The sequence below is a fragment of the Anguilla rostrata genome, chromosome 7 (genome assembly GCF_018555375.3).
Source record: "Anguilla rostrata isolate EN2019 chromosome 7, ASM1855537v3, whole genome shotgun sequence".
Taxonomy (NCBI): Eukaryota; Metazoa; Chordata; class Actinopteri; order Anguilliformes; family Anguillidae; genus Anguilla; species Anguilla rostrata.
The window spans coordinates 37913328-37985416 of NC_057939.1; the positions used below are offsets into that span (position 1 = coordinate 37913328).

The 72089-nt window shown below is 38.2% G+C and overlaps 1 protein-coding gene across 3 annotated transcripts; it reads right to left on the reverse strand.

Moving 5' to 3' along the window:
* Positions 1-8500: 8500 nt before the first annotated feature.
* tlx2 (T cell leukemia homeobox 2) lies at positions 8501-30928 on the reverse strand. 3 transcript variants are annotated; one of them, XM_064344214.1, is made up of 5 exons: positions 29841-30928; positions 18551-18766; positions 17319-17556; positions 10668-10848; positions 8501-10095 (listed from the first exon to the last, which is right to left on the reverse strand). In XM_064344214.1, the coding sequence occupies exons 1-5, from the start codon at positions 30322-30324 to the stop codon at positions 10084-10086; spliced, it is 1131 nt and encodes a 376-aa protein (XP_064200284.1). In that variant the 5' UTR covers positions 30325-30928; the 3' UTR covers positions 8501-10083. The 3 variants fall into 3 exon arrangements, with proteins under 3 accessions (XP_064200284.1, XP_064200283.1, XP_064200285.1); XM_064344213.1 differs by lacking the exon at positions 8501-10095 and having other exon boundaries at positions 10632-10848; XM_064344215.1 differs by lacking the exons at positions 8501-10095; positions 18551-18766 and having other exon boundaries at positions 10632-10848.
* Between the last annotated feature and the right edge of the window lie 41161 nt (positions 30929-72089).

A 72089-nucleotide genomic window follows, 5' to 3' on the forward strand; every position in this document is an offset into this window, starting at 1 on the left:
ATCGCGAATGCTTCTCAACAGAGCAGCCCTTATTGTTTATCACTTCCTACTCATGTTGACATTTTTTCTATCACTGCCAATCTCAACACTGTGTGGGTTGCTTCTTCTGAAGCTGCCTGCTGCCAAACAATGGCACAATCTTTCCATCAGACAAACTTATTTCACATTTTATTCATAGGTCTACACTTGCCCAAGGAGCTGTTTATCACGTACAGTACAAAACACCATTGGATATATATATACATATAGTATATTATATCAAGCCATTCTGTAAAGTTTCATTTGATCAAATGCAGCTGCTGAGAGCTTCACACAATAAAAGGAAAAGGGATTTCAAAAGGACAAAAGATTAAGAAGAGGTGTTGCCAAGATCAAAATTGAAATAATGGGATGGTACAAACTGGTTGGTAGAAAACAGCTAAATGGTAAAGGAATTCAACAGAAACCAAACTAATTTATCGTTCATAGTTATGGTTCATCAAAAAAAATTGTTATCTTTTTATAGGCCACTGAAATGTTTTGAAACAGACGTTATGCCAACGTGCGCACACACCCATTGCTGAAAAAAAAACAAACAAATTTTCAACTTCTTATTGCAACAACCACTAATTTGAGCACAGTAGCATTGCAGAAGGCCACATGACCTCAAGCATCAACGGTGAGCAGACAGCCAAACAGCCAAGATCTGATTGCACTTGGTTATTTTTAAGCAGTCTGTCAACAACAGTCTCTCAAGGATTGTTTCTTCGGTTATTTTTTACGTAACTGCCATCTCTAAAAGACAAGGAGAAAGCGGAACTGGCAACAAGTAATGGAGTTATCATTAGCAAATGAACAAACATTTATAATGCTGGATGGATCTAGTTAAGAAATCATAACATGTTCTTTGTGTGGCAGTCCAGAGAAATATCACAGGGCATATTTAGTGCAAGATGTTGGGGTTACATAGCCTGAACTTGTCTGACAGGTGGCTTACAGAGTCATACATTTGTTCCAAATCATGTAATTGTAATGTACGTGTAATACGATGTTATAAAAGGTGATCTTTACATATAATGATATATGGCTAGTGAGTCTGACCATGCTACTAGCCTATGTGTTGTATTTGTATTGTATATGACGTTATTTAATATAAACCTGCTATTCGTAAGTAGCCTAGTTGATTCTTTTGAACTGCACTAGGAACAGGAAGCTGGAAACCTTAGGTGGGTTGTACCATTGGAAATGACTAACAGGTAAAATCATAATCTTATTTTTCTCAGTTTCCCCTACAACTGTATCTAATCACATTCATATTCATTCCTTCACTGTCTTAATTTTAGTATTGTTTGAAATGTTTATGCTTGCTTTAATAAGCAAACCAGCAAAGCCAGGCAATCTGAAACCCCTCCCAGACCCCCGCCCCAAACAATTTATAAGTTAGCCCAGATTTTTAACTGAAATTAATTCCCTGAAATGAATTCCTCACTCTGTCCTGTAATTCCCTGGTAATGGAAAGTGCCTAACTTCCAAAGTAAAACAAGGGCAAAATTTTCATTTTGACATATTGTACAGTGCTGTTATCATGCTAAGTCTGTTATAAGCAGCACAAAGGAAGACTTGTCATGAGAATGGCTGTTGTACACAAAAAGGCTTGATCCAAAACAGTGTGATCGGAAGTCTGATATACCTTGAAGCTGTAGTTCTCCTTCTTCTTGGGTGGGTGACAATATGCTCGATAACGATGAGGCCCAAAACAACAACCCACAAAAATATTGCATGCCTAAAAAAGAAAAAAGTTTTTAAGCACCTGTAGCAAAACACAATGCACGGTCTCATAAACACAATTAAGCAGGAATGTCTAAGATAAGGGCCAAGTCACGTCTGCACAGAGGCTGAGATGGGTGGTTTGAGGGAGGGGGTGCGTGGGGGGGGGGGGGGATACCAGAGGTGTGCCAAAGGAAATAGGGGCCGAGAAGGCTGCCACGGAGGACTGCGTACCACTGACAGGATTCCAGTCATCCGTGATGCTCTCCCAAATGACAAAACACTGTAGTTGGATAGGGGCTGGGGGGCGTGGCCTGTGGAAGACCAGACATACATTCCTGACCAGATCTTCAGGTATCTGTAGATTGATGCCGCTGCTAACACAAACAAAGTTATCAAACCAGAACAGTGGCATGACAACTGTAATGTTTGCTCAGTGACAAAAAAGAAATCAGTTGTTAATGGGATGGGTGTCAAAGCAGGCTTTTCTTTTTCTTTCAGTTTTTCTTACATTTAATTGCATTGTGCATTAAAATTTATATGCCTCAACAAGACAGTGATTCATATTTATCTGCAATGAATATTATATATATTTAAAATGTTACATACTGGGGCAAGCACAGTATCATAGGAGAAGAATGCATGTCATTTACTTTCAACAATACTGTGAAGCCAATCTTCGGCCGTATAAAAAGATTAATGCTTGCAATCTCACTTTAATTAAAGAATCTGATAGGTGTACCTTCTTTTCTAAAAAAATAAATAAATAAATAAAAAAAAGCAGACAAAAGTCTTCCATTGGGAGTTTAAGTTATTAAACACGTCTTTCCTTGTCTGACCTGAGTCTGACCCTGAACAGCATATATAGATGAAAAGCCTTTTTTTCGTAGCATAGCACAGTATCAGTTCAATATAACCAGTAACAGAAAGAAGCTCAAGGCTTTGGGCTTTCTTTCCTTCCCATTTATTACCTGTGGTATATTGCCAATAACAAAGAATTTGCTATTAATTGTTTGCCCTTATTTTCAGATTTATTCCAACACTTAAATTGCTGTGAGACTTTAACAGAACTGAATGGGATCTTCCTTGCAGATACACAGCATTATAGCCTAACATTTATTTATTTGTTTATTTATTTATTTATTTATTGTTTTGTAGCACTCCTATCCAGGATGACTTGTATAGCTTGAGATAACATGTTATGTACTATTCATTTACACAGCTTGACATTTACAAAATCGTGTTGGGTGAGTGCCTTGCTTCACTCCTGCTGTGTTTGTTTTATTGAAATAGAATGAGCCATTTGAAATCAGTCCTGTCATGAGCTCACATATTGTTTTAACACCTCTAGCTGGAAAGCTAGAAACATTGACACTGGAATTCTATTTACAAGGTGCTCCATCTTTAATTTAAGATAACCAATGATAAAGCTTATAAAATGTGTTCCAGAGGCTGAAGAGTGCTGATGCAATGCATGATAGTCCCTGGCTTAAAACTCTGTTCTTGCATCACTTGCCCCTTCTAAGCATCTATATTAATTGTTATTATTTATGTACAGTATATTTCCTATATATTGTCAATTTTTCTTTATTCATACATTGGAAAATAAGGGTGAGCACTATAAACTGCAGACTGCCGGACTGTGGGAGTGATCCAAATTATAATTATATTTAGACCCATCGTTTTGGCTGCATTTATTTATTCATTGTGGTGTGAACATATGCATATGCATTTTGTTTATTGAGACAAATGTATTGCTTATATTATTAGTTATTGTTACAGTTATTATTCTAGTTGCAAGGGTGCCTTAACAAGAAAAGGATCTTGTTACAATGAGAAACAATTTTGGTATCTTTTGTGAAAATGTTTTATTATAGCATGAAAAGTTTCTCATTATACCTAAATACTGAGTGGAAAACGTTGCCAGCAATATGCTGTTGTATTCTGCTGGCAAAACTCAATTTCGGTTATCTTTTGTAGCTCACATTTTAAATCCCCTTTAAAAAAGTAAAAACATCAAAGTATTCCCTTGAGTCTCAGTTGGCTGAGCCTTTGAATGCCGAAAACAAACTTAGTTGTTCTTCTTTGGACATTTTCCTCAATAAAAGTGAATATGATCACTTTGGAACGGCTGTATCAGGAAAATGTTTTCAGTATTTGAGATGTTCTGTGTAACTGGCTTGTAAAACAATAAATTTGTTGTTGTGATTGGGCAGAGCACAAAATTGCCACCATGATAGACTTTATTGGTCCTTGAGTCAGAAGTGCTGTTAAGAGACTAATCTTTGCCGCAAATCTGAGATATAATGGTGATTTCTTAAAGACTCTTTGAACAACGAGATTTACACTCACTCTCATAATGCCATCAAGTGTTTTATCAGTGCTATGTGTCTGGGATGGTGAATGAGAATGGGAAAGTAGCAGTAGTACCTCTGTAGCAATTCAGGGACTTCCGCAATGCACCAGTCATTTTTATAGTTGCTGTAGCACCTCAAAGTGTCTGATCAGCAATGTCTAGCTAGGTTGGGGTATTGGGGCGGAGCAGTTTGATATATTTTGTTAATTAGACCATATTACCAACATACATCTAATGAAAAAATGCCATTAAGTTATGTTCAAGTGCTTTGGAAAATGTCATGTGCACCGGTGTCCCTGTTCATGAGGAGGTGTTTTTTTATTCTCTTTAGGATTTTCTTTAGCTTGTAGCATCTAGTGTAGCAGTATAGTCCACAGCATCTATACACCAAGATTGAGAACAACTGACCCAAAAAAATGATAATTTGAGCAAAACAACTGGCTCAAATTAAACTAGTAGTTCAATTACATTTTGCAGTAGCTTGCTGGTAGTTCAACTGCATTCATATTTGCATAGTGATTCAAGTAGTTAAATTACTTTTTTGCCATTTTTTGTGCAGTTAACTACTGAAACTACAAACAATTTTGGGCTATAAAAGGAAAGGAATGATTTTTTATTTTTTTTTATTTTACCATACCAAGCATTTACCATGATCAACTGCAATTGAACCCCCTTTGACCAGCCCCACCCCCTTTTCTCTCATCTTGACCACTGTGAAGGCATGCCCAGGCAATGCATTCCTCAGACAGCCACCACCACACACTTGACCTTTGTGTAGTGCATATGCAAAAGAGCGGGCGGTGCTCAGTGTTCACACAGTGACAGCGTCATCATGGATAAACCTCCCAAATCTCAGCCTGTGGAAGAATCACCATGGCCATACTTAAGCAAATACATGACACTGACTAGCTCCACCGACAAAATATACGTTTTTACTTGTGCGCTATGCAAGCCGAGAGTAAATACACTCTCTACTGCAAAGACGTCAAACACAAATCTAAGAACACATATGTGAGTGTATTAACATTGACTTTGCTAGCCAATTTAGCAAAGTTTATATAAATTAGCCACATTGTAATGTTACATACAGGCAAGTGATTTAATTCAGTGAACGTTAACGTTAGTCTAAGTCTGTAGCGTTAATCTGTCTGACAATAATCAAAAACGAACATGTCGCTAACCAGCTAATGTCAGGTTTGCTGACATAAAGCAAACATTAGCTAACGTTAGCTGACCTAGTTATACTATTCTCATAATGTATTTTTCCGGCCATACAATATGGCGCGATGCATGGGACCGGTCTTTCATGATAATCACCTACTATGTGATTACAATCACCTGTGTTTGCTGACCAAGGTGTCTGCAATCGATCCAATACTATGAATACCTTAGCCAGAATCATTCAAATGAAGGTCTGGCTAGGCTGAGGTTGGCTTGCTGTTCTTTTGACACCTAAGGTTAATATTGTAACAGCATACAATTTTATTTAAAGTTGATCTATTGATATAGAGGGTAATTCTATGGACCATTATAAATGTCATGCTATTCTATATTAGAAGTTACCTGGCTAACTGAGTAATCCTGCTTGGTGCAATACCCCCACCTGGACTCTAGTTTCTGGAAGGCAGGTGTCTGACTGATGGACATTCTATACAAAACCAAAGCTGACATTCCTTGCACTTTCCCATGAATAGTGGGGTATTTTATTTTTTTGGTCTATGTATGAACTGCAAACAAGTGGGCACTTTTTGCAATAAACTCAATTGAGTAGCATTTTTTGCTGGCATGTGACTTTTTTTGTATTGTATTTTGTTATAATTTCGTATCACATGTACATTGTCAATTTGATCATTTTTTTTACGAAGTAGTTTGAACTACTTTTTCTGAGTAGATTTAGTTAACCAAACTAGATTTCTCCCTAGGGTAGCTTTGCTGTAGTTCAACTTCTTCCAGTGTGAAGTAGCTGGTAGCTTGCAACGCTATGCTTTCAAAGTAGCTTCCCCAACACTGTTCATAAGACACAACTTGTTACATGGAAATGCTGAAAGCAGAATGTCGGATTTTATCAGATTTGGTGTTTACTAGTCCATACATGATGTGTACCAAATTTTGTGCTAATTGGATCAACACAATATGGTGTAATTTAAGCCATATGCATATTTTCAAAATGGCAGAAAATACAGTATCAGTTGAATGTAGGATACTTTAAAGAGAATACACACTATGTGTAAACTTAGGCTACTATGCTTAATAGCGAATTGTCATGTTTTTATTTTATTTTCATCTTATTTCATGTTTTTATAATAGTCTCAATTGACTGTCACTTCAATTTTGTGGTCCAAATGTTTGGCACAATGCCCCATATAACTTTGAGTTTTATAAGTTTTTGAAGGCTCAGAATTAAGTAGCCTTCCTGCCACAATATTCAATCACTTCATGTTTTACAGTAGTTGTGTCAAAGTGTCATACACTTTTTCCTTCTCCTTGTAATGACTGATAATCTAAGAAATTGATTGATTGTAAGAAACAGGAAAAGATGTAGCTTGATTATTATGATGCCTATACTGGAGGCAGGACCCAAGTGAGTGTGAAGAGTCTGCTCATGTGACGCCAACCTAACATCTCAAATGTTTTAATACAAATCAGGAAGTATATTCCAAGAATTATTATTATTTTTTAAATTAATTAAATTAGGAAGGCATGAATGTGTAACAATGAATAAGAGGGCTACAATTTTTGATAAGTCAATATCGAGCTTTCAGAGTAAAAGCTATTTCAATGGCTAAAAGCATAATTTATCATCAAAGAAAGTTATGAACTACAGTCATCCACACAATTAATATACAGTATTTCAGGTATTTTGGCAGCCCTCTGTATTCTGGTGAAGAATTGCAGATATTCCATGTACCTACTGAAAAAGACCACATTGCATAAGTGCATGATATACAGTACCACACTGAGTGCATGTAGCTTTACCCACTGAGTGTGCATTGGTCATATCCGTGGAACAGCATTTCCACATCCTGTCTAGCCCTTCCTGATAATACATTGATAACATCTTTCTTTTACCCAATATACATTGCTCATATCATTTTTGTAAGGCATTAAAGCAGGTAATACAACTTTTACGATGACCTTGGACTTCCAATCACTAGAATGATATATAATTGCATTATACCCCATAAAACAATGGGACACTGTCAAAACTAATCTACTGTGATCATGAACTTGATGCTGTAGAAACAAAGCTGAAACCTCTGCTCGCCAATTCATTTGCACAAAAGCTTAAAAAAATCACAGCAGTGACTGCTTCAAAAATATGCATATTAATTAACAATTTGGCTAGACACAGTTTTTGTATCTGTTCCCACCTGTTCCTATCAAAACTATTTTGTTCTTTCCCCGAATCAATGGCTGAAATAATGTTTGTGTTTCATACAATTATTGCCATTGCAGCTTCCAGACCTCATGTACTGTGAATATTTTTTTCAATATCTGCCACAAAGAATACACAGTTTGGGCAGCCAGCAAACCTGAATGCAAAGGGTATAAGTACACTGTAAATGCTGAAAAATCACAGATGCACTCTCATATGTACCATTATACGCCAAACACCGCGCAAACACTGCCTTTACTTTTTCCATGCTGCTGGTTGGTCTGTATTATGAATTATTATGAATTAGTCTGTATTATCCTGAAATATATGTTTATATTCATAACAGCAATGCAGTGTTTGGGGAACTGTGCCTGTAACCCAAAGGTTGCAGGTTTGATTCCCAGGTAGAACAATGCCGCTGTACTCTTCGACAGGTTACTTAATCTTGCCTCGGTATATATTTAAATGGATACTATGTAAACAATATAAATTGTGTATGTTGCTCTGCATAAGAGTGTCTGTTAAATGTAAATGTCATGCACATGATATGCATAATTTAACAAATATATAAAGGTGTCCCGTAACCAAGTAAAGAATTATGCCCCTGAAGACTCCAAACTGGAAGACACAGTGTAGAACACATTTTATGCAGTTATTTTATGGTGTTTGGTTTCTTCCTTTAGCAGATTTCGCATTAAGTTTAAGATTAAACCAACCTGATGTGCTCATTTGGTTTTGTGCCGTGAGGCACCATGGAGAACCTGAAGATAAATGTGGCATTTTAAAAAGAGAAAGCTAATGTGTGCCAATGTTTCAGAGCCAGGGATGTTAAGGTTCTGATGACATTTGAAACTGTGCAGTCGAACAACACAATTCTCAAACATCACAGTATTAAATGGTAACACATAAGTAAAAAAATAAGATAAATATTTCAAGAATTAAAAGGGGTTTTAAAAAAAAGAAAATCCAATCAATATATTATAATTAAACTATATTTGTTTAATTAATGGGCTTTAAAAAATAAAAAATAACAATGAGTAACTCATCAGATTATTAAGCAAACATGAAAACATACTAATACAAAATTAAAAGCTGCATACTCCCTTAATACAATGAGAAAATGCAAACCTTTCCATATATTAAGTTTTATTTGAAAGTGAATATGTTCCTTTTTACATATGAACAATTCAGAAAAACGAAAAAACGAAAACCAAAAGTGCAAAACATGGAAACATGACACATATCTCACTTGATGGCAGACAAAACTGTAAAACTTCCAGTACTTTGATGGATTGACATCGTCTTAACTGCTGGAAGTTCAAGACAATTGGCAGGGAGGGAAGTGGTAATATAAAAAAAGAAAAAAAAAAAAGCATTCATTTAAAAGACATGATTCAATGTCTTGCGCCATACAATTCTGTATTTCAAAAGCTGTCGTTGCTGATCTTTATCTTGTCACTTTTCAGATATGCCCTCATCTGCACCTTTACCGAACTCTCATTTGAAGCGTAATTGACGCGTTGCCCAGCCGAAAAGGGCATTGGCCATTGTTCCGCCCACACATCCGCCCACATTTTTCAGATCCAAGTCAATCCGCGCATACCTTCTCCACTGCCTTGATTAGAGTTTGATGCCTCATTTATGCATCCATGAACCACGGGGGGTGCAACTCTGTGACTCAACGCCTCCTCCCCTTCCCCGGGAGAGATTTAGCTGGACGTCACTGTTTTTGGGATGTCCCGAATGGAAAGTTTTGTTCTTTTCCCATGCTCACCTGGAAAGTGATAAGCTCTCGTGTCTCTCCACATTGCACCAGGGGCCCTGAGATCAGCGAAGGCCGTGTTTCCACAAATCTGACTTGGGCTTATGACCCACGACGTGGAGACATGTAAACGGTTCGACGGGTGGCTCTTATCCATCCAAGTTCCTGGGGCCTTTTTTTAACTAAACTCACCTGGTGCGGCTCTCTTACTTTCAGGCCAGCCCGTCTCAACATATTGATGCATAGCTGGCCTATCCCGTCAAGCCACCATTGCTCAATATCCTTTCAACTGTTGGCACATGTAAATACCAGAGTCTACAGTGAGACATGATGGGTATAAATGATAAATGCCAAAAAATCAAGGCTATTTGATAACACTTGAAGCAATGTCAAGTCAAAATGACATTTAATATAAAGCACATTAAATAGGAAGTTGTGGTCAGTCTGACATGACATGGTAGAAAAGGACACAGCTGCCTCTAGACCAAACTGACAACAAAAAAAAAATGAGGTTTAAAGTCTCTGCCTCAGAGGGAAATCCCAAAAGTGCACACACAGACACATTTGGAACATGCATTCAAGTGAAGTCATATGCATATGAAAACAAAAGAATATTTAGCCACATTGAAGCTGAAGTGTAGCCTGTGGGCTAACGATGACTGACAGTCAGGATCCATGACTGGTCCTGTCATATGCTCCACCCTCTGAAAGATCTTTGAAGATTAGCTCCACCCTCTGTTAGACAGACAGTTGAAGATTAGTTCCACCCTCTGTTAGACTGACATCTGATGATTAGCTCCGCCCTCTGTTAGACAGACATCTGCAGATTAGCTCCTCCTTCTGTTAGACAGACAGCTGAAGGGAAAGTGAAAATCTCATGTAAGGTAAGAAATACTAAACAGATTCATGTAGGACAGAGTTTGTCTGCCCTGTCCATTTTAATGGATCTCAAACTGTATTTTCAATACCCATGTTTGGGTGCACACACAAAAAAATGTATTACTTGGCATTGGAAGATATATACAAACATTAGCAGGTATATCAGGTTCTTTCTTTAAATTCCCTCATAGTCTTTCTATTATAAATGTCAACTCAATCCCTTACAAGTCATAAACAGCTGCAATATATAGGTAAAAACACGCCTACACACACTCTCTCTCACACAAACACCCACACACGTAAAATGCATGAGGACAGGTAAATATCCCTCCCTTATTTTGAGTTTTACACAAAAGTCACACATCTCACAATGCTAATTGAGGCACAAGGGGCAAAGTTATGGCAAACTGTCCACTACACAATAGCCCACCCATTTCCTCAAATGGACCCCCCACCCACCTTTAGGTCCCCCACCCAGAGAATGCCTTGCCCCTTCCCCACTGCTGCCTGGGTCAGACCACAGATGCCACAGAGGTGACAGAGGTCACCTTGTTGTCTTCTGCCCAGGGCTGCAGGTTCTGGAGGGCATATAGTGAGGAGTTGTGCAGACAGAGTGGATCCTGCTGCAGGGGCTGGTTCAGAGTTTTCTGGAAGGCCTCCTGCTGGAGCTGTAGCATCAGACGATTGGCCTGTTGTCTCTCTGCCTCCCGCTCCTCAGCCGTCTGCCTCCTGGTGGTGGGAGGGTAAAAACACAAGTGTTGATTTTTGTCTGCAAATCACATTCCCCTTAAGAGTATTTGGTTCTGTCTGTTCATCGGGCTGCCTTCTTCCAACTGTATATTTTCAGCCTGGTGCTGTTGTTGTAAGCTGACAGATGCATGGTGCATTTCCCAATCTCTGACATAACACAGAACCTCACTACCTCTGTTAAGTCACAACAGATGTGTTTATTGGAAATGACAGTAACTTGATTGAACCATGGATATAAATCTTTTCATGGTGGCAAGTGCTTCCACCAGAGCTGAACATAGCCCTTCACATTGACAGCATGTTGATCATGGCTAATCCATTTCGATTGTACAACCTGCCTTCCTCACAGCATTGATTTTCTAATTTGTCAGACACCTACAGTACCAGATAATGCAAAACCGGTTAACTAATTTGTTACTTCATTTGTTTGCTTTGTTTTTGGAAGAAATATTTAAATTTCTTAACCTATAGATGCTTTTGTATTAGAATCTCAAGTAGGTCTTTCTGTACATTGTACTTGAGTAATAAACGTAGTTAATAATTATTATATAATATAATCCAATATGTTTTTAAGACATTCAGTTCTTTACCAGGTTTTTGATACCCTAAAGTGTAAAAGCAAACATGTTATTTTGAAAAAGGTAAAGATCAAACTGAGAAGCAGTATTTATCTATTAAGAATGTATCTGTGCTGAATAGAAGCACTTAGAGTAAAGTACTTATTCTTGGTTTATTCAGTATACACGAATGACAGATTAGCATCCAGAAAGCTGTACAGCAGCCTGATTCTCTGAAATCTCTTTGCTCTTCTATTATAATTTCCCCCTATTTCATTTGACAAACTATATTAAGAACACACACTTAATCAGAGTTGTTTCATGATCCATTCCAACAGATAGCTGAAGAGACACCCAAATTGCATTAACTATACATAGTATAGTATAGTATAGTATACCATTCATAGTATAGTATACCACTTAATGTATGCTCTGCAGTACATTAAAAACCGTGGAAGACTTATACAGCTTGATTCCCTAGAGTTATGACTTGCTTATAGACAAGCATGGTGATTTGAACTCAAGTCCAAAGCTCCTGACACGACTTCTTCTTAATGATTGTTTGATAAAGCATGGTGATAAAGCAGTGAATATAGCTATTCAAGATGAGGATCCAGAGTTACATTTCCTGAAAAAAATCCACTTCAAGCCCAACCATGCAAATTGCTCTAGGCATATGCAAAAAAAAAACAAGTCAATAAATGATTTATAGTATTCATTTAAAAGTGGTGACCAGTAATAATAAGCAGGTAATATAAACAAACAAATCAATAATTTAATTTTATTTATTATTGTTTTATTAATGCATTCATTTGGTTGGTGGGGGGACATGTGGATGGACTGTAATATGCCTAACCTGGACAGTAGACGTGGATAAATCCTACAAAAAAACTCACTCATGCACGCCAAGCACCATCCATCAGCCACACGTTACCACTAAGCTCATTACACTAATCTGATTTCTCATCTGTTCATTTGATCATGTCCTTATTACACACACGGCAGACACATACATATCCGTCATGCAGAGCCTCTGTGCTACTGCTGGGGAGAGGTAATAAATCACTGGAAAAGCTACAAACCCGAACCACGTATGTCCAGCCTGCTCATATTTCACCTTGTTTTTCTGCCGACCTAGCCACAGTTGTGTGTGTGTGTGTGTGTGTGTGTGTGTGTGCGTTTAGCCATTGAGCAGTTTCGAAATGTTCTAGAGTGATAATTAAGGAATACTCAAGTAAAATTCTAGGGGAATGGAATTATAGCCGTATGCATGTGCAGTGTCCAAAATGCATGATAGTAGTATTTCATAGATAGTCTTATACATGACAGTCAGCTCTACACTCAATTACTCACTGTTCTCTTGTGGGAACCGTTCTTTAGCCCTGTGTCAGGTGTGTCCAATCTTATCCGAAAAGTGCCAGTGTGAGTGGAGGATTTTGTGTTTACCCACAGTAAGGCACTTGATTTTACTTAACGTTACCTTGGTTGAAGACCATAATCGGTTAATTAAATCAGGTGTCATAGTACTGGGCTAAAACAAAAATCTGCACCCACACCGGCCCTTTCTGGATAAGATTGGACACCCCTGTCCTATGTAATTTGGGTCCTAATAACACGCCCCATCATATAGTCAATGCAAATCAATGCTAACAACCACCCACTTTCCCTCCTGAAACTTGTTTATAAAACCAGAGGTACAAAAGCATTATAATTCAAATTAGTACTCCTTTTAAAAGGACCACATAAATTTGAGTAAATTGGGGTAGTGTTTCTTTAGGGAACACTGTTTTCCATTATACAGACCGGTCAATATTCCTTTGGACAGCAGCACACAGGCTGCCTTTTAAAAGGAGGAGTGTTTTTGCTTTGTCAAGTGAATTTGTTTCTTAAAAAGGTAGATAAAACAAGGAGCTGAGCTAAGCAAAAACTGTGTATTTTTGTCATCGTCAGAGAGACTATGGGACAATTTCAGTGGAATAATCTAATCTGACTTTTCTGTTTTTGTTAGCAGTGGTTCGTGAGTAGTTGGTGCATCCGCAGTCTGCTGAGCCACCCCTTATTCTCCAAAGATGACAAATGTACACGAAAGATAGTCTTTGCACTTTTTCAGATAAGGCAAGATTGGTCCCAGCGATCAATTGGAAGGGGTCAGAGCAGGGTGGGGGTGTGGTGAGTGGTGGTTGGTGGGGTGAGGTGCTGCCTAGGTTTTCAAGCTCTTTTTGAAATCTCCTAGTGTGAGGGAAGCTTTGGGAAAATTATGTGAAATGATTTGTTCAGTATAATTAAACAAATTTGAGTGGCAGGTATTCAATCCGCCATGTTATGCCTTGGAGAGCCATACCCCATACTTATACAGCACTGACAGTTTCATACTTTTCAGGGGTTCAAAAAGACATTGGTGTATCCAGAAGGAAACCCAAATCTGAGCTGGCTAGTTACCTATATACATAACATTTCATCAAAACATTTTGTCTAGTAGGCTAGATAGCTTACTAAAACTTAAGAATATTCTATGATATCATTCCCCGGCGGCATGGTTAGTACTTGTTATTTCCTACGCCTGGTATTTCATTAACAGTAGCTAGTTAGTTACAGTAGCTTTCTCGTGACATAAATGTAGAGTTACAGTTTGCAAGTTAACTATCTACTGGTATCTGCTTCCTCTACCTACCAATAAATGATAGCCAGAAAGTGATATTGTTGTGTTTAGATTTTGAAATCTGTTAGTGGATTTACAATAGGAAGGATAGCTTCTTATTCCTACTAATAATAAATAAAGTAGCAGCGTCTTAAAAAGTTGCATGTTAATTTGAATTACCATTACATGGAATACAGTTCAAACCATGTCTGCCCTGTTTTATGCACACAGCTGACTCGCTCAGACATTTTCCATGACTCACACGTTGAATGGCAATCTCACATTCACACATTTAGGTCCAACAATCTCATGCATTTCCATGAAAACTACAGTGCTGAGTTTTCTGCATTTCATGTGACAAATTTATCATTATCATAATTTTAAAGAATGCCTCAGTGTAAACCACCAATAGATATTAGCACTGTTAGCTGTGTGTAGATTTACCACAAGAATGGTGGCTTACTGTTCAACTAAAACCCACTTGAAAATAGCTGCCTTTACATATTATACAAATGCAAACATATGATAAAGCTGAATTGGCAATTGTAATCTCCATGTACAAACATCACCCTCTGTAACATTACCACAATCAGTACATTTAAAGTTTGATGATTTGGGCCACTGCACCATGTGACTGAACCAGCTATGCCAGCTGTTTTTAGACAGTAGGGGAAGACCTACAGTGGTCCAAAAATGAGCTGTGTTATCATTACAGCACATATTCCATATAAGCCACACTACCACTAGCAACTACTTGCCAGTTAAGAAGATGGTTCACAAATTAATTCACTTTATCAATTGGTTAAGCTATGGCTTAGATTATTTTAAAGTTATAAATAATTCCTGGATACAATCGCCTTTGGATTTCTGACATTCATATTCATTATGCATTCATATACAGTAAATTCAAATGCATTGTGCATGTTTTCAGCATTTAAAAAAGTCAAGAGCAATCACATGCTGTAATACATATTACAACATTAACATATTTCACATTACTTTACAGATATGAAACCAACTAAGAATAAAAGAACTGTGGTTTCCTGCATTTATTTTTCAAAATGTGTTTGTATGTTGGCCCTAACACTAGGACTAGTATTTAATCATATTGGCATTTCATCTCTCATTTGGTATCTTAAAATGTTTTGTCACCTCAACAGTCTATAATAAAATCATAAATTACTGATGCCATGATTCAGTTGCTGCCAGCCCATATGAGTAAGAGTTCTGCAGAGCACAGACCTCTTTCTCTGGTGAATTTACACACTGACTTCGGTTTTATGGTTGAAGCAGTAGGCACCATGACAACACGTGTCCTATCTGGATTGAAAGAAGAGCTTAATTTCATATGACAGCAATCTGACAAGTTTCAGTTATCATCTAGCAATTGCAAGCAAATTGATTGAAAAGAACAACTTATTTTGTCAGTTTCAAATATCAAGAAAAGCATACTGTGTTCTAAGCAACAAGACCTTTGTCATTCTCATTAAATACTACTGTGTTGGGCAACAGAGCCCAGACAAATAATGTTGATAAAATGATAGCATCCAATTAGTATTCAAGTAATTCAAAGAATGAATCAATTATATATATATATATATTTTTTTTTTTTTTTAATTTTATTTTATTTTATTGATTAACAGCTTTAATACACTGCCCGTAAAAATTATTCATAGCCTTGATACAAATTTAACAAAAAAGGGAGGGTACAATAAATAATACAAGTACAGGGCTATGTTTCATTTTCAAATGTGGAATATATTCTACTTTCATGATTCAATTGAATTAAACAAAATACAGTTATTTATTTATTATAAGTAAAATAGGACCAATAATATTTTTTTTTTCTTTTTCAAAAAAGTCTGGAAACTGAGATATCTATGGCAAAACAATATTTTTGTGGTCAGTTAGCCATTTCATTGTTGATTTTGAGGTATGACTGACATAATTGTCTTGCAGAAAGTCAGTTTGAACTTCCTGGCAGAGAGCATCAGGATTGTCTTGGTGCTTGCTGAAGTTCATTATTCCATTGACTTCAACAAGACCTCCAAGCTCAGGTGATGCATAAAGCCCATAACTTAAAAGATCCACTTCCATATTTTGCCATAGGCATGATATCCTTTTCAACAGAATTTCAATATCTTACACCACCAATCCAACTGCTGTTGAGCATGGCCAAATTTGGTCTCATTAGGCAATAAAACCCCAAAAGTTTTTTTTTTTTTTTCTGGCAACCCTTCTAAAAAGCCTACTGGCATGGAGGTGGTATCAGATTGTAGATTTGCAGAATTTGTGGGGGCCCCCTTTCTTTTCCTCGCAAACGATTTGCCTCACTCTGTGTGGGAACTTGTTGCATGTGGGTCCTCTAACATGCATTAAGGTTCCATTGATTTTAAACTTCTAATTATTGACATAATAGCAGAAAGTGTCATTGTTAATTTATTTTATTTTATTTTTTATTTTATTTTTTATTTGTAACTATCTCCTGACTTGTGAGGGTCAACAACCCATTGTTGTTTTTTCAAGTAGTTGCCTTTCCCTATGAGGATAGAAGACATATGTTTCTACCTTATTTTCATACCACAGTGAAACAGAAACTCATGGGAGGCCATAGTTCCTAAAATAGAGATTAACATAACATGCATGTTAATACAGAGCAGTTTTGTTGGATTTTATTTAAAATAATTAATATGCGTGTGAAAAAAGTATTACACACATCTTTTTTGAAAATTACTTCAATGGAATATTTTTCTTGGAGCAACTGTATTGTATAAAAGAATAAGATTGTTTCCAGTTTTTGAGCACACAATCTAATTCATTGCTGTTGTGTTTATTTTATTGCATCTTGAAGGGTGTGAATAATTTTGGAGAGCACTGTACTGACAGTATACAAAGACATGATATATTATATAGGTCAATTTAGGTTAAGTTAAGTTCAGTTTTTTTTTTAAATTATGATTTTTTTCTGTTAAATCATCCACCACATGAAGGTGTATGTACCGTTAATTTGAAACAGGGCTGAAATTTTACTTAAACATGATCAGTTTTTGAGGTATAACTGTACTATAACTGAGAGACAATAAACCCATTGGGTGACTGTGCATATCCCTGCCAAAACCAGTTAATAACCTATGTCCTGTAAATACAAAAAAAAAAAAAAAAACACTTACTTAAATTATAGTATAGATTATTACTTGCATTTATGCCTAAATAAATTCCAGGAATAAATGCAAATGACAAATGGGAAAACCTACCTCCATTTTGTTCTCCTGTTCTGGAACCAGGTTTTGACCTGGGCATCGGTCATCTTCAGTGTCTTGGCCAGGGTGGCACGTTCGGCCGACGCCAGGTACTTTTGCCGATGGAAGCGCTTTTCCAGCTCGCAGATCTGCACTCGACTGAAGGAGGTGCGGGGCTTTTTCCTCTTTGGGGGCGTACGGTTCTGATAAGGGTGTCCGATCCGCCGGGTCACAGAGAATGGAGACAAGGCCGCTGCCGAGGGAAGAGGGCAAACGTGTCTGTCAGGGTGTCAGGTGACCAATCCTGACTCTCTGTCGGTCTGACGCGACTAGAACAGATGCTTTGTGTATCACGTGGATAAGTCAGATGTTCTGTCAACATGTTGCAGCATGACAGAGACAGATGTTTTGTCAATGTATCATCACCGTTTCTTAACCAGATGTTCTGTCAGTGTGTCAGATGCCAGTGTTCCGCCAAATAATTAATGTTAAGTCAGGTCTTCTGATAGTGTTTCACTCAATTAAAATAGATGTTTTGTCAGTGCATAAGATGACAAATCCTCTGTTATTATATCACATGACTGAGCCGGATGTTCTGTTCATGGGTGGGATAATTATGGTGCTGTTCTGTTCAAGGTCTTGGTGTGCCATCCCATGTTCCAATGCTATATCATAGTTTTTGTGTGTTCAAAAACATTCAATAAAAATAATGTTTAGTTTAGTAAAATGTAATGTTTAGTAATTTTCCATTGAAACACGCAACGTTATACAACAGAACTAATCACTTTGTAAGTAATCCCTACATACTATTTTTTTTTCCTTTGTGACTGAAATTTGATTGAGTATTTGATTGATGTTGCCACTGTTTATCATATATACTATATATGTAAAACCAACGACGGCATTTTCTATAGGCATGAATATTTATTTTATTTGCACTTAATTTCAGGAGTATTTACTCTTTTCTCAGAATTATTCAATGTTACACATTCAAAGTGTAGTGTGCAGTGCAGTTACATGCCATGACTATTTGATTGATTTTTTAATTAATTGGGCTATATTGCTGGTAAACTACCTGAAGCTGTCTGTCATTAGATTTGTCTCTAACGGCCAGTGGATTAAGCGAATAGGAAGTGCACGTGTTCACGCTAACACACTGTGTTTTCGTCAGTGGAAGGCTGCCAACATCTCTCCCAGCAAGAGCTGGGGAGTCCGCAGAACCATAGGGGCCCTGCCCTCAAACTCACCTGGGCAAGCGCCCTTGAGAAATGGGTAGTCCAGGAGCGGACTAGCCTCTCGCAGCAGGGCGAGATCGGGGTAACAGTGTTTGGCTAGCGCTTCCACGGAGCTCCAGACGGGGGCCCCGCTGATCTCCCCCTCTGGAACAGGGCGGAGGGCGGCCAGGGAGGGGTGTCCCGCCCTGCCGCACGGGCCTCCCACTGGTCCGTCCACTGCCTGCTCCGCTATAGAACAACAGAGGGAGATATAGTCAGGGTCCCCGTCCCGTGGCAGCTGCCGCGGTGGGCTGTGGGGGCACAACAATACTCTGAGTGAGGAGTCACCACGTACATTCGCCTGACGTCAGCGTTGCGCAAAGCCTTCTGCTTTCATTCTAACTCCCCTATTATGTCTACTGTTTGTAATCTGCAATTCTGCCACTTCTATTCTAATATATTTCCATTGTTATTTTGTCATATTACTATTTTCAATTATTATGTTTTATAAGTTGACGTGGATGCTCAGCCATTTCTCTTGTGAAGGATTAAACCGATGAATTATGCAGAATGTTTAAAAGAAATACATTTTTACTGTAGTTTTGTATTATTCACATTTGTTATATCGATAAAACTGACGCGGTCAGATATTTTTGATTCTTAAAAATTAATCTTATCAATATACTTAATGGCAAGATATGATACTATCAAGTATGTTAAGAGGCTTTCATTTTTTTCATTTTAGTATGCAAAATCAAAGCTTTGCAAGCTTTATGACACTCTGTAGACCTTGCACCATAACACTTTGTCAAGACAATTACTGCATTTGTGAGAGCACGTGTGAAAGTGAAATTTAGTTGTGTTGCCCAAAGTAAATTTAATTTTGTGTTTAAGACAATTCACCAAAAACCCAAATGGCGTTCTACCTTGTGGAACATGTCTTGTAAAAAGAAATGTTTGAATGATTTTCTTAACTGAGCAGAACAGACACTCAGGATGGATCCTTTAATTTTTTTCACAGGTAAGCGCCTGCCTTGTGTGTTCTTTGTGTAAGAAATAGCTGTGGGGTAGCAGGTGGAGTACTGCTTTCCTCTATTGATATGCAAATACATTTGCATTTGCGCATTTGCAAACAATACACATGTACGTGCTTAGAGCTCGTCTTGACTCGCATTGTCTGGGAGCCTAGATTGTGCCTGTGGAAGTGACGAGCACGCCTCACTGTAATCCTGGCAGGTGATCGTATTGCAGGATAAACAATGTATTTTCGCTGTCAGATATAGCACCGGGAACCGCGGCGCATATGAAAACATCTGCGATGGCGTCCCACGGGAACGGGAGCGCTGTGTTGAGAGATTGATGATCCGCATTCAGCGAGAGCAATCAAAATTCATCCGCACTAAAGATGCTTTAGGGGTTGACGAGAAGTGAGCCGCTCCATTGGCACTTAGATGAACAGTACTTGAAGTGATCCCTGACATCGGGATATTAATCTCCCGTGGCCAGCGTGAAAATGGATGCGCTAAAATTAACCATTAATTAAAAAAAGGAGGAAAATATCAATAATCGCAAAAGCAAAGTGGCATTTTCAAAATCAACTGATGCACGTGTATTACAGCGTGCTGTGTTATAGAAAGGTTTTAGTTCATTGACATTTTGAGTGTTTAAGCAATAAAGCAAGGCTCTCTATTATATTGCCCCAGAGAAAGAGGGAAAAAAAAATATTGTGGACAAGCTTCAAAAATCTACAGGAGGATTTGGCGTTGTTAGCCCAAGCATACAAGTGGAGAGGTCGCGATTTAATGTTTATAAATAGTTTTAGGCCAGTGGAAAAACTGCAACACAGTGGTAGTTTATTTTGGGCCTCTAGAATAGCTATGGCCTAAAATACAGTCAAGAAAAATCTCCATGCCGACATGCTCACATGCAACTGAAGTTGAATGCCATCATGCATAACTCAACAATGCAGTCAAATGCTACAAGAGAGAGGTCCTTCCTTTCGTAGTTTTTACACTAGTTTTTTTGATGATATTTTTAACTGTGAATGTATGTGGAAAGCACATTGAATTTATTGTGGCTATTTCATTTGAGTTCAATTTCATCTGGTAAAATGGCTAAAACAGCCTTTTGGCATTAAAATGATCTTCGAGAACATGACTTCTGAATTTCAATGAACTACGGAAATAATCAACAAAAAAGAAAAACTTAATCTATTTGTAATGTTACCCCATATAGTGAACAAAAGCAGCATTACAAATACACTGTATCAGATTTTTTCCACATGATAAATATGTTTTGCATCAGTGTTCCCTTCAAAAACTGAAATTATCCGAATAATTGCACAATGGTAGCAGTCGTCTGAATTACAATACAGTACTGACAAATTATTCATTACCAGATCTCATCACACAAAACCCTGATAGGTTGTTCAAATTAGCTTCTAACCCACATAACAAAATTAGAGTCTACTTCAGGTATTTTAAATTGCAGGCTAGTAAATAGTTTTTCACCATCCATGTTCTGTACGATTATAGCCATCAGAGAAAATTATTATCTGCGCATTTCCAAAAGGGATTACCAATCATGTCTCTTATTTGCCTTTGACGCCTGATGTAATAACTGTGTCTTGACAGACAAATCAGAAGTGGTATTAAAATTGATAATCCCATTGTCAACATAATTTTGTGGTGCTCCAGATTTCAGTTACCAAATGTCAACTTAATATTGCCTGTTTCCACGTGATTGGTTTTCAAACAGCTCTAGCGGCAAGATCAGTTTAAATGTGTTTTATCTTTAAGGATGATGGCTCCAGGCAATATGACCCTTGCATCTTCAAGATTTCCTTCAACCTGCCATCCTAGCACTTAAAAACAGCGAGATAAAAAGAACAGGACACCTGTCCTCTGCTATTGCTGCTCTGTGAACGATCTTTAACTAAGCTACCGAACCATATGTGCATTATCATTAAATGGGAACAATCATTGTTATATTGCGCTGATTAAAAAAGCAGTGCAATGGGGAAAATTGGTTGTTAATTACCATATTTTATCTTTAATAATTTTTCGACACTCTTAAGCCAGAAAAAAAATCACATATTTTAAACCAGCAAAAATGACATAAAATTGTTTTTTTTTTTTTTTTTTTTTTTTTTTTTAATGTACTTTATAAATATAAAGGGAGCTATTTTCACACAAAAAAAAAAAAACACGAGGTCTGACGGCTCAAAACAGAGAAAGGGAGCCTGACTTAACTCCACCCATGACATTGCTACACTTTTTTTCCTATGGTGACCATCGCATCGGAGTGTATGAAACAGCTCAGTGGGGGTTACAGATATTCACTTGAAGGTGTATCTCTCATTAGCACGTCATTATCTGGAGCCCAAACGATCGTTAACACTGCAGAACCACGTTAAACAGGAAATAAAGCCCTTTTTTCAAATCACTCAGGGGCTCTGCCCAGAGATCATCTGCACTCGTAATAAAATTTACTATCAGCATATCACAGTAAATGCTGCCGTGGAGAAATCGCGGGCCGTAACGGAATCATTTCTACTTAATAACACTTTCTTGCGACAAGGTCTCTCTTTCCCATTGTGAAAATTACCTTTGTTGCAATCTAATAAATATATCTGTAAAAGATTCAAAGGGGGATATTGAAATATACCAGCAACATCTATTGCTATTTATTAAACTGCTGTGCGAAATGTGGTTTTATGCGGCTGTCATTAGGTTTTGCCTTTAGACTGGGAATTGAACCACCAAAGAGCTCTTCAGAAAAATAAACAGCCTCCACGACAAACAGTAAATCGTCTTTACTTTTCCTGAGCTAGCAACTGTTATTTTTCCCAGATGTCAGAGTCATCATACCCACCATCACATGCATCTTGCCTCCTATCAATTCATATTTATTTGTTGGGGAAGTCATTATTGTCTCTGTAAAATGAGAACCCCCACTGCACAATGAAATTCCTCAATCATCCCAAAAATTCTCTCTCTCTAAAGCAACTGCCATTGCCCGCTACTTCGTAGAGTAATATAACCGCCAAATACACAGAATGGGCCTCACGTGGCAATGTGTCTATGTGATCAGCTCAGTTGTTATAAGAAAAAAAAAACCCAACATGACCTGATTCTCTCCTGTTTTTTTCGCTGAGTGTTCTGTCACTGGCAAATGGCTGTGGCCTGCTGGTGCTCACTCGTTCTTTCTCTTTCTCTCATTCTGAAAAGTCCATGGCAAGGCCTTTGGCTCCAATTAATGGCCGAGAGAGAGAGAGAGAAGAAATCTCCTGTGGGCCTGAGTCAACATCATCCCTGCCAGCACCAGCGGAAAACTGCATACGCTGCAAAGGCCTGCAACATTGTGTGCACGTTTTCTCAATGGAGTGGACAATTACCTCCATAGCTTTTACCTTTGATGCTAGAGCCAAAATGAGCCATATCCTGCACAGAAGGCCTAAATGCACAACTACAAAAAAATCACATTAAAACTGCAGGGATGTTAAATTGTTGAATCAGATATTATGATATGTATTGTTGCTTTAAGATTATTCAATCTCATCCATATTTTGTTAGCCAGTACTAGGCTACTCATTTTCATATCCAAATTGTAAGATCATCGGAAAAAATTTTCATACTGAACTTGCGCATTTCAAATTATTTAACAAAGCACTTGTGTAAAACTAATTTGGTAAACTTGACAGATAGGAATTACGCACCGGCAGGAAATGTCGTCCCTTGAAATAAAATTTTTTTTAAATGTAAAAATAATTTTCTTAGGGTTTTTTTTTTCTTAGGCCTATTTTCACATAGGCATACCGAAGACACTATACAACGAACCTACAGCTGATATATGCAAGTGAATGTAGCCCCTACGTTATTACTTTTAACGCGTTAATTTACAATTCAGAATCAGCCAGATAAAGGCCCCGTCTTCCAGGGACTACAAAACATGTACTAACAGTATTTGTTGACTTGAAGGACATGGCTGTTTAAGATCTCAGCTTCATAAACTGCCACGAAGTCGATTCACAATATAATACCAGAGGTGTTATATGTCTGCACATCTCGGATCAAATATGTTGAAATTCTTCCAAACATCAAATCTTTGCCTCGTGCCCGATCTGCCGGCTGTTATTTTTATGATGTGACAATTGCGGTGAGCTCCTGCGCACGCGATTTAATATGAATGGGGACGCACCTGACGAGACCTTCCGATGGCCCAGTAAAAATTATCTCAGTTGAACACGTTCCGTTCAGGAACTAGGCTACTCCAAGGCAATGGATAGCAAAATATCGTCTAGCCTACATATGCACGTGTAGCGAACACGTGCATATGAATTGTAAACAGGACTAAATTGGCCTAACTATTTCGGTATAAAATGTAAAATAAATAAATAAATACATTCAACATAGGATGGTTTTTATTTGAACACTATCGTACCAATGCCTGGAGCATGTGAACTCGTGCTGTTTTGGCTATATATAGGATGAAGTGTGGTCGAAATTCTGTACAGCTTTTGTGCAACGCATGATGCACTAAGCTCTCAAAAATTAACTGAAGATGAACCCTGTTAAACGACTGGCCCTCGGTGACTATGAATAGGGTTGATAAGAATATTTACATCATAGCTTTTTCAGTTGACATATCAATCCCTATCCTGAATAATTAACGAGGAAAGCCCAGCATTGTGAATATTTAATGTGCAGGAATCCATACTGTCCCTCATTTTTATCCAGTTAAATATGTGCCGCGTCAGAACAGTGGCTAACTCATATTGCTCAGACTAAAAAGAAGTAAATATTATTCTGAAGATGGAAACAAACACGTTTCAATTCCAAACAGACTGCACACTCATTATTTACCATTAACTAATAAATTGTTTAATATTTGTGCTGGTGAACTATTTCTTCGCGCTGGATCGGTCTCAGTTAGCCTACAAAGGTTGCATATTTTAAAAAAAAAACTTTCTTAAAGTTTGCATTTCACGTGGGCCCTTTGCTTCACAGCCAAGATGCAACAACTTTAGGCGATACGAATTTGCCTATGTCATTTTTACAATGTACAAACTGTGAAAAGGTGTTTCAGGCTTGTGGATTGTTCCACTATTTGCTGTATTCTTCGTCACGGATGGCTTGCGCGCATTTATTTATTTATTTATTTATTTATTTATTTATATTGCTAACTTAACTGGGTATATTACTTGTATCAATTTAACTCTTAAATGTACTGCCTAAATGTACTGCCTAAACAACTTCGGCTGAGAACAAAATTCAGTGAGAGCCGAACCTGCTCGTTTTTTTTTTTTTAAACCATTCTCCATTGTATTGGTGAGAACGAAACCAACAGGCTATACATTGTACGGTTTACTATTATACTTCCGTAGTTGTTGTTGTTGTTATTATTATTTATTATTTCATGGGCTTTTCGGCTATTGTACAGGACAGTGTAGAGAGACAGGAAGAACAGGGGAAGAGAGAGGTAGAGATTCGAACCGCAGACGTTGCGGCTTGTAATGAGAATGACACGCCATTATTATTATTATTATTATTATTATTATTATTATTATTATTATTATTATTATTTGTGGTAGTAGTAGTAGAAGTAGTAATTGCAGTGCTATCAGAGAAGCCTTACAACAGAAATACGGTAGGAGCAGCAACAGTAGAGACGTAATGTTAGTGCTAGTAGTAGTATTGCCCTTTTAATTTTTTACACGACACACACACACACATAAATAATTCGAATGTCTTACAAATAAATAATATGAGAAAATACACAGTACACAGAATATACTGTATATACGTATACAAACACATATTTATTAAATAGCAGGAGGGAAATGATCAGAAATTGCTGCATACAGGATGGACATATTCTGAAGTGCAAATATTGCACACACCCAAGAAGAGGGAAGGATCTTTTCCAATAACATGCCGGCTACATCCTGCTTCTGGTAGATGGCATTTATACGCATCTCTATGACATATAATAGAGGCTATTTGGAAGTATGCATTTACCAATACCAATCAACCAGTAACGGCAATGTATGTTTAAATAATAATTACACTTATTTTAACTGAATTAATGGATGATATGACTCGCATTTATAAATGTTTATTTTTTTTATTTTTCTGGAAATACACCCATGCCTCATGTTTATCATGTTGACTGAATTCTAATATTTAAGATCCTGTTATCAAAGAATGTATGAATAAAATATTATTTTTAAGAGGATATTTCTTAACGTAAAAACTATTTAGTTTCGGCAGGATTGTCCTAATTTTTGCACCCATGAAGATAGTTGCTGTGATATGTTTTCAATAGCACTAGATTTATTCGGCAATGAAATTCATTGTGTAGCATACATCTAGCTGTGTGACTAGTTATAGTTATGGGTGTGCAGGCATTCTTTTAATGGAGATGTAGAAATATCACATTTTTGGGTGCTGTAGACCCCATTAGCCCTTTCCACACATTCATGTGCTCACAACCATCAAGGTGACAGTGAAACATCTCAGCTCTTGAGACAATTTTTTCACTCAATCAACGTCAGCACTGTTGTGTCACCGTTTCAAAAATGCTAGTCAGTCCAGGCTTTATATGCCACCGAATCATAAAGATTCCCATTGACCATCACTGCCATCACTGCCACCTCTGTGGAAAAGGGGAAATACCTGATAGGTTACACACAAGGTTGCCAGTTCAGCGTGAAGTATTTTTAGGTGATGGAAAGCGCAGATGGCGTCAGTGTCATGCACAGAAATTGGATGAGAGGTGGTGGCTGTTGTCTTTATGCTGACAGTTTATGTCCCTTGGCCCCGGATTACACCGTGGTCTCTGTGTACCTGCCAATAACACATTACCTTGTCTCCATGACACATATTTTTTTTTTATTTTTTTCTCTATAGACTGCAGGCCTCTACTTGACTCTTGAGCCCTGGCACCATGTGGGCTCAATAGCTGTAGATCTTGGGCAAGACTTCATGGTTTGCCCTGTGACTTACGGCCTATATACCTTCACTGTTTAGGGTTAGAAAGTACATTTTAAGCACAATTGTACTGTATCACTACAGTATACATGGCCAAGAAGGCCGCACAATAAAAGGTTATGTATATGCATGCATGCATCACCACCTAAGCAACATCTGGCAAATGTGAAGAAAACTAGAAAACTGGAAAGCCCACACAAAGCTTATTTAATTTTGCAATCACTGGGTTTATCAATCACTGCCATTTATCCTGTGATGTTTAAATGAGCAGGCATATACATTCGGACTTTGCTTCTGTTCCTATTTCTAATTGCTAATTGTTTCATTGTTTAAAGTTGCTTGTTTTATCTGTCAGATTGTTAGAATAAAACATGTATTATTATTATTATTATTATTATTATTATTATTATTATTATTATTATTATTATTATTATTGGTGGTGGTGGTGGTGGTAGTGTTGATGATGGTGGTGCCGATGCTAATTGTTATGTAAAAAAAAAGTTATACAGATTCGATTTGTAAATGCATAAGGCGTGTCCGAGCGAGGGTTCTGACAGTGCCAGGTGGTGAACATGGAGCTGACGCTATTGCTTGTGTGTCCTGAGGCGGGAAACGGTGCTAGCAATAACATGACAATCACATTCTAATTTGAAAGAAGATACACAGACGAGTTTAGACCCCAAAAGCCAAAGCTTTTGCAAATGACAAATAACAGAAGACAACAGGAACAACAATATCGCATCCACATGGGCTACGTGGGATGAAAATGAAAGCTTGATCACAGCAATTAATTTGTATTAATTCGTTTAGTTACTTAAGTATGTTCAAATCACATCCGAAGCAGGTGCCTGACTCTCCCTCTCATGGGCACCACCACCGAAGTCATTTCCTTTAATTACTACAGATGACGAAGTTTACCTAAGGCGCACTAGCAAACACGAGAGGAAGGATACCTGGCACTTATTATTATTGCCGAAAACGGATTTCATTGTTAACAATACTAGACTACTCTGTAGAATCGAGGACTACAGTGCAACGAAGACGCGGCCTCTTTTTAGGTTCACCATGTGAGTGAAAACATTAAAACGGTCTTGGTATTTTTTGAAAGTATAATGGCTACAATTTCCAGAAAACCACGTTATGATTCTAAAATAGCCTTTGGAAAAAAATTAGCCTATATGAGATACCCGAGTGCCCGGTATACTTTAATAGCGATTGTTTGGCGCGCAATGATGCGTTTGTTCTCTGGGTGATTCCACAAGCACCATTCAATGCTGCCATATTGAATGAGAGCATATAGCCTACATTTAATAAAAAAGGCTCTCTGTGGTGATTGAAGTAGCCTAATCATTATCTGACACGGGCGATTAAGCTAAAACGAACTAATAGCAGCAGCAGCAGTAGCAGCAGTAGGCTTAGTAGTAGTTGCATTAGTAGTAGCAGAGGCTAGTAGTAGTAACAGTAGCAGCAGTAGTAGCTAGCTAGCTAGTAGCAGCAGCAGCAGCAGTAGTAGTGGTAGTAGTTGCAGTGCTATCAGAGAAGCCTTACAACAGAAATACGGTAGGAGCAGCAACAATAGAGACGTAGTGTTAGTGCTAGTAGCAGAAGGATAATAATAATAATAATAATAACAACAACAACAATAATAATAAATATTCGGCTAGGTAATATGCATATCATAATATAGGCCTACATATAACATAATATCATCACATACTCATTCTCAGATTTAACTTGCATCACCACTCTACAGGGACAGAAAACGCATGTTAGATACCAACTGGACCTTTTTAAAGCTTGATCCGTGAACTTACATTAGTGTAATACTGTTGTGGATAACTTGCTCTTTGACTGTGTAAATGTCAATACATGGGTAGATCAGTAACATATTCAACAATAGTATTACAGTTACATTGTGCTGTGGACTATATAATTCTTCAAAATTCTGTATAGCCAAACAGCAAAATGTTCAGTGTTAAATTAACTCGTACCCGGCAAATCGATTTTGTCCCCTGTAAGGGACAGTTATGAAATAAAGTACCATATATTCTATGCTGAAACTTACTGAACATTCAATAAAAATAAACCTAATAACCCTAAAAATAATTTGCCATCCAAACTTGTATTATTTCAAAAAGATAAAATAGGCTACTTAAATTTTTTTCTGCCGGGTGCACAGCATGATATAAACTCGGTTAGAGTTTGATTAACTTCTTTCTTTTTTTTTTCTTCTTTTTTTGCATGCTGTATCTTTTACACATAATGAAAATCAAAATCACATATCGAGTCAGCCAACACGGTTAGCAAATAGTTAATTGAAGTGAATAATAATTAAAGAATACATAGTCTCAAAATAAAATAGCCTGCGCGTGTAATGAAAAATAATAATAAGTTACCCTTTCTAAAACAGTAGTTATATGTTAAATGTTAAATTTGAATTATATATCATGATAAATATATCAGTTACTGTAGGCTAATATAATAAATTCAAGCTTAGCATTCTATTTAGAATGAAAACCAAGATATGAGAATTTGCACGCCTGACATTTAAAGATATATTTATTCTTTGAAAAAGGTCTATACATTCTAATACCCAATGCGGGACTGTGTCCAATATGTCTTTTCACGCTTACAATAAAATTACAGTAATTTATTCAAGCTATTTGCACGTTTCACATTGCGATAGGCATTGATAGTGTCACTATGGTTTGGAAGTGGCCTAAAAAAAGCGTCTGCTATGATGATGATAATAATAATAATAATAATAATAATAATAATAATAATAATAATAATACATGGAATGTTGTACATTTTACAATAATACATTATTTTCGTAAGTTCATAACACGTGTTTATTAATACTGGAATTAAGTGTTTTATCAGCATATAGGCTATACCTTTAATGAGAGGTCCAAAAGAAGAACATTTCTGCACACTACTAAAACAGACCTATTTTATTAGGCCTATTTATTTTTGGAATTTGCGATAATGTATAACAGCGGAATTGGAGAAATATACTCTTTTTATTGCTCTTGATATTTCCAGATGTGTGCAATCGGTACACACTGTCTCTAGAAAATGACAGTTAACGGAAAATTTGCACATTTTCTGTGCATTTAATATGTTTAGGCGTACTGATCTACGATATTGGCATGAGTTCTATATTTGCACTAAATTGGTATTAATTCAGCTACGTAGGAATACTTCATTAGAAAACCATTTTACAGCCGTACGGATTTAGCTAGGCAATAGACTTATTACTGAACACGGGACAGAGACTTTTTTTAATCCAACTGGCGAAAAGTAGCCTACTAAAGTCAAAAGCACCTTACCTGTCAGTCTGTCTTTTGCAAATCGCCTACTGCTTTCCATCCAGGGAAAAGTAAAGTTCCCCATGGTTGACACTGTTGGCACGGTGGGCATGCCAGCCGAGATGCCCGCTGGATGAGTGGAAGGAGCTGGGTGAGGGGTTGGAGGCATCGGTCTGTGGGCAGGAACCCGAATAACCCCACCAGCATTACCAGAGTTTACATTTACGTTCATATTCATGCTCACATTCATGTTCATGTTGACATTGTAAGAACCCGCGAGTCCGGCAGCCATAGAGCAAGCGGGGTTGTACACACTATTGTAGCCATTAGAATAGACGTTGGAGGCCAGCTGGTAATCCGCGTCGCTGGTCCGGTTCGGCAGCATGCAGCTGGTGGCCTGGTCCGTGCTATTCAAAATCTGATCAATCCCAAAGCTAATAGGCTCGTGTTGTTGATGAGTCTGGTTGACTTCTTCGACCCCAGTGTGCTCCATTGTTGTGTTCATGTTCGCGTGCTAAATTACCTCATTAATGTTTTCAAACTGACTTGATTTCTCGATGCACAATAAAAACCAGAAAGCATTTTACATCAGCTTCATAAGGGTTGGAAATGTAAGGCTATATATTTCGCGTAAAACGTGAGCGACCAAGTTCTCTTGAGATGCCATAAGATGTGCAAATAATAATAATAATTACGCAATTCACAGAAAATAATCCGTCTTGATGAATTCAAGAGTTGTGGACAATGAGGACAAACATCCATTATCTGCATGCATTTTAGTAGATTCTATTATTTCGACTTATTGAAGAATATTTTAGATGACAGCATGAAAGAAAAATCGTAGTTACAAATGTACAACAGTAGCCTAACCGACGGTACACGTTCGAACACGGCGTTCTTCTGGCAAATCCGAAAAAGAATGTTTCCAAGTTTCCAACTTGACGTGTAAATGTCTGTTGATTTTTTAAATTTATTTTGCGATAATTACAAGAACTCCAGCCAAAGTCTTTTCCGCGTAACTATATGAAATCATGCTAAGATACTAAATAATCTATAATAATTTTAACCATTAATATTAATAGAGAAAGCAGAGACTGCTCAGTGTTAGTGCTTTCCGATGAGATTTTGAGCAGGTGAGGCGCTCCTTCTGCTAAAACCCTGAAATTCACGTTTCGATTGGCTATTAGATTTCCGGGAAGGGGTGGGAGTTGCGAAAACCTTCTCAGTGTCCTTAAAGAAACATACTCATTTTCGTATTTCTGCAGCTTTAAATTATCAAAACATACGAATATCCAGCGTAAATTGCTGTCAAACTGTCGGAATTGACAGAGAAGAAAATAGAGGACCAAGTCAAGCTGTTCTCCATACTCTTTGAGTAGGCTACTATATGGATGAAAGGAAGGAAGAATGTATGATTTCTGCAGCTGTGGTTCGCGTTTCACTTTCTCTTTGTTTTTATGTTTTATGAAATGGAATGTGGTATATACATAGGCCTGCATATTTACATATATGTTTATACTAGCTAATATAAATTCCACGAGTGAAAATCAGCCGTACATTTTGCGCTTAAATTATAAACGTAATGCGTTGGGGCTTTACGACAGTGCGAATTATATGGATTATAACATTAAGACAACACATATTTTAGACTATGTCAATGTATATTTTAACCTATTCATTTAAACGCTTGTTCTTTCACGTTTAGATTCCGCTTTTAATGATAACTTCCAGGCTAATATTTACATATCGGAATAAATATTTAGCAAATATTAGGCTTCAACAGCGAATGTTTCTACTAGGCTAATACTACTTCCAATAATAATAATAATAATAATAATAATAATAATAATAATAATTTGATTGATCTTCATTTGGTTTGTTCTCGGTTATTATGGAATAACCTACATATCGGTTAGATTCCAAGTAGTTTTTAAAGTAGTAGATTTTTATCATGAGCTCACATGATCACAAATGTGTGCCTGTAATAAATCCATTGATTTCGATATTAGAGCTGAATTACATGTTGAGTATGCATAGGCCTACTTAGAAATCCACCTGTAGCACCAAAGAAAAATGAAGCGAAATTGGATTGTTTTCCAAAGCGTCCCTAATTGTGTGCAATGTCACATAGCAATCAACGTTCTTTATTTATGCTATTTATATCGTAGGTTGTATGGATTTGACTAATGAAATCAATTGAGCCCTCAATGGTTTATATGACTTCAATAACCCATAATAAATAAATAAAAATCATATTGCAGCTTGGCTTAAACCTTCAACAACAAGACTGGGACTGAAGGGGAGAGAACTTGGACAGCTTCGGTGAATGGCTAACAGCGGCGCTGATTGGCGCAAATAATTTAACCTTTCTCCGCCTGGAGCGAGACGAAGGATGGCTCGGTTTCAATTCAATAAAAATGAAAAATGGCTTATAATAAAACTGCAACACGGGGAAAACGAATTTAATATATCATCGTTTTATTACACACTTATTTCAGCTTTCGCACGAATGAAAATATTTCTCAGGCGTTCAAGGTGGCTAGGGGGAAGAATAAAAATCAATTGTGGGTATTCGAATCTATATTAATAATGAACGTTGATACACATTTCAGTCGGGTTGGGGATGAGATGAGGGTATTGTGTTTCCAAAATAAGTGTCGGGTCTTAAATGTGATCGAATATAAGGAACATTAACATTGCGCTGAGAAAAATAATGCGGTCTGTTTAACTGAAGTTGTTTATTTAATTTAAAAAAAAATGCATGCTCCTGTTTGACATTGTATTACAATTAATACCTCTCATCGTTATGAGAAACAAATATAGCATCAGATATATGGAAATGGTAGGACATTATTGGCATTATTATTGGTTTTGAAGTAGGCTATTAAACGGTGACCGTTGAAAAGTGTTCGGTCGAGCCTTTTCTGCATGACATAAGGCTCGATCTGTAAAATACAATAACTTGTAATGTTTCCTCAGTTTAAATGCATTTTTCTGCTCTCTGTGGAGGCCAGAATGCTGTGAGAACAGAATGGAGAAGCTATAAGTTCGAACACGTGTGCGCAGGAACAGGTTGTGGTCTTGAGAAATAAGAATGAATGCAATGATGAGGGCAACATCAAATAAGGATGCATCAAACATCATGAAAAGAAGCACTGTCATGCTTTTTTATTGATTTATTCTCCGTTAATGGGAAAACTCTAGTTACCACTATTGTATTTACCTTAACTTAAATAATATTTTCTCTTATTTCGCACTTTTCATTTTGTTATCTTCCCCGTGTCTTTTTTACATAATGCAATAATCATCTTTCTGATAAATGATGTGTCCAATATATGATGAGGAATCTGAGGATCTGATACGGCCGTCCTTAATTGTATTTTTCTCGGACTCCGATATTGGCCTCTATTAAATTACATTTCAAAAGAGCGAAACGATCCTTCACGTGTTTTCTGACATTTCAGCGTCTAACGAGTTATTTTAGACAACAGCGAATGCTAAACACTAATCCGATTCAACCAAGAGGCAAAACGTTATATACTAATTAGTTTATATTTTAATTATTTCGAGCACTAAGAAAGAGTATTGTAATTGCACCTGGCAGCTCGCACCTACCTAACCCGTGTTTCATTTAATTACATGCGTTTAACCGTCCCTGTTAAAATTAAACTAATTAATATAAAGTCAAAGCATAGTTATAAAATATTGTAATGCAGCATCTCCAACAATGGTTGGCTCAGGGGAATGAAGTTAGTTTATTAGCAACCATCATTTTAATAAATTGGAATAATGCAGGACTTAGAAGGTAGGCCTGCCTCACTAGTCTGTAGCTAGCTGTATCATATACATTATCACAACTGCAAACAACCATAACATAAAGGGGTGCACAGGGTAGTTGATCCAATGACAGCCCTAAAGTTTCCAAAAACATATGCCACTCGACTATAAAAAATGTGTTCCCTTCATAAAACTGTTGCTACTCACAATGTATTTCATCCTCACGCTGTAGGGTAATATTTACATCAAATTCATACGCTTCAAATACATGTTGCCGGTATTTATGTTCAGCTCTGACAAGAGCTACGCGCCAATGAAGATTTACGCGAGTTTCATTTATTTCCCTTTACCATAAATTTGAACAGCATTTTGCAAGCTGTTACCGTCCTCAATCGCTCTTGTTAATTCGTAATATGAAAGCCTTCAGCTGGTTGCCCGGAGGCGCTGTCTAGGTTGGGTTCCAGCGTTTATCGAAGCCCGTGATGAATCGGTACCTTCCGGCGGTGCTGCTCTTCTGGGTAATAAAGTACGGCCAAAGCAGAGACAATAGGAATTTGTCACAGTTTTTTTTCCTCAGGTTATTTGCGACCTGCCGCCCTCGCGCACGTTCAGTGTTGGGGGATTAGGACGCAACCAGCATATGTTTGCACAAAAAGAGCAATGAAGTTGCATAGAAAGGACAGTCAGTGATCATCAAAGCTAAGCAGATTTCATCACTGCTTTGGAATACTGGAATTTGAAAATACTGTTGCGATGCTGTTGTTCGAAATATAATAAAGGCTACATTATTAAACCACCGGCAATGAAAATTCAGAAAAGGACAAATTATCACCACAAAATTTATTTTTCGTATTTAAATAGCCTATATTATAGTTTAAATGAGAAGGCCATGTCTAATATTGTGGGCGTTCAAAATAATTCGCGAATACTTAAGTAATGACATATAGTTACACAGATTAAATTGGTTCATTCTATTTGAAAAAGCAAAACCAAATTATGTAACATACTTTCGGGTCACCCTCAGCCCAGTAAAATGTTTTTTGAGACAGGCGTTGTTTGCCCCCCAATTACATTCCCAATGATAACGACACTACTACTATTCCTACTAATAACAATGGTGGGGGAAAAGATGGTAAGACTGGAATGGGGTAGTTTACAATTCCGCATACGCGAATGATATCAGACAGAGATTTTAGTCAGCATCAAATGTAGTTACATGTTGAGACTCTGTATATTGACAAAACCAAAAACAATATAGAAAATGGAGGGACAACGTATACACTAACAGACAGACAGACAGGCAGACATACAGACAGACAGACAGACGGACAAATATGGATAGATAGATAGATAGATAGATAGATAGATAGATAGATAGATAGATAGATAGATAGATAGATAGATAGATAGATAGATAGATAGATAGATATGTGTATACCAAATACAAGTTGCGAGAGGGAATTAAGGTTGACATGTTCCCTCCTTGCACTACTTATTCTTCCAGTGTCCAATCTTTTAATCCCAAATGAGGACTCACGGCTCCCAGGTCTGCTGCTCAGCGTTTTCCGAGTACTTCGTTCAGTTTAAGCCGTCTGATAGAAGCAGGAGGCGCCAGGTTATCCCTGGGGAGCGGAGAAGTCAAGGACTGCTGCTCGAAATGCAGAATAATGTAATTCTATCTGGGCTGAATTCAACCTAATTACTGCAGAAAGAACAACATGCAGAACTGCTTGTGAATAAAAATGGGCAGAAATGACACGTTCGTCACCATAATCACCACACACTGAAGTGGAAAGTCTCCTTGGAGCAGACACACCATAGAACACGAAGCTGACTGACTTTTGTCAATCCTCTTATTTTCCTATAAAAAGCTGCAGTTGATTGCTTAAAAAGGTTTTGGAATACGCAGCTATTTGGCATATTGAAGATGATTTGAAATGTTTTAAACAAACAGGGATGTTGAAGGGTATGATTATATTTCTCAGTGATGTTGGGTTCAGTATTTCTCTGAGAAAGAATACGTAAAAGCAAATAAGAATCTATGATGATGAAAGGGAAATACACCCTTGGCGAGTATTTTTTTGATTTTTAAAAAGAGCAAACGATAATTGTATTTGTTATAAACAAATAGGCCAACAATTATGTTAGATAATATAGCCTAGTATTAAATCAGTATAATAATAATTGCATCCCCAGTCGACACAATGTGGAATTATGAAGAGTAGAAAGTTATCAGTGCTACAGTCAAGCATACAAGTACTATGCTGTACTATACTACACTACACTACACTATACTGTCCTGTACATTTATTTACTATACCAAATCATACCATACTATACTACACCTGTTCAAAAACTTTATGTGAACACCCAACTTGGGAAGAGTGCAAATGTGAACTGTATACATTTATACAAAGAGGGCAGAAAAAGGTAACCAATGTTATTTCAAATCACATGTTTTGTTGTGAAAATTGTAGTTCACATTTTTAAAAAGTCAGTGGCATGTGAAAATGTGAATGTATCTGATTTTCTTCTCTCTGGACAAAGGCCAATCACCAGTGTCCAGTTCACCAGTGTCATTTTATTTTCACTCGTGAATATTTTAATTCACATATGAGAATGTTAAATTCACATGAGAAATTGAGATTTTCACATGTGAAACGAAAATTCCTCATGTGATGTTTTCGTAAGGAATACTATAGGCTACTACACTATACTATACTATACTATACTATATATGATATATGGTTGTTGATGATGCTTTAAAATGTGTTAGGCCCTAATAGATTAAATGATTTAAAATAATTAAATTGATTTTAAAAAATAGCAAACAAAAAAGTTAACATTAATTTAAAAAAAAACATTTTTACAAACACCACATTTAAAGTTTTTTTTTTTTTTTGCATTATATTTTTGTTGGTCAGTTGTTACAATATAGGCAATCTTAAAACTCATTAAAGTTGAAAGTTAAAAGTTAGTTGCATTCTTCCGCCTTTAACGGGTGAGAAGCAATAACACTAGAGCAAAATTTAATTCATTTCACAACCTTCTTGGAGAAAACTACGAGAAGTTTTCCTGAGTTGTGTCTGTGGGCAACACATAATGGATTGTAAAATAATCGACAGACTATTGCTACTATTCCGACAGGGAAATTCAAAGAATAAATCGTTTTCTACAAGCTATTGTGTTCTTATGTCCTCGCTGCAGCCAAAACCGAGTTTGCTTGTCCTTGCAGGCTCTTCTCAACACCATTCTGTTATTGCTACGATTATGAAAAAATACTAATGAAATGTTTTCTTAAAGAGCAAAAAAAGGTAATTATTAGTATTATTTAGAAATGATGATGGATGTATTTAAGGTATTCATTCATGAACAAAGATGTCTTCATAATTATTAGCTATTGAACTACGGTTTTCCGCAAGGAGATTTGGATTCAGAATAGTGTCAGTGCTTGCTGATAAAGGACTTTGACTGTAAGCGCACAATTGGCGAATCTTTATCGAGTTTACTGTTCACTTGCCTACGAAGAAAAAAATAGGTGCTATTCTATACTGTAAAGATGAAGGTAATTTAATGGATTATCATCTTTTACTTGCATTTTGTTTGTTTGTTTGTTTTTGTGTTTCGTTTTATATATTACTTTATATTAAAGGTTGTAACTGCTATATTATAAGGAAAACAATCTCTGGCAGCATTTATTCGTTGATTTCTCACAAGGGTACCCAGACAAGCAACCATTTGTAGAAGAAAAGATACCTGTACAGTGCAAGCTCTTCCACAGCTGTACTTGTAGCCGAATTTGCGCTTCTTGAGACGTTGCAAGACGACAAATAGCTGGCTAACAGAGCCATGTCTTCAGTTTGTCATGTATTTTACTGTAACAGCCAAGTAGTCGCATGCATTTTTAAGTTTGGCTTTTACTAATACAGAGTTGACGACTGCACGTGCGCCACCTCACACATTTTCATTTTCCTGAATATAAGACGGAAATGTAGGTCTCAGGGACACACACATACATTGTTGTATTGATTGTATTGACAGGAGGCGTTTTGTTCTATGAACTATGGGTACGTTCTTCAAGAGTTTGTATACACAGTTTTAAATCTATTTTGTGGCAAGCAGGGCAGGCTGACCTCGTGATGACGTCATCTAACTGGGTTTGGCTGCAAAGCATAAAGATAAAGGTGCTTTCCGTTAATGCTATTTATCGGGAATCTAACAAACTTTTTCCATTTGTATGAAACTTTCTCAGTGAAAGAACTGTAATAAAATATCTTCCCCACATGACTACGTTTATTGGTTTTGTAGTGTAGTGCAAAATATTCAAGAGGAGGGCGTTGTGGAAAGGAACTTCAGGTTACCCGATAAAATGATAAATAACAATAGGCTCATAATAATTTGTAAAATACAAGAATAGGGAAATTATTTTCGACGCCTAAAACGAGCTATGGGCGAGTGTAGGGTATTGGTACACATTAGGCATATAATTCATCTTTACATTTTCGGAAAAATAGCCCACTTACAATTGTATGACTGCATAAATGAATGTCATTTATTAGCCTTTGTTTAAAGCCTATAGCAGCATTCTATTTTTATTGTCGCAACTAAAACGCGTGATAGCTCCGCTGCATAATCAGGCAAACATTTCCATCCTCACCAAATGAACTGTCATTTCTGACAGTGGGTTTTGTGTCCATCTTTTGTTATATAAAGAGGCGTTATGTCATTCGTTTTACTGACACACTTTAGTTGTAAACGCGCACTGCACTTAAGCTATAATATGTAATTAAGCGTATCATTGGCTTTGTGTTGTTTACATAGTGAACAGCGCGAGCACTAATTAAATTTCCTTGTCCGCACTGAGCCGCCACCAGCCGGCTGTCAATTCGCCACCATGTGTCTCTGTCCTGTGGCCCGGGGCATTTGCGGAAAAGGGACCTTCTGCCACCCTCTCAGTGGGGTCCACGGGCAAGCTCCAGGGCATGGCACCTGCACCAAATCAGTATCAACATGATACGTCATAACAAAACAGTGCTTCTCATTACAGAGGCCACTTGCTATGATACTAGGCAGAGGCCTAAGTGGACAGTGCTTGATATGAGATTATAATATATACTTTATATAGGTTAAATATATATACATATATATGTAGCCTACACACACTCACAAACACACACACGCAAGGAAAAGGAAGGGAGCTCATATAACGATTGATATGGATATATAGCTGTGACTATATGAAAAAAGACCAAATGCACTAGACATCAGCAGTGTTCATCAAGGTCTTTCCTGTGGAACATTTAATTATTTCATATTGGTGCCTGTGATTCACCCTAACTATCTAGTCAGGTATTACTATTCATACATTGTGGCTGTAGCAGAGAATAGGCAGTGACATGGTTAACGGTGCTGAGACATGCACAAATGTCTATGTGTGTCTGTGGGCAAGGTGGATGTCAAGGTTCACCAGCTTCTAACCAGAGACCCTATAATAGCACTCCTGTGACCCATCAGAAAAACTATAGCAAGGTTGACTAAAAGGCCAAACTTCATTTGTTATATGGTGCCTAAAATTGAATATGTAACACGTGTAATTTTCATATTTTTTTTAAATGTTATTTATGTAAATAGTATCTGTATTAAAGTGTTTTAGACAGTATTCTTTTTGTAGAAATAGATATGAGCAAACATGTATTTATTTTTCTTATTGCAATAGCTCTTCAGCCACTAAATTTAATACAAATCAAATTGTACATTTACACTTACAGTGTTTGACAAAATGTGTTTTGTGCTCACTCAGGTTCCCATTGTCTAATATTGAATTTTGTGTAAAGATCTGTAACCATTTAGTGTAACACATATGCAATAATAGAAGAAATCAGGAAGGGGGCAAATATATTTTTTCATAGCATTGTATATATATATATATATATATATATATATACACTCACCGGCCACTTCATTAGGTGACAGGAGTGGCACCCGGTGTGGTCTTCTGCTGCTGTAGCCCATCTGCTTCAAGGTTTGACGTGGTGTATATTCAGAGATGCTCTTCTGCATACCTCAGTTGTAACGAGTGGTTATTTGAGTTACTGTTGCCTTTCTATCAGCTCAAACCAGTCTGGCCATTCTCCTCTGACCTCTGCCATCAACAAGGCATTTTTGCCCAGAGAACTGCCGCTCATTGGATATTTTCTTTTTTTCGGACCATTCTCTGTAAACCCTAGAGATGGTTGTGCGTCAAAATCCCAGTAGATCAGCAGTTTCTGAAATAGTCAAACCAGCCCATCTGGCACCAACAACCATGCCATGTTCAAAGTCACTTAAATCACCTTTCTTCCCCATCCTGATGCTTGGTTTGAACTTCAGCAGATCATCTTGACCATGTCTACATGCCAAAATGCATTGAGTTGCTGCCACATGATTGGCTGATTAGATATTTGCGTTAACGGGTGCAGTTTGCAGTTGAACAGGTAGACCTAATGAAGTGGCCGGTGAGTGTATACATATATATATATATATATATATATATATATATATATATATATATATATATATATATATATACATTGAGCTCCATAATATTTGGGACAAAGCTGTATTTTTCATGATCTGTACTCCGACAGTTTAGATTTACACATTTTCGTTTTACCATATCAGAAATCCAGCACCTTTTATACATAGTACCCAAATTGTAGGACAGCATAAGGTTGTGGACAAATGGCTTCACAGGTGTTTCTGATTAGTCAGGTGTGTCCACCTGCTTCCTTTGTGCAGACATAAGGGAACTTTTAGTATCTAGTCTGGAATGTAGGGTTTTTATTTCCTTTGGAATCTGTTACTGGCATTTTTCAACATGAGGACCAGAGTTACACCAATGAAAGTTAAGGAAGCCAGTATGAGTCTGAGAAATAATCAGGTCAAAACCAGTATATGGCTGGACCGGCCGGCCAATGGTGTAACTTCATAACTCGGCTGACCAATGGTGTAACTTCATCACTCAGTCACTCAGTCAGTCCCATTTGCATGTGTAGGGCTGGCCCCGCTGTTGCAGTAGAGCCAAAGAAAAGTTCATTGCAAATACTTTTCCAATATAATAAATAGTCTTCTTCTTTCGGCTGTTCCAGTTAGGGGTTACCACAGCGGATCATCCATTTCCATCCATTTCCACATCTTCCTCTGTCGCACCAACCACCTGCATGTCCTCCCTCACCATGTCCATAAACCTCCTCTTTGGCCTTCCTCTTTTCCTCCTGCCTGGCAGCTCCATGTTCAGCATCCTTCTCCCAATATACCCAGCATCTCTCCTCCGCACATGTCTCCGCACATTCCAATATAATAAATTGTCTACATAAATAAATAGATCAGCCGTCCAAGCTATACACTTGAGTAAAGCGGATCGTGGAATTATTGCCAACTTAATTTGTAAACTCGTCTACTGTAGACTAACTTCGGATTAAAGTGCCCAGCTAAATCATGACTAATACAAAGCAAACAGCGATAGCACAGACATGGTTGTACAGTGGCGCAATACAGCTAACGTCATAATCTGGATGATTAGTTCACTTGCTTGCAACTATTAGGTTAACGTCTGCTAAATTAAACTCTGCTAATCTGAACAGTAAATTAGACCTCTTGCCCTCTTAACGAAAGTGTCAGACAACTAACTACACCACCTAGCCAACCAGTTAGACTAACACTTTACAAAACACAAAATTCGAGTTTGAAATAGTTCGCAATAATGAAACGTTACTTTGGGACCTGTAGACTAACGTTAACTTTATGTAACCCTGGCTTCACACCCATCAGTAGCAGTCGGAGCAGAGTTTGCTAGCAAGCCACGAAAATGAATCAGTCACAACGGGAAAACAGATAAATAAACGTTAGCCGGACAAAAAGACTGCAAATTACCCACTCTACTTTTACCTGAGATCTAACGATGTGCGATCTCGATAAAGGCTAACGTTAGCGATAATATGTTTGTCGTTAAATTTGGTTAGCTGGCTAACTTGCCATCTATTTCTCACAAAAGAAAAGCTGTTTATGGGGGTAGTACCAAACGACTTACGTTGAGCTTCTTTCATGTGTTTCTCAATTCAATTTAAACTACTAGTTTATTCCTCTTCATTTAGATATCTTCCCATCATAGTCAGTTTAAATGGTAGCTAAAACTAAACCAGGTTAGAACCTAGTATATGGCTGGACCTAACCACGTGATCTGGCCGACCAATGGTGTAACTTCATAACTCGGCCGACCAATGATGTAACTTCATCACTCAGTCACTCGCGTTTGTACGGCTGGCCCCGCTGTTGCAGTCCAGCAAAAAAAGCAGTCAGATACATATGCCAAACCTTAGGCCTACTAAAATCAACTATTTGGAACAACATTAAGAAGAAAGACAGCACTGGTGAGCTCAGTAATCGCAAAGGGCCTGGTAGGCCATGGGACACCTCTACAGTTGAAGACCGAAGTATTCTCACCATAATGCAGAAAAGAAAAAACCAAACATCTGACTGACAGATCAGAAACACTCTTCAGGAGGCAGGCGCAAATGTGTCAGTGACTACTGTCCACAGAAGACTTCAGGAACAGCGCAACAGAAACTGCACTGGAAGATGCAAGAACAGGCCAGGTTACAGTTTGCAAATAATTACCTAAAAGGGCCTGGAAAAAGTTCTGGAAAAAGACCTTTTGGACATGTGAGACCAAGATTCACAAGTGTGAGAATGATGGCAAAAACAATAAGTGGAGGCTAAAAAGAACTGCCCACGATCCAAAGCAGCCCTGCTTATCTGTGAAATATGGTGCTGGGAGTGTTATGGTTTGGCATGTGTGGCTGCCACAGATACTGGCTCACCTGTCTTAATTTATTTTTCTTCCCGCCACCACTCCCCATCTTTAGTTTCAACTTTATTTTTATTCACAAATATAATTGACAAAAATTGTGGGCTGAAGCATCTAAGATGGAAGGGTATAATAAAGACAAAAACCAAATTAGGCAAATAAACTGTGATGAAACAAGAAGATTAGCAATATGTAAAAAACGCAGCGACTGGTATTGGTGATTGGGTCAATCATAGACATATATAGATAGACAAAACAGATGAAAGGGACAGACCTAGACAAACATGGGCAGACAGACAGCACACAGATTGATAGGGGAGAGGTGGAAAAAAGAAATAAATTAATAAAATAATAAGAAATGGTAAGTAAAAAGAGAAAAGCATAACCAGTATGTGCTGTGTGTGTATGTTGGTGTAGGTGTGTGTATGTGGGTGTGTGCAACCATGAGGGAGGGAGAAAGAGGAAGGAGAGGAAAGAGCGTGTCAGGGTGTATTGGTTTAAATGTTTGAGAAGTTTAAGAAAGTAGGGAATTGATGATTAGGTGCCATGTTTTCTCAAAATGTTGCATTTGGTTGTTTTTAGAAGCGGTAATTGTTTTCCATAGATTGGTCGGTCCTCTGCATAATGCTAAGTTTTTGTTTTTAAACTTGTTTTCCAGTTCAGAAGGATGATGAGTGATTCTGCTGAGATGGTTAGGAACAGGGATTGTGGATAAGTCACCTAGGAAGCACAGGGAAGGGGAAGGTGGAATTTGACAGCCTATAAAGAGGGATAGTTTGTTGTACATTCCTTGCCAAGAGTGTTGTATGGGTGGACAATGCATGGTTGCGTGGATATACAGATGGGTGACAAGTTGCAGATACTTCCATACAGGTGTACTGCTTGATATGATTTAGCAATTAACATTCCTATCATGCTCTGTGGTATGTATAAAAATTCTGAGCAGGCCCAGTTGACCTTGATTTTAAATCCAGATGGCAAGAAGAAAAGATCTAAGTGACTTGGAAAGAGGTTTCCTTATTGGGGCATGGATGGAATGAGTTTCAGTAACAAAGGCTGTTCAACAGGCTAGTGTTTCAATAAGAACAGTAACAAAAGTGACATCTGCATTTAGGTCTATAGGAAAGACATCAGTAAATTTGGATGGAAATTGTGGTTTAAAGTGTACATTCCTTGACTGTGATGCTCGTGCATTAGTGTGATATGAAAGGAAAAACAGAGGAACAACACTTCCTCAGGTGACTGAGAATGTCAATTCAGGACATGATCACATTGTGAGTGTGAAAATGATGTGCATCATATGCTATGGGCTTTGTAGTCACCAGATCTCAATCCAGTTGAACACCTATGGGAGATTTTGGACTGATGCGTTAGACAGCGATCTCCACCGCCATCATCAAAACACCAAATGAGGGAATGTCTTTTGGAAGAATGGTGTTCCATCCCTCCAGGAGAGTTCCAGAGACTTGTTAAATCTATGCCAAGGTGCATTGAAGCTGTTCTTACAAAACAGTTGGTAAAAAGTATTAGGTTACCTGTAGTTTTTAAACAAAAACTTAGGTAGAGAACAATTCTGTTAATATATGCAAATATATAGAATACCAGATTCTATCTTCTATAACACAAAAAGATGACTTTTACTTAAAAATCGGATCAACATTTCAAGGCAAGAATTGACTATAATGTTGATCGACAGACAGAGGGCTTTTAATGGCTACAAAGCAAATAGACCACATCCCTTACCATCCTGAGTAGCTAATATTCTACATATTTGCGTGGCTCTCTACCTGTCTATCATGCTACTGTCAAATCATGCCTTGTTTAACCCAAGAAGAATCTACCTCTCTGGGTCTGAATGGGTGGGTTACACATTTAAAACATATAGCCTAACGACTGTTCCTTTCTTTTACCAGACTGGGCTTCTTTTAAGATGTAGAGAAAATATCTGAGCAGTGCTCAAGAAAAACAACTAAAACAAAATGCGGAGCTGAATAAAACTAAAGCTACCAAAATTATCACTCACTAAATGAGGTTGGAGAGAGAGTATGTGGCAAGATCACGTTCAAAAAGGCTCTCGAGCTTGAGCTAAAACACCACAAATTATTTGACCACTATGGCAGCAAAGACTGACAAAACCCAAATGCATGTAGCTATATCTCTGCTGCAGCAAGATAGCTGTCGTCAGAGTTTCCCAGTTATAGGCTAATTTCTTTCTCACTTAAAGATCTTGCTGAACTGTGGTCCACTCCCTTCTGCCCAGTTTACCTGATGTTGCCATGGCATTTAAACGTTTTTTTAATAATTCTTGTGGCCTCTACAAAGAGATCATTTTCAAAATTGAAACTAATATAGTCTCTACCTTAGAGGCACCATGTCTCAAGACAGGGTTGTCTGTGGGGTACTCAGACGGATAACAAAAACAGCAGGCTACTAGTATAGACAAGTATTACAAGGAGGACCAGGCTACAGGAAACTCTTCAGTGGTAGTAGATTGATTAAATGATATGTAGGGGTGTTGGAGCAGTAGGCAACATGGCAAGTGGACAAGTTGGAGTTATAGACCCCTTCGATGTTTGCAGGCAGCTATGATGTCACAAAGATGTATGTGCATTTTGGCAACAGAACAATGTTGGACAGTAAGCTGAACTGAGTGACTATGCGAAGGAGCTAAACTTCTAGGATAATAAACTTACCCTTGCAAATATTCATGATCCCAATGGTACAACCAACTGGGGCTTTGCCATATCACATTTACTGGAACACGACGGATACTGATGTGCCTAGATGAGACGGGATCATAGTCTACTTCCTGGGCAATTGTAAATTTGGATAAATATGGCACATATATACATACAACTTCTTAGATACATCAACCCTGAGCTAGCTAAGATATTCAATGTAAAACCAGTGTTTTTTATCATACATTTCAGATTCTGCAATGACAATTTGATACAGATTTTTAAAGCTAACTGCCGCTTGACGGGCATCAATGCTAGACCGCATTGCCACATGGAAAGTACAGCAATATCACATTGAGACTTCATCATATTTGAACACAAACTATCGTACATAAAGAAAAGACCAGGAAACATAAGCTGAGTTGGCAATCACTGACAGAGGGGAAATTTAACAATTGTAGACCTGGGCAGAATGACCGAGGGCGGTTTTTATAAGCATAGTTACTTTGGCAGTGCTGATTGCACCTACATGTTTGTAGTTCCCTCCACAAGAAATGGTATTTCTAAAGAAGATGCTGTCACTGTTAGACTTTGTATAGATTTAAACTAGATTTTCAGGGATATGAGTGCTGGGGCCCTGTGCCCCAGTAGAGCTTTTAGTTTAGCAACACCCCTGGTTTGAGATAACACCAAATGGTTCCCTGATTAATGGGCTGATATACACAAGCATTTGGTTGAGAAACCTGCCATATACATGTACTGCCATAAATGCAACAGTCTGACACTTTCTGTATTTAAGTAGTAGAAAAAATGACGTTGTATGAACCAACATCCTACCTGTCACACCGCATTTCATAATAACAAAGCTATACTTCCTTCGCAAAAATGTGTGAGCATGTTTTTGATGACGTAGGCTGTAAAAGGGTCTATTGAATCAGTGGTGTTGTGTCTGCATTAAATGGTGGAAGCTGACAGCCCCTAGCAACACAAAACAAGGAAGCTTTCCTCCCATCTGTAGAGATAGAATGGTGGGTGGCAGACAGCTACGATAAGAAGTAAGCAAAGACAGACCCTCTGCATACCATTCAGCATGTTACCCTAAGGCCCTAGAGCAAAGTCTGGAGAGGGATGCAGACTAAATGTGTGTGTACGTCCAGATATTTGTACATATGTGTCCCAGTGTGTGTGTGTGTGTGTGTGTGTGTGTGTGCGTGTGTGCACGCACATGTGTGTACGTGTGTAGGGTACACTTGATGGAGAGGAAGAAAGAGAGAGATATAGAGAGAAAGAGCAAGAGAGAGCGAGAGATATTCAGGGAGCAAAGGAGCTGTAGAAGAGAGAAAGTGGGTGGAGCATGACTGGATGACTGACTGCTTAGCCTAAGGGCACATATTTATTACGGCATCCAGCTTCTCCCTCCTTGTCACCATCTCCACCCTGTACAGTATTACGACAGAGAGGATAGGGCTGGCAAGATACATATTACTGATCAACAAAATGAGGGCCATTTTGAAAACCAAACAGCCCCCTTGGATCTCCTCCTTAGGTGTCCATTTTTTAAATTATACTGTGTATACTATACATACAGTCATGCTTTACCCCTACCTCAGATCATGGAGTAGGTTAATGATTGCCTTTAGCAGTCTACTGCTGATACACAACGGGGTAACCGTTAATTATACATTTATTAATGTGTGGTAGTTTCTTAAACTAAGCGACTCTAAGCTGACTTAGCTCTTTAACTAAGATCATTTTTTTGGTCATCACCTCAGAAAATTGCTTGTATCTATCAACTTATTTTACTGGTCCTATATTCATCATTCTTATGATGATGATGATGATTATTATCATTAATATTAGTAGTAGTAGTATGAATAGTAGTAGTCGTAGTTGTAGCTGTTGTAGCATTAGAGCATTTCCATGTTGCCCATTAATGTTTCATATTAATGTTAGTGTAATATTGTACTCAAGTTGTCCACGTGTGCACCTAAGTGTTTCAAAGCCCAACCACCATCATAGCAATCAAACCTTTAACTTGCAAGCAATAGGATCTGTTCCTTATGCAAAAGCAGTGCATGTCAGAGGAGAACGTTTTTTAATCTACTCCTTTCCTTTTTTGAGATAAGTGAAACGCCTGTAAATCATCTGCAAATTCTATTTCATTATTTATTGTTATTTCTAATTAAAGGACCTTTTTACTCGTGTGAGTGTCATTGTTTATTGCCCTCTTCCAGGAGGAGAAAGAACAGAAAATGAAACGCACATTACAGTGATGAATAGCCCCCAGCGACCAGGCCAGAATGACAATGTTTCTGCAACCGCATTTGCGATTGGCAGTATCCATCAAAGGTGGGCCACGCAGCAGTGTGAAAGATGAAAAACGCCGCCCTGTTTCCAAGGATTTGGCAGGCGGACATTGTAAAACCCGTCTCTGACATCCACCGCGGCTGGTGAGAGCGAACGGGCATCTGTTGTTTCACAATATTAATCAGGTCAATAGGGGGCTTTTAATAAAACTTAAAAGCAGCGGAAATCTGGAACAAACACAATTTGGTGTCAGGAAACAGAACGTATTACCGGTGTGTGTGTGTTCCCCTCGTGCAGGCAAGGAGCATGCCTTGGATACGCAAATTTCTTATATCGTTCTTTTTTTTTTTTGTCTCTTGAGCGGTTCTGAGGCGTCGTTTCCTAGCCAACGGTTGTGGGTAATTATATTTTCCTTTTCCACAAGAAACATTCGCAGCATTATTAATCATAATGAGGAGTTATAAGCTGTCATACATCATGCCAGTGACAGTCCTCATTTACAGTTTGCACATGCAAGCATTCTTTTCCTTTTAATGGCTGCGAATGGAATCGATGCATTCCACATTGTCCTCCTACACATTGTGCAGTCAGTGAGCACAGCGAATGCCATCCTCTTACATCATCAATAGTAGCATTACCCATGTAGCAGCGGATTGGTGCACAATGAAGGTATTACATGTGGGTGTACCATAATGTAACAGCTGGGCCAAATTTGTTTGAAATGTTATCTGGAAGAAAGCCTCTTTATGAGTGACCGGTGTAGACAGATTGGAGTCAGTCTATTTGCAGCGTTGAAGTCATCGGATAATGTTCGCATTTAGCATCTCTATTTTGGAGCTATGCTAGCTGAGGTTCAGGAGCAGGACTACGCCTCAAAGACTTCCCTTCGGTTTACTTCCGATATAAGCTTTCCCGCCCACCACACCTGTTTGTTCTCCTCTATTCTTGTTTACATGCAACACGGTTTTAACGGGTTTTTTTAACAGTTTTTTTATAGGTATCTAGCTACTTTCAATTCAGTTCAATCTTTAGATTTTAAAAATATCCCTCAGTCCATTATACAATGATTTTTTCCTTCTAGGTCAAGTAGCCCATTGAGCTGAATCCTTCCATTGACGCTGCAACCAGCCCGGCCACACAAGTTTCTCCTGCCAATATTACTTCAGGAAAAAATGGATCCCTCTGAAAGACAAGCTCACCATTTTCATAAACTAATTAATATCTATATCTGTTAATTAATCTTTCCATACTCCTCAATAAAGCAACCAACAACTTGCCGGTGTTACACCAAAAAGTGTGACTTTCAGATTCTGTGACCCAACAGGATGTTGAATTGCAAAATGAGCTAATTCACTACCAGGTCACATATTTTGTTACCATAATTGGTATCCCCTTGTGTTTAGGTCTGTGTATTCAGCCCTGTGAAAAATCCTTTCTGACAACAGTGAGGAGTGTGAGACTTCACCTGACAATATTTGGTCAATCTCTCATACTTTTTCGCGTAGTTTTAATTAGCTCACATACTATTCTGTGGTCACAGAATTTTACGGTCACAGTTTTTGGTGTAACACTGAATCCATTTCACACTGCAGCCAGAGAACCAGGTCTGGTCAAGGGAAATCCCCTCACCACACAAATTTACCGCAACCACCATCGTCTTCAGTGGACGATCAGGCTATCGAGGGCATTAGCTGGCATTTCTCTGCACTAGAAACTGCCAGTCTCATGCTCCAGATAGATTGGAGGAAGATGCAACTAAAATTTCTGACTGTACAGTAATCGGCCTTCTGAGATCTTTAAAAAACAGAAGGTTATTCCGTGTCATTTCATTCACCATTATCCAGGACAGATTTGTTGATGTAGATTCAGGGGCCATCATTGCCATATGGATCCTGGATAGATTTGCTGTTGTTGATCCAGGACCATGATGGCCACGTTGATCCTGGATAGATTTGTTAATGTTAATTCAGGACCATTGTCACCATGTTGATCCAGTCTATATTTGTTAATGTTGATCCAGGACCATTATTGCCATATAAGTCCTGGATAGATTTGCTAATGTTGATCCAGGAGTCAGGACCGTCATTTCAATGTTGATTCTGATGGATTTGCTAATGTTGATTCAGAACTATCATTACTATGTTGATCCTGGATAGATTTGCTAACGGTGATCCAGGATGATCCTGCTGTTGGTTTTACTTAATCCTATTTTTCCAATTTTTTGCCTTTTGTGACTTAGGCTACTTAATTTCACCAAACCGTGGCCATTTCACATAAAAATTATATCAACTCCTTTAATAGATATGCTAATGATCCAGTGTAAAAAATTTATTAGTTAGTTAAGCATTAATGTGTGCAACTTAAAGTGTTACCAGAAAAATTTGACTACTAACTAGCTAGTTATCTTACTAGTGCAGTTAGGGACTGAACTACATCAGCTACAAATAAAAGCCACTAAAATAGTGCTCATATATATATATATATATATATATATATATTGTGGCAGCCGCCCGGAGACAGACAAGGGAGTGGTGATTGAGGGGAGGTACGTGGTGGCACGCTGGCTCCACTCCAGAGCCTTATTTGGATGTTCCGCGGCTAACCAGGGGCACCTGAATCCCATTCTACCGGCAGCAGCGCCAGCTTTAAAAGGAGAACAGTGCTAGCATTCAGGGTGAAGTACCGAGAGGGAAAAGCATCGGAGAGAGTGAGCAGAGATATAAAATTGGTGATACACAGATTTGATTGAACAAATGGACAACCCTGCGCGTGGAACGACCCCCTTTTTGGACACGGAACTGGCTTTGGAATACAGACTTTGGAATACGAAATTTGGATTACGGACTTTGGCTTACAAGAACGGTTTGGCGGACTTCTCCCAAATCCCCCCCTTCCCCGAGTTTGTTAAATTCCCTAATAAACTTCGTGTACCATTTCCCTTGTGTACTGCATTTTATTATTGATCCTTGGCGGCGTTATATATATATATGCACACACACACGGGTGACAAATTAAAGGAAAAACAAACATAAAGTGTCTTAGTAAGGTGTTGGACCACCACAAGGTGTGTCTTGCCATAGATTCTACAAGTAATGGATCTCTACTGGAGGTTTGGAACACTATTCTTCCAAAAGATATTCCCTCATTTGGTGTTTTGATGATGGTGGCGGAGAGCACTAACACGTTGGACCAAAATCTCCCATAGGTGTCCAATTGGGTTGAGGTCTGGTGACTGCAAAGGCCGTGGCATATGATTCATATCATTTTCATACTCATCAAACCATTCAGTGAACTCTTGTGTATTGTGGATGAGGGCATTGTCATCCTGGAAGAGACCTCTCCAATCAGGATAGAAATGTTTCATCATAGGATAAAGGTGATCACTCAGAATAACTTTGTGTTGATTTGCAGTGACTCTTCTCTCTAAGAGCACAAATGAACACAAGCCATGTCAAAAAAAATGCCCAGCACAGCATAACAGAGCCATCGGACCCCCTCACTGTAGAGGTTGAGCATTTCAGCCTCTACCATTCTACTGGTGTATGCATTCGCCCACTTAGAATATGGTGAAGGATGACTCATCTGACCATATCCCTCACATGTAACACTCAAATTTGTCTTTGTCATGAGGGGTTTACCTCTCACACAACCTGTTTATGACTGTAAACTCTGTGCAGTTTCCTTTCCACCAGAGACCTTTGGTATAATGCTTTAATTCATGTTCTCCTAACAAATTAAATTATTCAAATTTCAGCATCATCCTCCCTAAACTAATAGGGAACTGGAGAGCAGTGAAGATTTCAGTGATACTCAACAAGTCATTTTACATTATAACTGAAAACTTTGCCTCAATTTTTTTATGCATACAAGGACCGGTGGTTGTGTTGGGGTATGTTTTGACAAGAAACAAACATTGTTTCACTTGTGCTCTATTAGCTACCGGTTTAAATTTATGAATGACTGCACCTCAGTGGCAGACAAAAAGAAACACTTGTACATCTTATTCATGTTAATCTCAATGCATAACATGAAAAAATGTACTCATTTTGATGAATTTGTAAGAGAATGTCAACTGGTTAAACATGATACAATGTAATAACTGCCACATTTTGTGAGGTGTTTCAGCTCACCAGTGGAAGGGAATCATAATGACAAAGTTAACTTCTAACTTCAGGGTGTAAAGGGGCATAAAAAGAATCGGCATTCCTTCCATGCTACAAAGACCAAAGGTGTAAACAGTTTGACATCTGGATGGTCACATACACAATCTATGTGGCACAAATTATAATAGTTGCAAATACAGTGGAAATACCATGGTAACCAAGTGCGTTAACAACGTACAGTTGGTTATATTTGACCTTGTGGACACTGAACTAGTTAACAGATATTCTTAAGCAGAATCCCATTGCATCCCATGCGTAGACCTCATTAAATGACCTTTATACGGACAATTTAAAAAGGCTTTGTTTGAGGCCTGGGTTGAGAAATCCTATGTCAGTCACTAAAAGTACGTTCAAGAAAACAGAAACAAGAATGGCCAATGGGAAACAGTACTCCAGGGAACAGCAGCACAACTAAATTTTGTTACACAGTATATCAGCCTCGGAGATGCAATTTATCACTGTTCAGTGTGCAACCTCCAGGCTTTATCTTATAATTCCAAAACTCAGTTTAGCTTAACAAATAGGTGAGGAGTATGCCCCCTAATGGTTTAATAAAACTGCCTTACTTTACTTGGAGTCCACAAAGAGACACAATTTAATGGCTTCATTAGAGCACTGTAGCTGAAGGTGAAAAGAGGGGTCCAATTGATCGGGTCAGTGTCTCGCTAAGTTCATTAATCTTGCACAAAAACACAATCACACTCTGTTCTCTGCACGGCTTATTTCTGCCCTTCAGGAAAAGACGGCACAGATTCATTTCCAAAGGGAAAGTCGTTCCCTCTCTTGTAATTAAGAGGATCAAAATAAACTCCGCGCTCACTGCAAGGCCTAACGTCGAGAACGAAACAAATGGAAGGAATAATGAGGAAATGATTGTGTTTTGACAGAAAAGGTTTCATTTGTTTACTGTTTTTAGGCTGCGAGATCACGGAAACACTTTCTTTGCATCTGGGCCACATTTCAACTTTAAATATGTGTGGGCATTTTTTTAAGCAACGTCGATGTGAATAACTCACTTTATGTGAACCGTGAAATATCTGCACAGTTAGTGATGAGTGAAGACTAGAAAGTTTAACAGAAGTTACGCAAATTAAAAAGACTGTTTCTCGGGGAAAAAAAAGTTCTGTTGACTTTACTCAAATACAATTAATATACCACTATGCTATGCTTCACTGTAGTATATCTTGGCAAAGAAACACATGTAAACCTGCCCATTTAGATTGGTCATTCACAATAGATGTGAGGTAATAAGCCATAATAATAATAATAAATCATGAGATTAAACTGAAGGCTCAACCTTCAATTTGGCATTCAGCTGTACAAAATGTATGTATTTGTATTCATGTGCAACAAGGGCAAATTCCAGTTGTGTTTGAAGTGCAGAGGCAGACAGAAGCTATTTTATTGTTTAAAACCAACATTTTTCTGCAATAGTTGGTTTTAAATTATAAAAGAAATTCCCTTTTCTGGATTTTTTCCCCTTGTTGCTCCTGTTCCATTCCATGCACCTTGATAGCTCGGTAAGAGAGCAACAGATTCACTTTCCTTCATTATAGTCATGTGACCATATAATCATGTAAACTTATAAACATATAATTACATATATTAACATATAAAAACATTATATAATTGTTTTCCTTTGCTCTGTTGTTTGTAATAGCTAAATAGTGCCTTTTGATTCACTGCTGAAAACAAGGAGTATTGCGGTTGATAAATATGCACCCCTGTGACTTACTAACAGGTTTGCCCGAAAATGTTTTCCTCACTACACCCCATTTACAACAAAGAAAGCTAACGCTGAGACGTTTTTCTTCGTCTTCTATTAAAACTTTACGCTTCAAGCGTGTTTAAGGCATCTTTTGGTGTGCGATGCCTTATTTTTTCTTTTATTCATTACTTTTTTGGCATTTTCACTCCAATTTTAAATCTGAGCGCAATAATTTAGATATTTTTTTTGTTTTCCCACACCACTTTCTATACAGGACTACATGAGAGTTTGTGCTGACTGTTCATGGTGATTCCGCTTACTACAATAGCCTATATAAACCTACTTGGGCAAATCCAGGTGAGTTCTGTTGTTACATATTCTTTTGTATAATCAGCTAATGATATAATTATGGCTTATAACTGTCTAAACTAAAGGGCCCGGCCAGTGCTCATGGTAGTGTCCTTGCCAACTGAGCAAAGGTGTCCTAATATCCTTGTTTTTGTAATATTAGATTCAGTTAACAAAAATATACTTCTTAATCTATCTTGTAGGTTAGTTGAGGGATATATGACAGAAATAAAATTAAGACGGTTTTCATTAAGTATAAAACAAAAGAAAATTATAACTATTAATACTACTGTACTATTAATGCCAGTCAGTATAAAATAAATGCTATTTTGAAGGGTGGTCACTCATCAAGCAGACTTTTTGTTTTCTGTTTTGTGAGAATAAGACATTCTGTAACATAGTGGATTTGTATTACTTTACTACTAACAAGGGGCTTGCAAATGACAATGAGTGCAACAATGAAACCAGGGAGATGAGATGAAGTTTACTTTCAAGTTTTCAAAGTTTGTAATCTTGAATTAAAGCTGGAGAAAGCTATATCTGATCCCAGCAATAAGAACAAATTGAATGTCAAGAATCAGAATACAAGGAATTTTCTTATGAATTATGTCTCAGGATATAAGACTCTTCCTTGTTTACCTGTTTTTCATTTCTTCCAGAACCGCCTGTAGCATGCATGCCAGACCAAAGGAATCAAAATTTCTGGACCACACCATATGCATGGAAGATAGATTAAAACAAAAATCAGAAAATTGTAATGGCCTCTTAATTTTATTTATGTATTTATTTATTTATTGATGTACACATATGATACACACATTTGATATTATATTTAGGGCTTTTGTTTGGCCCAGACAGGTTTTGTGTGGGATGAAGGATTTTTTATTTATATTTTATATTTAATGTTTCTACCTGCTGGCTTTGCAATGGAAGATAAATGGCATTCAGGGGTTCATGGCCTAACGAAAGAAAGCATACTTTGAGTAACATTAAAGTAGCGTATATGTTTCTTTGATGCTTTGGCTTTGGAAAATTTGTAATTTCTGAAGATGCAGAGTTTTGAAGCTTCTAATTATCTCTCAAAAAGCAATAACTATTATGAGTCACTCGGACAAGCTCTTTACACATTGTGCCCATTATATTTTTACAGGCAACTTTGTAATCAGCATTAAAATTATGTCATTTTTTCTTTGCAATTGCTTTGCCAGCATAATGTCCTACATTTCTTACTCTCAATTAAACTGTCTATCAATTAGAGATATCTATTGTTATAATGCGACCAGAAAATGCAAGGGATGTTCTTTCTTATGGTGTCCCGAGCATAAAAGAAATGTCTTATCTCCGGGCAATCATTGGGAAACTGCAAGCTTCTACAGCAAAAAAAAAAGCTTAAAAGAAATGCACCTACCCAAATGCACACAAATAGAGGAAAAACTTTAGACACCTGGAGTAAACACAACCTCAGTGTAATGCAATGCGTGCCTTAATAAACTAAGGAAGTACTAAAATAAGGGGGTTTGCATATGATATATTTATTTATTTATCTTTGGTCACGTCTCTCTCAAAAATGAGATCATCAATCTAACTAGAGACGAACCCAGTAAAAATAAATAAATACATAAATAAATGCATATTGCATAGGAAATGCAAGCAGGAAGCTGGGAGGTTTACAATATGCCTTTAAAATGTAATGGCTGATAAATTGGCCATTTCTGAATCTTTTTTCATAGTTTGACTAACTGTGTGAGGCTGAAGCTTGCTTCCTGCCCTTGCCCTCATTTCCTGAAAGCTGAACAATCAGCAGTACATCTCCCAGTAACAATTAAAAGGAAACAAAGATCTTATTTGTTTGCATATATATATATATTACTCCCCTCTGCACTAATCTTTCAACTTATGCGGCCGCCAGTTTACTCCTAATTTTACCGTATAATTTACTGCATTCTGTAACAAGGACTTGCCATAGGATGTGCTCCATAACTACATTAAACAAGTAAACCATTAATACTGGCATTTCCACCATTATGACCAATTATTTAAAATTGATTTTCATAATCGATCATGGATTAAACTGTCTCAGGATCATTTTTAAGATTTGTAGATGCGTTCAAACCATGAGATGCATTACTCTGCACTCCAGAACTTCCCATAAAGGTTCAAAGATGTTTACATCTGGTGATTGTGGAGGCCATGGAAGGTATTTGTCTTTATCCTAGTATTCATGAAACCACTCTTGAATTTGTTTAGCAGTAGATATGGGGCTGTAATCAGCTTGGAATATAGGGACATCATGAGGGAACAATGTTTGTACCATAGGTGCATATAGAGCAGTCCATAAGTATATGGATGGTAGCACAATTTTTGTTGTTTTGTCTGTGTGCTCCAGTACATTGTATTTGAAATTAAACAATGAAAATGGGGGGGAAAGGGCAGACTACCAAGTGCAGACTAATTTGAGAGTATTTACATCCGTATGAGCTGGTAATCGGACAATTGGTCGCTCAGCTGTTTCCTGGTCAGCTCATTGCATCATTATTTCATGCACAAGAAAGCTAACAAAAAGTCTTCCATTGTTTCTAGGTGCAACATCTGCATTTGGAGTCTGTTGTTGTTGCCTCTCAACATGAGGACTAAAGATGCGTCTATGCCAGTAAAGCAGGTCACCATGAGGCTGGAAAATCTAAATAAATTGATCATAGACATAGCCAAAACATAAATAGTTGTTTAAATGTTTAAAAATAAATAGTTACAAGGTACAAGAACGCATTGGTGAGCTCAGCAGTAGCAAACAACCTGGTTGACCGTAGAAAACCACTGTGGTGGTTGACCAAAGAATACTTTCAATTGTGAAAGTTGATTAGATCAAGGACAATCTTCAAGATATAAACATAGATGTGTCAAACACTACTATAAAGAAAAAAACTACACCAGTGTAGCCTCTGAGGGTTCAGTGCAAGATGCAAACCACTCAAGAACAGAACAGAGTTTTCTCTGGAACAAACTCTTATGGATCTTACGTGATGAGCTGGAGAAAAGTGATCAAAGGAGGAAGGTGTGGTGAAAGAAGGGAACACCTCATGATCTCAAGCACCCCACAATATCTGTGAAACATGGTGGAGGTAATGTTATGGCTCAGGCATTTACAGCTGCCACTGCAACTGGCTTACTTATTGATGCTGCATCTGCTGCCAGCATTAGTAGGATGAAGTATACAGAAATATCTAACATGTATCTGCTCAGATCCAACCACATGTCTGAAAAGTCACTGGATGGCATTTTACATTGCAGCAGAGCCATGTCTCCAAGCAAACTGCTATAGCTACCAAGGAGTTTTCAAGGATAAAAAGTAAATAAAAGGTAAATACTCTCAAATTAAAGCTGACAATCTGCACTTTAACGTCATTTTCTTTGTTTAATTTCAAATCCAAAGTGCTGGAGTACGGAGCCAGAACAACAAAGAGCCTGTCACTCTCCAGACATTTACAAGCTGAATAAAAGGAGTTTTGAAAAGGGCATCCCTGCTAGAAATACCACCTTTGTGAAGTTCATAACAAACAGTTTTTGTGGAGCCCAGTACACAGAGATGTTGATTCAATTCTGTGGTAATTTTTGAGGCTGTAGTTTTGAGTTGTTTAGCAACAATCCGGTTTAGTGTCCAGTCCCTGTCAGTGAGCTTTGACTTGCAACCGTTTTTACTTGTTGTCGATGCTGTTTGTGCACGTTTGGCATGTGTTGTATTACATTTTGGCACATTTCTCCTTCTCCCATCAAATACATTCGAAGGTGTTGTGACCAATGTGCCTGCAATTTGAATGCCTGGGCCTCTTTGGAACGCTACTGATGGACCCGTGCTGAAATTCACATATCAAAGTATTGTTTGTCAGACCTCTTTCATTGGTGACACATTCCAATAATCTGCATTCAACTTAATATAACTCAACAGTGTAGCTGCCTTTGTAATTGTGTCTCAGTTACCGAAAGGTCAATGTTTTACGTTCTGTCAAGTTTTGTTTACTTTTCAACTTAGACTTTCCTCTAGAAAATTAGATAGCCTGAAGTGTAAGGAATCAAATTTAAATTAATTTGCCATTTTTATTTTCCTTCTGAGCATAGTTACTTGTTTCCCAAGGTAACTGATGGCTCTGGAAACATCTGAGGTCTTTCCTGTGAAACATTTTGACTGTGGAGATGAAAGTTTATGAATTCCGCAGCACAACAAGTCTCACATTACAGCAGGGGTCAAACCACTTGGAATGACTGAACTGTTGTGGTGGGAGAAAGCCCGTACTCACAGTTACAGTTTCTGCAAGTTCGGGCTAGGGAAGCACTAAACTAAAAAACTAAACATATCACACTAAGGTAACGTGAAACAGCTATACCTATACACAGTCTCTTTTTCAATTTATAAAATCAAATATTGAAATAAATTACCAAATAAGTTTGATTTCCTTTGATTCTTTGCATAGCGATGATGTCCTTGCCTAAGTTTTAAAAAGGATCTATTCAGCAAAATCAAATTAAAAACTACTTGCACAAATTATTTGATGGATTACATGAGGCAATGTTACTACAGGGAACAGAACCATCTTTGCTTCCATTAGAATTGTGAAGCATTTATAATATTGGCCTTTTTCTTGCAAAACAAGCAAAATAGCTCATTTTTTTTAATGACACTGACCAAAGACATGAGCCTTTAAAACGCTGTTTACACAATAAAACGTGGCCAGGCAATTGCCCTTTTAGAAACATTGTGTTGTTGACAGATATTTTATCACCAAGTAATTCATCATTTGAATATTTTCACCTTAATTCATGTTATTATAGTCTGTAGACAAGTGAAGAAAGTGTTGTGGATTTGTTATGAATGTTAACTGTTACTAGGTTAATCCAATGAATCTTAATTTGCAGGAAATTGTAATTGACAAATAAGTAATTGGATCATATTTGGGCAATCGTGAACAGGGTTCACGTCTCATTAACCTGGAAGGCATACTCTATGGAAAGCCGAATTTCCTCTGGGCTCTGCCGTATGCCTGCGCAGAGCAATATCATAATGATATGAAAAATTGCTGCTATTTTCCCCCCAGTGCACAAGTAAAATGGCAGACATTTGCTCGAGTGTTGAGTTACATGAGCGTATTGTGAAGAACATGGCTTGTTCGTGCAAAGCGCTGACATGTAATTTTATTCGCTGAGGACCGAACTGAAAGTCATTCCATTAAACTGAAAAGCTACATAGACAGTGCGCAGCAGAGGCCTTTTGACGGGGTGATAAAGTTGCACATTGAATTATATTGAGGAATAAAAGCTGCATAGACTCAATAACTTTTTTATGCAGAAGGCTCACGCTGAGACACTGCTGACATCATTACAACCTTGAAATTTACATTTTCTATCACATACCTCAACTAAAGTCACAAAACATGAGTAAGAATCCAGGCATATATTTAAAAGGGAAATTTGTTTTTTTAAAGTGTCCTTTCAGTGACAAAGTAAGCAGGATTATAGGACATATATTTCATACTTAATGAAACTAAACAGAAAATGATCATTATATAATCATAATCAAAGCTGTAAAGAGCACATTAAATGGAGAACAACATGCATTTTCTACAAGTGTGTGGTCTCTCAAATTAATTTATTGCCACATTCACCATTGCAAAAACAGTGCTAATAACATCTCCAACTGTGTCCCACCTAATTGCAGAATAGCAGACTTGTGTTGACTTGTGTGTAGGTGGTGAGTATCAAGTTGTAAAAGATGGTTGTGTTTCAGGGCACATGCGTTTGGTTTTTCGCAGATGAACTCTACTGTACTCAACGCCTCTTCCTGGGTCATCATGGAGGACTGGGCGGGTAAGGGGCAAGAAGGGTTGGGGGAGAGAGAGGTGAGACCACGCTAGCTAGGAGTGGCTATAAATGTGAAATCCGATCACTCACATCTGCGCTATTGGCTTTTGCACCAAAAGATTCCAGACTACTGTAAAGAGACTATTGTTTTATTCTGTCGTAATGGAAGCTCAACACTCTTCTGCCTGTCCGTTCCATAAAAATGTCATGAAAAGAAATGTCTGGATTAGCGTGTGTGAAATGGTGACAATTTCAATGGGCTGTGTGAAAACGCAAACACATCTGTCGGAGCCACTTTCACCCATGAGGAAAATGCATTAGTCCCAAAACACAAGCGAAAGAAGCCATAGAAATCAGATACAGTAGACAAGCCATTTCTTCTGAACGGAAAACAACAAGATTTATGCCTGGGTATAAAAAAATCAGCCACTTTGCTTGGTGTGTTTCCTTTTTCAAGTTCCTTTTTATTGATATGAGATCTGTGCTCCCAGCAGGTGCTTTGAACGCAAATGTTTGTTTCAGATCCAGGGCCTAGACCAAATCAAATGTTTGAACCTCCCACTAATCAGATTTCATACACCTGTACTGCCTCTGTGATTCGTTCCTGCTGTTCCCCAGCCAGCATAACTGCCTCACAGTTCAAAGGACCATTAGATACATGTTCGAGTTGGTCTTTCCCTCCAAAAACATACAGTTGTGCTTCTTTTAACAACATAAGCATTAGAATGTAGAAATGTAATCTTTTCTGCTTTTTCCACAATGGGTGGCAATTAGGCATAAACCATGATTTGTGATCTTTGACCTACTACTTGACTTTACAGCATAAAATGTAAAACACAATGGGATGCGAATTCACAGAATAAAGTGCAACTGCATATTGACTGAATTTCTCTTGGCCTGTTCTCCACTGTATAAGGAACATCCATCTCAATGGGATTCTTTCTCTTGGATAAATAAAGATTAAACATTTTTGCAATTCAAACAGGGTTTTCAAATGAGCAGAAAAGGTATGCCCAATCCACTAAATTAGTAATGTTAAGCATCTAATTACACAGTCAACCATGAAACAGAGTTTTCAGAATAGAAATGGAAAACTAAATGAGGATTTAGTGACAAATTAACACAATAAACTGCCATGACATTTTATCAAAATCTACTCCAGTTACAAGGGTAAAAAATAATCCAAACTACTGTGCTTAAGTAGGCCACTGAAAATATTTAACGATTGTTATTTCTAGGTTTCTGCCCATGTGGAGATTTTGTAACGATTTCCCCAGCCTGATAGAAGAGACTGGTATGTGGGGAATTGGACAATTTCTTACATGGAGTCTCACGAATGAACAGCTGAGTTCTGAATTGCTACAATACACTGAACAGAAATGAAACCTGTATGTATACTGTGCCAAAATATGCTGTTCTTACTTGAGAGCAACAGCGGTGCACCTTACTCTGACTATTAGATGTGTGAATACACCTTTATTGTTTTGGTTGAAAATTTAACAAAGTGTTTCAGTAGTAAGGTGTATTCATGCTAACATATGAACATACAATTGTTATTGCATTTACATCTTGAAACACTGTATTACATTTTCAGCCGAAACAATTAACCATGCTGTAGATCTTTTTTTTTTTTTTTTAACTGTCACATGTTGTTGGCCTTTCTTTTAATATTCAGTATCAACAATATTTTCTGTAGCATTGTTCAAAATAGTGGATCGCTTTTATATATATCCTTTCTTCTCACAATATCAAAGCATTTAATATTGAAAGGGGAAACTCACCTCCAATGTGGGTACTACATGACAGCCATTTCGCTCCAGAGCATTCACAACACATCAGCTTAGGTAGAAATTATGATGCCAATTAACTCAGAAATAATTTAGTGACTGAGTCAAGAGAGACAGATTGGAATTTTTTTCAGGACAACAGTGAATCCCTTTTTTAAAATTTCCATTTTTTCCACTTTCCACTAATCTTTCAAAAATTGAGTCCACTTTTAGGTTATGGGTGTCAGAATTTAACACTTTGTTTACTTCAGCCTCCAAGGATACTTGATTTGTGATGTTCTTTTCACATAATCAAAATCTGTTGCATTTTCCACCCTCCTGATGGGATCCGTTGCAAATATGTATAGTTTTGGTATAATTAAAAAATACATATATTTTTGTATATTTATTTTTTTTCAGTGTGTGGCATGCTCTTCTATGAAATCTTACATTGACACAGAGGTTGTGAATTTCAGCAATTGGATGAGGAATATGATATGTCATATGGAATCATCTCTTTTAATCTGTTTTGTAAAACTTCTCATTGACTCTTGAGACACCCATGTTCTTACTTATGCCTTGAGAATATCTGTCATGAACACCCATATGAGAATATATACAGTACCCATGTAAAGTGATCTTGGCTAAAGTCTTTTGTAGAGGAATAAGGGCCCGAACCTGATACTGAGACAGATAGTGAGATAAAGACACCATGTTTTTTTTTCGGAACAGGATGTGAATAACCCTCAGCTGCCTGCATGGGCAGCCAGGCGCGACAAATCAGATCGCTCTCATTTTAACAAGACACCCGCCCCCCAACCCCCCACCCACCCAAATAAGACACCTCTGTGTTTCCCATTTCCCTTCATCTGTATGCCTCAGCCAGAAACACAATGAAGCATAATACATGGCGATAATATAAACACTACCATCATAGGCTTTCACAGCTTGCTGGTCCTCCATCGCTGTTGGCCCCCATGTGTAGAGTGATCCTCTGTATCAGGCTGTTGCCAGGGTTTGGTTACCTCTGATGATCACAGCTGCTTGTCTGGGGTCAGAGGAAATATGGAGACCATTGACTCTCAAGAGAAACATTCTGAGCTCTTTTTCAATGCGCCACTGGTGCCTCAAAGAAATCCAGGTGAGAGTCTGAAGGAGAGCTGCTTGCTTATACCTCAGTGATAAGTCGAACTTCAGAAAACTTTGGCCTGTGATTTGGGTGGTGAATTTAAGTCAAGCTGCATTACCCTACTTAATGCAAAAATGTAAGTTTTTATGGCTGAATGATGAATGAAAAATGCTTTGAATTATTTTTCCAAAATATATGGCCCTGGACACACGTGCTTCTCGCTTTATGGAAAATAAAAAGTGCAAGTTGGAGTTTATTTGGATTCAATCTGGTAATTTACACACACTCTTCAGTAAAACCACTTCAGCTTGCTCACAGATAATTATTTAAAGAATCTGTTACTACGTCAGTTGTGATACTCGATACACTCCCCATCAACATCCATTCCTGAGGTATGCCCACTATGCTTAGCATACTTACTCTGTACTGTTTAGAAAGTTCCTGAAGAACGGGATGGATCCAGCAGACAACCAATCAAATTAATTCTGAACACAACAAGCTTTAGGTTAGTTAGTCAGGCAGCTAAAGGGACAGTTCTGTGTTCTCTTTGCTCTCTCCCCTGATTGGTCTTCTCTGACAAAGTGATTTTTTTCCCTTCTACCTAAGAATGACAGAAGGTTCCATTTTGAATCAGGTCCAAAGCAGGTTATGTGGTGATTGTAAAAGATGTTTCCTGACCTGATATGGGAACTAAAAAGTCAGCAATGATTGTGAAGCTGTTGAATTTGGGTGAGTGAGCTCGCCTCTGAGATCTTTCCAGGAGATATTCCTGTATGATCACAACACATATTTCTTCTTTATTGATATCTAAATCAAATATCTTACATTTATTAGTATTACCAGGGATCATTCTTAATTGTATTGATTAAAAAGGATTCTACTTTCAATGTTTTTTTGTTTTTTTTCCCCCCACCTGTATGGTGAATGGTGATGTTTACAACAGTAGGTTACTATATTAAATTAATTTGCTACAGTTCTCCCTTAGCTTGTTACATGTTCTTTTCAGCTACGCAGTGATGTTTACAACAGAAGGCTACTATATTAAATTAATTTGTTACAGTACTCCGTTTGCTTGTTACATGTTAACCAGTACAGTAGCCAGCCAATAGATAAAAATGAATACAAGGCAATGTCCAAAGTACTTTTGGGCTGGTAGATATGGTCTAAGTTTGGGTTTCAGAATGGCATACATTCAACAGTTTGTTCTCCATCATGCTGGTGTTGACTGATATGCAGCTCCTCAGGACATCACATAATTTTCCAGTTTCAGTCAGTGAGCTACCTCATCTCTTCACACACAAGCAGAAACGTCTGTGCTCTCCTGAATCAAAGGAACGCATTTAAACTATGAGCCAGGCCTGCAAGTATGATGGGCTTTCACAATTAGGGATGAATAAAAAAAGATGATTCAATACAATAGCCAATCCTCTGAGTTGAAATGTATCACAGATAGCAACCACTGAAACCACTACTAACTGAAGCAGATTGCATGGTTACAGTTTGGTTTAGTCTTCTGAAATAAATATTTGAACTTTTATATTTATACTTAAAAAACAAGAACAGAAAAAAAAACAACTTTAATAAGGTCTTTGCTGAAGGCAGCAGAATCCAATCAAATCAGCATTGGGCTAATTCACAACAAGCACCATGGCCCAGCTCCATATGAGGTCTGCAGGTTTAAAAATAGCACTGGTTTCATAATTGTGCACCAATATGAGCAACTTTTGAAGAGGGGGGTAGGGATGGGAATTAATGAGGCAGCAGGTACCTCTGGCAGGACTTAATGCGATTTACCCCTTCCCCCCAACTCCCACCCACCTGCTGACGAACAAATCTGGAGTGGGTAAGTGACCATGATGGATGGAATCACAAAATCTTTATGATAACCCACCCCACCACCTACCCCAGTCCCCCCCACCATGCACAACCAAACATTGTCCTAATCCCGCTTCAGTGCGTGACTCCCAGTGCCAACTGCCACCATCGCTCTGTGACATCACCACCCCAGAAGTTATGTTTTTGTTGCTTCAAATTGAGATCCATGTCTCCGGCATCAATAATGCATTTGCTAGGTTGTCAGGAGCCCGGGTTGTCAGTAAGCATGCGTGTTGGTCTGAGTGCAGCAATTAAGGTGGCTTTTACTGTTAACCCCCTGGGGCCAGGGACCACTAGGCCTCTGGCTTTCTACTCTTCAGATGAAGCACTTTCATTTGAAAGCAAGGAAATTAGCGGACATATCAATTTTGATCTGAATTGTCTCTGAAACAGCGTCATTTGATCAGGACACATTGGTCGCCTGTCACAGCTGCTTACAGTAGATTCTTACAAATGTTTTACCAGTGGTCAAGTTTGATGATGGCCTGCTCAATAATTTGTTTACAAGAGCTCTGAATAGGGTAACATATTTGCAAGGATACAGTGAATAGAATCTAAATGATTTTGCGTTTGCATTTTGAATTGCTTGACAAACATATTGTAAAAAAGAATTAATTAAAACAATTTTTCATTTTTCCAAAGGTACACTTTCTGGTCCTTTTTGATGGCACTCCATTGAGTTTTAGAGTGATTTGTTCACCATCCTTCTCTTGATAAGGCTATGGCCCTATATATGCCACCCTTTGGGGCAGATCACTCCCATCATACTAGGGCATTGAGGCTGGGATCAGTCACACACAGAAACCCTAAGTTTTAAAGGACAAGCCTCCTGGAAGCTACTGAAATACACAGAGCACTGAAAATTTACTCACATGATTACTAGAATATCAACATTACTCAAAATAAAATCATTAACACAATTTAAATGACAAAAGTCATTATTTCACACTCAAAGATTTACTCATTTGTACACTAAAATAAGACAATCATTGTGTTGAACTTCTACAGCACAGCCAAAACCTGTCAACATCAAAATGGGAAAAATAATAAATACATTAACAAGCATAGAGGCAGTAAGGAAAAGAACCAATAACCTTCTGCTGTCAAGAAGGGCACTCGATGGAGAAACACCATGGTAGTGCACTACTTACTCCAAACTGAAAACTGTAGGCGTAAGGTTCTCCCTCTCTATTGTATTGTACAATATAAATTATACACTTTAATACTTTTATTTCTGTCTGTTGCTCACCTGCTGTTTGTAATCTCAATTTTAAATGATAATTACCCCAGTGGCTTAATTAGCATTGTAATGATTGTGTACTTGAAATTCAATAAAGCAGCTATGAGAGTGAAGTGAAAATCTCTTGTCAAACATGGCTTACCAATTGCTTCATCTGTGTCATAAAGGATAGCATTAGAAAGTTGCTTTTTTTTCTAATACCGAAACAGTTGGGCCCGTTTATGCGTCATAAATACATAGTTTTGCTCTATAGCCTATTATAAAGCTCTTTAGAGCCTTCTGTCTGGGTTTTGGCCCAACATGTGTCAAGGGACCCCATCGGAACAGCTGTCAGGGATGAGAGGATGGCGCCTGTAAGATCAAAACAATCAGAGCACAGCATGGACCCTAGTATTGAGCACTAGGTTCAGTGCAGACGTGGTAAGTCTGAACCTTTCCAATTCTGCTGTTATTTTGTGTATGACAATTTGAGGTGAATCATATTATTAAGGTAACAATTGTTGCTTTGCGACTCTTCTTAAATGTTGATATGATAACGGGGAATTATACAGAAATTGGGTAATGTAGCACCAATGGTTGTTTCTCAGTGGGTTTTAGTCTTTGGTAGGCGATGAAGGCAAATTGGGCAGGTAACTCAGAAAAAAGACTTCCCTTCTTTCAAATTAAAACAGGGAAGCTTCCTCTTCCTTCCCCTCGCGCGGGGAGGGGCTCAATGGTGCCGCCATCTGTTGGAAGTCTGCGCAAACTTGACCTCGGCAATGCGGGGGGGCTTGACCTTCGGGACTGCACACAGCGACGTGCGGAACACGGAGTCATTAAACGGAGGTAAGACCTCGGTATAAATCACGCTGACATCTTTGGGATCTGACCAGGGAACTGGAGACTCATTACCATTGCGTTGCGGTTTCAACTTGCGCACTGAATGTCAAAAAGAAGAAAGAAAACTCCCATGATACATCGCAGGAACTGGCCAGTAAATCTACATAATGTCGATAATGTTTGAGGGAGTATTTAACATGAGAGGGAACGGTGAAGTGCAAGCACGTCCAATCCAGTGGGTTTTTTTTTGTTTTTGTGATTTTTATGTCACTGCCTGTACAGTTTCCTGCAATCTAGTGCTTTTCCTTCCTCCATTTTGAAAGATACTCTGGGGCAGTCAAGTATTTTTAATTATAAAAAACATCAGAGTTGAAGTCATTTCATCAAAAGTGAAGTTTTCCCCATTATAATATAAAATCATTTTATTTTATTCATTTGTTTTGTTTCCATTGTTGAGTTTTTGTATTATTCTTTAGCAAATAAATGCCAAAGAGGAACCACAATTAAATCTCCATTTTTTTATTAATATTTATATTACATTTATCCCTCTGGGGTACCCCAAAGGCCCAGTGTAATGAACTTGCATGGAAATAAGGAAGATAAATACACGGCCTGTGTATTTTCAGAATGTTTAAATAATTTTGGTTGTTATTGTTTCCTTCCTTATTTTTTCACTGCTCATTTTTTAATTAACCATTTTAATTTCACTTTTATTGCTTGGAAAACGACCAGTTTAGGATTATTAAATAGCCAAATCTGTGGTTCTCTACCATATTAAATGACATTAGTCCCCCCTAAAAATTCGGACTGTCCTGCATGGATCACAGCATTGCAACTTTAAAACTAGAAGAGTGCACTCAGTAGAGTGCAGATCTCCACCAGGCGTGTCTGTCCGTTTGGAAGCAGTTGTTGATCACTTTTGGCCCCTACCGGCCGGTTAGGAGGAGTGAGGAGTTAGCACTCAATCTATTTGGACAATGGACAATGATGGAAATTAATTCAAATAAAATACTTGTCGTTGACAGATTTGCAAAATATTCGAGAATTCAGGTCTTTCAGCATGCACAACAAATATTAGGCTGATCGGCCCAGTAGTACGCGAGATTAGCTGCGGACAGATACACAAACACACACACACGCACAAACACGCGACCAAACGCATGATCCCCTCCAGGCTCCGCCTGGCGGAGATAATAAAAAAATATCTTCCACTATTCTATCATCTAACACTTTCATCAACTATGTTCTGCAAATCATGTTTTTAATAGGTCTGTGAATTAGCTGATTAACAAATTACTGTATCATATCAGAGTTTTCTGCAGTTTCATAGCCCAGATAATACAAACCTACAGCCTGTAATCGTGTACTGCATTTGAAATCTGATTAAATATAACAATACTGTTGGATCTTGTGGGTACAGGCCTAAACAGCAAAACATTTCAGTGTACCACTGCATGCACTAATGTTAATTCAAGAAACCGGTTCCTTTGGAGAACAAAAACAGTTTTAACTGCTTTATTATTTCTGTCTGAAATGTTCAAACTGAGCAACTATTCCCCAGGGGCCTCTGCTAGGTCGCTGACTGCCATCCAATCTGGCAAGACATCCAGGTATATGTCTGGGTCTATTCCAGTAGAGGGGAGACCTGGGTTTTGTGGCACACTTTTCGCTCTTTGCCGTATTTTTCTGGCATAATTTAGTCGCTTTTCCACCGCATGGTACCGGCTCAACTCAACTCGACTCTACTCAACTTTTTTGGTTTTCCATCGGGGAAAAGTTGTGGATAGTACCTGGTACCTGGTACTTTTTTTGGTATCACCTCCGTCGAGGTTCCAAGCGAGCTGAGGCGATACCAAAAGGTGACGTGAAAACACTGCAGACCACTGATTGGTGAGAGCAACGCGTTTCATGCGGCATCGCTATGACGACCAGCTACATTGACGGGGGTACTATCTGCAGTGGAAAATGAAGTACCTGCGAGTAGAGTCGAGTTGAGCTGGTACCATGTCATGGAAAAGCAGCTTTTATGTTGAAGTATTCCAACCAATACCAAATGAAAGGTCGATGTATAAATAAATATATTTAAATGTCCACATGTGCTTTCTAAAATTAGGTAACTAATGATTAAAGTCATGTTGTGCACTTGTCGAGTCCCAACACGAGGTTGGTTGGCACAGATTATTGGTTTATGGGACAATGTAAATGCTATGTTACAAAGACATGTATAACTAAGAACAAAGTGGTATACTTGAGCTGCACTATGTATCAGTTCATGCGCCTCTACAACCAGTCTAGAGTTGTCATAGTAAATAGTATTTAAGGTTGATTACAATTGTTTCACCTTTACGTTCAACTAATTCACCTCCTGATTCATCTGCTCCAGTAAATCCAGGACAAACCTGCCTTAGTTTTTCACTCTTTATCACCGATACTTATATGTAGTTGATCAGGCATATAACGTTTCTTTAATATCTCACCTATGATGGCAACATAGTCCATGCCCAAAGTAATTTGTTTTCTAGGCTGGTCAGAGGATTTAACTCTTTGGTCTTCTTCCCCTTTTTAACCACCCGGTGTATGTGCTTCAGTGTCCTCTGCACAGTTCTCAGAAGTGAAACAAAACAAGAGAGGGGATGTTGACCCGAAGACGGCTGTTCTGGAAACGCAAATTCACATAGGGACGCTCGCTCACACAGAGGGGAACGACGAAACGTTGTACATCGTTTAGCCGGTGCCATGGCACGGTGGGGTCTGCATGTCTGCTTCCATCCCAAGTAAACCCTATTAAGGCAATTAAACAAACTCCTGCTTATTTCTCGCGCAGCTGTTCATTTGACCGTCAATGTTCTATCGTGCTCGGCTATGCTTGCCTCGCGGCGACTTCAGCGGGAACGGGCGTGGCCCCTCGCACGCCCTACTCGTTCTTAGTTTAATTTCGTGTCGACTGAGGGCAGTGCTGCTGAGCGATTGGGAGGCCGGAGTGATTATTCGAAATGCCTTCGGTATCCATCACGTCCCCTTGAATTGGCAGCGGCGATGACTGTCTAGTTTGACTGGGGATCGCGGGCACCCATTAGTGCTGTTCCAGCGTAGCGGCTGGTTCGCCTCGCGTCCCAGCAATGCAATAAAGAGTCAGAAGTGATCGAGGAGGCTTTAGCGCCAACTAATTAAAGTACCATAATAATAAGAGCTGCAGGAAGCGATGCATCCTGGGAAGCACGCATAAAAATTAGGCCCCAATTCTTGTTTATTTAATCGCTCACTGGAGCCGTGGCTTGCCTGCTCCGTCTCGCCGCACAATTACACCGAACACAGGCACCACTGAATGCTACGGGCAACGAGGAAGTTAAATGCAAAGGACCATGCATTATGGACCACTGTAATGCTGGACGTGCTCAGAGTGGACTTGTACTCGTACGGTGCAGAATCCAAACCCTTTACATGGGGAAATAAATGTTGTTTCAATGTTTGAAATGTTATTCATAATTAGGATAAAATGCTGGTGATGGTGATTGCCAGAAAAAAATTTACTTTCATACAGCCTGAAGTACTATACATAGTTTTAGAACCTACTGTATGTGTAACAGGCCTGAAGTTGAAACAAGGGAAAACTGTAAAAGTGAACATTATGATCTGGTGATGTGGTTATTGTTTCTGCACAATAGGATCATTATTGCCTCAGTGAGGCCATCCGACAGTAAGCGTGCCATTTTAAGGGTACCCATAGTGGTGATTGGCGCAGTCTGTAGCTTATTGCAAGCTTGCAATCCTGGCACACTCTGTTGCACCATCTAAACCACAGGGGTCTCTGTGCCCTCCTACAACTATCACAAATTACCCATGAAAATATGTCTTTCCTCTTCTAGCTGAAGTAATCTAATTCTCATTACCGCCAAAGCACACGTGGCCATATTTCTCTTTTGTTCCCACTAAAGGTGGTGTCGGAGAAACTCGTTCATAGGAGCCCAACTCCTTCAGTCAACACGGGGACATAGCAAGGTCCTTCAGAAATCAAGTAATACATAAACGGTCATTGTTCTTGTGACCTCTGTTTCCTGCTAACTGTGCTAAATGTGCTGCATATGAATGGCACGTCTCATCAACAGCCTCCACTGCCACTTGCTCAGTTCAACAGGTCAATAGATGCATTCTGCTGGTACTGACCAGGCGGGGTATTGTTAAGTTCAGGGAGAGAGGATTTGTGTTTTCCCTGCAAAGTCACCTGGCTCCTGTTGGGGGCCAGATAGGAAAACTGGCATTGAGGGGGCTCACAGTCCAACTGTTCATGACACGAAGCAGAAACCTTAACCGCAGGAAACCCTAATGAAAAACTGAATGCATGCATAGCCTTGCCAACAGACAAAGACTGATTGTCGTGATAAAGTTTTCCAGAAAGTAATAGTCTGGACTGTTCTGTATCTTTGCCTTTTGGTACTGTACAGACCTATACACTGTATAATGTTTAGAACTGATAACATGCAAGCTGCCCTTTTTTTGTTGAATACTGCCCTTTATTCTGGTTCTTTCACTTTTCTGGAATTCTTCAATTTGAGAAAAAAAGTAATACAGCAAGTAGCTATATTTTGCACCCACACGCATGGCAATGTTAAATAGTAGATTGTTGGTAAGTGTTTGTTGTGGAGCTTACGTTAGTTCTGTATGCCAGAGGTTACAGTCAAATAAAAACTGCCATAATTTATGTCTCATGGATGATTTACAGTGCATATGTATCCTACGTGTGAAAGACAGCAATGCAGTGCTCCCTTTTCCTGTTTGCCAAAGTTATTTCACATTTCCATGGAAACGAAAACGCATTACCGGCGTGGAAAGCGAGAGGGAGGATTGATTGAAGCACCTTAACTTGCTGGCAGTCCACATTATCCAGGTTCCTTGTGCGGATTGGCAGAGAGCGGCGGAACATTTCGGACCATTAGGGCGGAGGGGTTAATTTACTGTACCGAGCCTCTCTTGACCGTACTCATCCACCACCACCCCCCCCCCCACCCCCCCGGTCTAAGTCCACCTCCATCAGAATCAAATGCTCCCAAGTCACATCTTCTGCACAAACAAGCCAGATTAATTTGAAACCGGAGCCTTCCTGAGAAAGGGCCATCCCCTTGTTTTGCCATATCTGACTGACTGGAAATATTTGAAGGGTGCGACGCACTGACATTAATGAAACATCCCAGAGCTGAGGAGTGAGATCGCCTTCAGTCCACTCAGCATATTGTTACATAGTGCCTGTTAGTCTGCAGGAGGCTGTTACTTCCTAAAAGTGCAATGTTTTCAGCCTCAGATTAAAAACCTGAATTTATACGCATAACACTTTCACTGAAGATCCCATTAATTTACCATGAATAAAACATTATTTACATCTCTTATTTTGCAGTTTGTGCTGTTTATAGCAAATAATTGTTTTGCAGCATCTGTCTTAATGTGGGCACCATCTTTACCTTATAAATGCTTTATGAATGAAACTGTACAACAGTTAGAGCTATAAAGTATTCCTGTATCTATCCTAAAGTAATATGTAAGCAGGAGTGATGTGATTCTTAATTTACATAAACTCTATGGAAACATATTGGGTGTTACCTCAATTTGTCTCCACAAAAAAACCTACATGGATTGGAAGAGAACAAAACTGTGTTGTCTGAAAACCATTATATCCCAACAATATTGCCATTCTTACGTAATACTGTATCACTGGTTAAAGTGCATGTGAATGTACCCTAGAAAAATCACAATTTAAAGAATTGATATATTTA

Coding starts and splice junctions, on each gene's coding strand:
- tlx2 (XM_064344213.1), bottom strand. CDS start 30,324: ATGAACACAACAATGGAGCACACTGGGGTCGAAGAAGTCAACCAGACT. Junction 18,767..29,840: donor TGCAAAAGACAGACTGACAG/GTAAGGTGCTTT, acceptor GTTGTTCTATAG/CGGAGCAGGCAGTGGACGGA. Junction 17,557..18,550: donor TCTCAAGGGCGCTTGCCCAG/GTGAGTTTGAGG, acceptor TTCCCTCGGCAG/CGGCCTTGTCTCCATTCTCT.